Below are 61,234 nucleotides of genomic sequence, written 5' to 3' on the forward strand. Positions count from 1 at the left end.
CTTTGTCATTTAATCAGATGATTTTGAAATAAAGGACTAAGTATTACCGTTTGGACCACCTTAGTATTAACTTGAGAGGCAGGATTTGAGAGTGCAGCTTTCACTTTGGAAGTTATTTTTCTGATTTTTCTAGTAGCCCTCACGATTTCTACCAACGAGTCATTCGCATCAGTGTGCTTCTCTTGCCTGATTGAAAGTTTTTTTTTTTTTAATGGTGGCACATGCTTGGAGATTGGCCAGCCTCTTATTCCGTGGTACCTCCACCTTTGCGTGATCCATTTCTCTCTTTTTCGAGTTTTGCTAAGGTTTAGCTGGTAGGAGGGATGCTTCTGGGTATTTGTTAAGTGGGGAAGCTTGGTTATATAGGTTCAGGTGTTGTATTGGGGGAGGGGGAAGAGGAGGTTGAGCGGTGGGTTCAGGTGCTGGATTTGGGTTTGTGTAGTGGGCTAGATTAGAGAATATTGGTGGGTTCAGGTGCTGGATCTGCATAGTGGGCCTATTATGGGCTTGGTGTTGTTGAGTGGGCTGGATGTTTTGGAAAGGAGAGAAGGCAAACTTGGGCCTTCCAGTTGTTGTGGAAGAGATTTGGTTTTCTGGGATTGATTTTTTGGTGGGCCCTTCTTTTGAGCCGATGATTATGGTTGGGATTTGTTTTTCTAGTGGGCTAGGGGTTACTTTAAATTGGGAGATGATTTTTTGGTACACCGATGGGCCCTTATAATGGAACTGAGAATACTTGGTTCTGTTTCTGAGAAGCTGAAGGGGACATTTCTAGAAGTGTTTTGGTCAACATTTACTATGGAGATCTTCTATTGTGATTCACAGAGAGGACAAGGATTGATTGGGGAAGTGACTAATAATGGGTTTAAGGCTTGTGTGATTTTTGACTGTAAGAAGTATGAACTGTTAGCATTGAATGAAGCCATCAGTTTATTAATGTGCCACTGTTCAGCATCTTCCCTTTGCTCAACTGTGAATTTTCCTGAGCTTTGGTTTTGATTTCCCGTAACTTCATTAGAGCCCGTCCACTGGGTATTTGCAAAAATGTGGATAGCATTGCTTTGATTTTCTACTATGGTGATGCAAGGACCCATCTCCATAAACATTTTTTCTTTTCCTTTGTGCATTCTGCTTCTTACATCGTGTTGGGTTTGTACTGTTGATCTGCTGCATTCTCTCTAATGCGGATTGGAGGCAGCTGGATTCTTGGAAGAGGCTGACTTTTGTTTACATGCTGATGTACAGTGACGCACTGGGTTCCTCTGTGCTAATCATTTCCTCTTAATGTGTTGTTCTCAACTCTCATCCATAGCCCATATTAAGAGATTCTTGGTAGGACAGAGAAAATCGGGCAGGCTTGGGCTAGATGTCCTAGACATCCGCATGCATAGTAGAAGTCCAAGATTCTTTCATACTTAATGAGGATTTTTTCAGCTCCCTATTTGGCCTTGCTAGATCAAAGCCTTCTAGGAGAGGCTTTTCTATATTGATTTCCACTTTTATCCTAAGATATCTTCTCAAAGAGCTACACTGAATATTGAAGCTCTACCCACTTCAATGAGATTGCCTAGAACCTGCCCTATTCTTTCTGCATTACGATTTGTAAGCATTTTCATTGGAAGACTATGTATTTGGACCTAGTAGCCAGAATAGTTTAGTGCCACTTCATTGATACTAAGCCCCCAGTGGCCATTGCCTAAGCACCATATGAAAGCTTTTGAAGTTCCATGGCCTATTAACTAACACCCTTTCTCTATCTTGTTGGTTTGGAAAGGTAAATAGAAAAGTGTTGGTTTCAATATCTTCAATAATGAGGCTGATGATGAAACTCCATATTGCTTTAATTGTTGCATGAAAAGTGTGCTTATTCAAGGGTTTTGAAGATGTTAACTTGCCTACCAGAGTAAGATTAAAGAAGTGGTTTATTGGGCTTGCCTCTGGCTCTAGCTAGAGATCACTCCATGTTAGTGCTTGTGCTTTCCTTATGAACTTGTCTATGTCTGATTGCTGGGATGTCATAGTGGTAGTGAGGAGCAAATTTGTTTTGGAAATGTTGGATGTGTTTTTGGTAGATTAGATGGAGGGCTAGGGTTGTATTATGCGTGATGGGGAATGGATGGAGTTTGTAAAGTTATGTTAGATTGTTTTCTAGTTTATGGAGGGAGGTTATAATCTTGACGAGAGGGACTACTAAGAGGGGAACAACTCACGCACGAGGTAGAGAGCACTCGTCTTGGAGCGAGTTTGGATTTTTTTTGCTATTGCACTTGCATGTGCTTTTGTCCATTTGCGATTAGCCTCATGTGTCTTGTTTTTTGGATTAACCTTACGTCGAACTAAATAATTTAGATTAAATCCCTCCATCATATTTTTTATTCACTTAAATTAACAGACGGCATGTGGCCTGTAATATGTCAAGCTATTTTTTCTTATTTGAAATTTTTAAAACGAAAATATAGAAATAAATTTTTATTAAATAAGTCAAAATTAAAAAGCAAAAAATATAAAATTGGAGGTTTGTAGAAGGGGACATCTCCCCTCCCCATTGGTGGCCACAACATGGCAACAAGTGAAGTCAAGCTACTCAAGTGGTGGCTGCGTTTGGCTAAACACATGGTGGCCATGCTCCAATGTTTGGCTGGCCAAATCCGACCGGTGTGGCCATACCATTACGGTGGCTGAATATAGTCACCCACATGCTGGCCATATTTTGGCCCCCATAAAATAGCCGAACACAGCCACCTTATGGTGGCTACCAGTGGAGAGGGGAGATTTCATTTCCCACAAACTCCTAAATTTGTTTTTGCCAACTTTCTAAATAAAAGTATCAAAATTTATTTTTTTATTTTATATTTTATATTTTGAAAAAAGAAAACAGGCTTGACAAGTGGTAGGCTCACCAAATTACACGTGCCACCATTAATTGAAATGAACAGAAAATGTGACAAAGGGGTTTGATCCACATAATTTAATACCACATGATGAAATCCTTAAAAAAGTGCATTGAGCTAATCACAAATAGGCAAAAGCAAACGATAGCTATGACCAAATTCCCTAAAATAATATCCCAAAACTATGTCATTATTACAATGTTAGTTGTAAACTCTATTGATATAAAGGTATTTAATAATTATTAAATGTTAGTTATAACACATTGACACAATAAAGATGAAACAATTAATTACTTTCTATTGTTTTTCTTTTAAATTGCATCAGTCATCATTACATGTTAAACTCTTATAGGCCAAAGCAACGAGGGACCAAAACTCTATTATTTCATTTTGTTGTAAGTGTCTTTAAAATTATTAGATTATCTTATAATATGGATGATTTGATACTTCCAATCAATCGTAAACATGCTGTAAGACTACAATTGCTTGTATAAGTCTTTTAAACATAGTTTTGAATACTATTTTGTTCCAATATTCTAGCCAGAATTCTCAGTTCCGATGTAGTATCTGACACACTATACTTTCTCATTCCGTTTTGCTCTAAATCTCAACTCCCTCTTGCCTATTTTAGCTATCCTTGTCTATTGCAGCCATTTTAATCGGAACCACATTTCGTTCTAGACTATTTTTATGGCAACTTTGTATTTTCTTAAGTTAGGATGACATTTTTATAAATTTAAAATCTAAAAGGAATTTATATAATTTTTTATTTTTTATAACCTTAAATATGTCCATTCATTCTCTCTTTTCTTAAGTCTTATTATTTTTAATAATTTTTCTAGCTATTTTCTTTTTTCTTTTATTTTTATTTTTATTTTTATTTTTATTTTTTTCGGGTGTCACAACTCAATTTTGTATTTTTTAATATTATCTTTTAACACAAATATCTCTACCATTTTATAAATCATCAATTATCTCATACACACACACACACACACACACACTTACACACACACTTAGATATACATGTATTTACATGGATGGAACTATGAGTTTTTTCTTAGAGGCAAGCCAATATAAAGACAAAAGCATGTAGATTGTAGGAATGGACAGTTGGGGTCAGGCCTCAGCCCATCCATGTATCTCCCCTAATCTGCATGGTATTGGAATAATAGTTTGCCCAATTTACGGAGCAAGTGGACTAGGCAGGAAAAAATATCTCATCAAGTGGGGCGGGTTGCAGGTAGGATATCCACCCGCCCGCCCACCCCACCTTTATATAAACAAGAAAAAACCTTAATTTCAATTTCTAGCTTTTTAACCTAGTTGCCCTCGCCACATCTCAGGCTCACCCCATGGGCCTTGAGCTATTCTTCTTCTTCGACCTTCTTTCTCTTCTCATGTTTATACCCTTTTCTTCGTAGCTTTTTTCTTCTTTTTCTCTTTATCTTCTCATTGTTCTTATTCTTCTTCTTCTTTGCATTATTCATCTTTATCTTGTCCTTTTTCTTCATCTTCTTAGAGTTCTTCATGTTTGTCTTAGGTAAGTCTGATGTTGTGGTTCTCTAGTCATGAACTAGAGATCCACAGCCACATTAAGTTGTTCTCTAGTTGCAAACCAGAGACCCATGGCGGCACGATGACCTCTGGTACTAAATTGATTTTTATTCAATTATGTTGGATTTTCGTTCAATTTTGGTTGATTGTTTTCATTGGGTTTTATTTTTATTGGATGATTTTTCATTGTTAGATTCCTGTGATTTTTGTTGGATTTGGACTTGTAGTTTGGACTTTGAATCGTGGTCTCTATATGCCTTTCTCTCTATCACTCTCTCGATCTTCGTCTCGGGTGGCTGGATAGCTTGTTGGCCAATCCGCCCATTCGTTTGGCCAGGTAGGGTCACTTGCCCGTATAAGAAGAAGCCGAGTAGTAGAGATGAGGAAAGGCCCACCGCCCAAACGAGTGTGGGGGTTGGAATGGCCAACCACCTGCTGGCATAGGGTGGGCAATAGGCCTAGTAGATTCACGCAATCTCCCTTTATATGAATATGCCCACATTACTAAAAAAATATCCAAACGTATTGAGTAAGAAATAATTATTGAACTCATTCAAAATTGACTGATTTAATAGAAAACTCTACAATGTTCCACAAATCCATCACAATGCACAAGTGAAGATAAAAATTAAGAGAATAAAAAAATTAAGTTTTTTGGTTGAGTGTTGAGTAGGTAGGGGTGTAAATTGATCCGATCGGATTCGGAAGGTGATGGACCGAGTTTCATCATTTTTTCCAAACCGGACTGGACCGAACATCCATAGGGATCGAACCGGACCAGTAGCTATCGGTTTGGTTGGTCCTTTTAGTTTGGTCCAAATATTTTTTTATTTTTTTCTTTCCAAATAAATTAATAAAAAAATTATTTAAATAACTAAATTAAAATTAAGCAAATTATTAATGTAAATTATGTAACTAACTCATTAAAAAAATATTTATATGGTCAACGATAATAAATTAGATAAAAATTATATCATTAACTTATATTATTGCTATATAAAAATAAAATATTAAATTATTAAAAATATTTTTAAAATATATATAGGAGTTTGATCCGGTCTAGTCTAAAATTTATAGACGCTAGGACAATACCAAATGGTTTTGGTCCACAATTTATGAGATCGAGACGAACAGATCTAGAGTTCAGTCTAGTCCAGTAGGTTTTTCCGGTCCAGACCAACATGTTTACAGCCCTAGTGTTGAGATTGAATATTATATAATATAGATTAGGAATAGCTAGATTAGCCACTAGAGATTTGTTGCCTTCACTCTAATTATTAACTTAATGGTGATCTAGATGTAACTAACAAAACCAACCAAAATAAACTAGTGGAAGATTTGAAGGGAAAAATATTTAAAAAAAAAAAAAAAAAACTAGAAAATGACATCGTAAACTTAAGTTATTTACCAGATGGTTTTTTTCTTGAATATGTATCTACTTGCATAGACACAAAAGAAAAAGTTGTAAACAGACACAAAGAAATCTTCTTGGCCACCGTGAGATGTGAAAAAAAAAAGGTAACATGAGAGAAATTTAATTAATGACAAAAAATATGTGCAAATATGAAAAAATTGTTAAGAAAACAAAAGAAACTTTAGAAATATGAAAAAATAAATGATACAAAAAACAAATAAAGATTATAGTGAGCTTATTAAAAAACAAAAGTATTTTAAAGTAATGATACACCTTCAACTTTTTTATAGCTATTTTACAATTCATTTTTAAACAATTAATAAAATTATGTCACTCTAATAAAAATATATTTTAATATTACGAAACTATCTGCCATTTCATGTAGAGTTGTAAAATAGTTGTAATGATATCCTTTTCCATATTTTAAAATGAGATTAATGTGCTAAATATTGTGTCTTGGGGGCCAAATAATCTTATTTTGGGGGCACCTTAAAAAAAAATTAGCTACGTTATAAGGCTTTAAATCTTTTTTGAAACAAGGATTTAAAATATTTTTGAAACCATCTTTGTGTTCCACCCCCTATGTATTTATTCTGTTAATTATTATTTATATAGAGAGAGAGAGTTTATTATTAGTTATATATAGAAATGAACAGTAGATTTCATCCTTTTTTGTTTTATTCGGCTTATTTCCGTTTTATTCTCATCTAGTGTCTAGCTTTATGATATCTTCCCATTTTGTTTTCTTCTACTTCTTTCTCAAATGATATATTTTCCTTTTTTACTCTTGCTTTTATGATATATTTTCATTCTTTTTTCCTCCATTTGTTTCTCGAATGTCTTGAACTTCAGCAAAGAACTCATACCCATAAAGATGAAATGAATATATATTGATTTAAAATCGTAAAAAAAAAAAGAAAAAAAAAAGAAAAAGAAAAAGATCTAAAGAAAAGAACAAAATTTTCTCATACCATTAGATAAATTTATAGTCGGATTTGTACCAAAAAAAAAAAAAAAATCTATTCAAATTTGTAAGGATTGAAAGATGATTTCATACCCATATGTTTAGATTGAAAGAAAATCCCTTCAAATTTATATAAGTTTACTAGATAAATCATACCCATTTACACTCAACAAACTTAAGCAAAGAACAAAATTTCCTCAAACCATTAGAACATTTCTCAAATGTCTTGAACTTTAGCAAAGAACTCATACCCACATAGACGAAACGATTCAAAATTGCAAAAAAATAAATCTAAAGAAAAGAATAAAATTTCTTCAACCATTAGACAAATTTATGGTCAGATTTATACAAAAAGAAACAAAATTTGTTCTGATTTGTAAGGATTGAAAGAGGATTTCATACCCATATGTTTAGGTCAACATTTCAACTTCATTTGTCTGTTCCCTCCCTAGTTTCTTAAGAAACCTTTCGGTGGCATTGGCGTTTATGTTATTCCTTTTGAATCTCAACATTGGTTGGGTATGATTTCTCTTTGCTACTCTCGGATGAACAATTTCTTGTTACACTCCCAAATTTGTTTATTAGTAGGGTTACGTATGTTAGGGAATTACTTAAGTTGTTAAGGGTATTATCGGTTATGTATGTTCTTTAATTTAGTTGGGTCTAGACCGAGTCAATAGGCTGTCATAGTTAATGGGCCATGATTTACTAGTAGGTTGTTATTTGTTAATGCACTAGTCCATGTATAGTGGGTTAGTTATTTTCCATTAGTTGCAAGTCTGTAATTCCTATTTAAGGCCAAAGCATTATGAATGAATCCATCAATTTGAGTCACAAAGAGCCGAGTGCATTATTGGAGGGTTTGGCTCCTCGAATTGCCAGAATTTATCTAAGTAAATTTCCTTGACCCTAACATTTCCATTTCGCTCAATAACCTTTCATATTCATGAGATGAAATCATACCCAATTGAGGTTTTTGCAACACAAAACAAGAGTTTCGCTAGTTTGATTACATCACGTTCAATTTGAGATACATTTGTATATGTAAAATATATATATATATATATTAGAGGATTCGACAAAGAGACGCTAGGTATCAGTAACCCTAGTTTCTTTTTCTTGTATAAATTAAACTTGTAGAAATTGAAGATAAAAAAAACTTGGAAATACAATTTATAAACAAAAAATAGATCTCACAAGTTGCGGTTGATAGTCATATCGAAACTTGACGGAACATAGGTTTAGACCTGCGGAGGAACAAAGTGGTGGTTGTGAAGGTGAAATTGAGAGGCATGAGCGGTTTGTTGCCGTCGAGGCATGACGGCACGCTCATAGTGCTGTTGATGGTGGTGGCACTGGCATCTAGGGAGGCTTGCTGTAGAGTCACGAGAGGGGACGACGCAATTGGGTTTGGGGGGTTGGGGGGCGGGGGGGAGGAGAGGGAAAGAAATAAGTGGGGAGGGCAATTCGGGTTTTGGCAATCCCATCCTAGAATTACATGTGTCCTACTTTTAATCTAAGGGTGAAAATAATACATAGAGAAATAAGAAAAGAAGAAATAGAGAAAGAAAGGAAATACATTAAATTTAAAAATCAAACTTTCTATTCTTAATCTAAAAATAATATTTTTCATCATAAAATAAATTGATGAGTTTTAATAAATCTTTCTTATGAGAATATAGTCATCTAAATAAGGAGAATTTTTCACATAAAATAAATTAATGAATATTAAATAATATTCCTAAAAGAGTAAAATCATTTAAATAAAATAATTTTTTAAAACTATATTATTTTTGGAGCTCCAAAATATAAAGATGCTTACTTGAAAATTAAATTTTGTACAATAACACTACAAATACCTCATTTAAAATGATTTTGGGCTTTTAAAATATTTGAAAAATTTTAAAATACTTGACTCAATTTAAAAAATAAATTAAAATACTTGACTCAATTTAAAAATCATCCACTAGATTTAAAATAAAGATATTAGATTTGAAACAATTTTTTCTTTTTAGAAACGCTATTCATCATCCCACATCACATACCAATATGTGATTTGTTATTTTTGTCATTGATGTGTAAATATATGATATACATATGTTTAAATAGAATGATAAAAATGACAAATCACATTTTAATGTATAGTGTAGGAGATAATGAGTTGAATTACAAGGGCATCTACCATATTTACAAGATATTGTAAGTAAAATTTCTTAAAATGGATAGATCATCCATCTAGGTATAAAAATAAATTAACTTGAACAAACATCAGAACAAGCTGAACGTGCTCTCTATTAGTCTTATAACCGAAGCAACAACATAAACGTTCAGAATCTCTTTTTATCAAACTTTCCACTATCGTAATTATATACCTATATAGAATGTTCACTTGTATATAAAGTCCATAATTTTTGTTCACTTTTTATTAAGTTTGTTTAACTCCTATAAATTTATGAAATATTTTAAGTCTGTTTAGATTATTTATTTATTTATTTATATTCTCATTTATTATTTAGTACAATTTTTATTTATTTTTATATATTTTTCAACTAGGCACACACATGCTGTGAATGTTGTGCCCGAACTAGTTTATATATATATATATACACACACACACATCTATTAATTATTAGTTGTATACAGTGCAATTGCATTTTTTTAATTATTTTCTAAACATCTCTAAATATTTGTAAAAAAAATATAAAAATTCACTAACACTCACTTTCTTAACAACTTAAAAAAAAAAATTAAAATAGAAGAATGTTCAAATTGAGAGAGAAAACTCTAACAGCATAGTGTCATTTATACATATATATGTGTGTATATATATATATATATATGATAAATGCTATTTATCATTTTCATGCAATGTATAAATATGTGATTTATTATTTTTATCGTTTTATTTATATACACTTATTTACACATTAATAAATATACTTAAATAAAAGGATAAAAATGATAAATCACTTCTTAATATATAGTGCAGGAAATATTAAGTAGAATTATATATATATTTATAGAGATTAAGTCAAAATGCACTTAGGTTAAGTTTGGATATAAAAATAGTTTTAATTCATTTCACCTCATTAATATAATTTTTTAAATTTTTTCAAAAAATATAATAAATAATTTAATATTTTTATATCTTAAAATAATATTAATATTAAAAAATAATATTATAATAATATTTTATATAATTTTAACTGATCTCTTATCATCTCACTGTCAACCGTCACCTTAATCAAAATATAAAAATATTGTGTTCCCATTCTTACTGGAACGATTACGGATTATTATTCATTTTTTAATTCGTCTCCACGTTCCGGATTGTCTGCTCACCGCCCCCTCTTTGGAAATTGGAAGCGCGAGACTGGGAAGCAAGAGAAACCCTCGTTCAAAGCAAAAGGGATCATCGGTCTAGAGGCAGTGAGCTTGAGTATTTGTAGGGGTTGTGGCAACGGTGGCCCCCAAAGAGAGAGAGACAGAGAGAGATGGGAAACCCGAAACAAAAGTGGACAGCGGAGGAAGAAGAAGCATTACGTGCCGGAGTGGCCAAGCACGGCACCGGCAAATGGAAGGACATCCAGAGAGACCCTGAGTTCAATACCGTCCTCTTCTCTCGCACCAACATTGATCTCAAGGTTAGGTTACTCTCTCTCTCTCTCGATATATATATATATATTTATATATGTATATATATTATCCTGGTCTCATAGTATCAGCTAACCGAGATCGTCGGTAATTAGTTTGAGGACTTGTTATGCTGAATTTGAATTTTTTTTTACTATCAAGTATTTTTTTATTTATATTTATATTTTTTATTTTTATGTCGGGAACCTCTCAAGGCAGGGCCATTCGGACGCACTCCTGCTGAGTAATTTTTTACTTTCAAGTATTAAAATCATTATGTCTTTGGCACTTTGCACGGTAGGTTTTGATGACCACACAAAGCCCAAAATCTAGAGTAAGTGCAACGAAAGAATGTTTCTTTGTGAATTGTGAGGAGCGGGTGTTCTTCTTGATTATATGCCCTTGTATATTTTAACCCAATGGAGATTTCTACAAGCAATAGATATATATATATATATATATATTTTTTTTTTTATAAGTAAGAAGAATTTATTAAACCACATAATTAGGCAAGACCCAAGTACACAGGAAGTATACAGGAGATGAACCTAATTACAAGCTAAGTGCTGTAAAAAAATAGCATAAAAGTCATTACAACTAGTCCCATCCAATACAACAGCCAAAGCCCAAAGTAACAATGTATGAAAGAAAAAGCCCTAAACCCTTCCCAATGAGCTTTCCAAACAGCCACGTTAAACATTGAAGCATCATCTTCCAAACAGCCATGATGTGACAATTGCCCCAAATTCCTTTCCAAGATGAAAACATGACGATTGCCCCAAACCTATTCCTCTGCAAGCAATATATTAGTATGCAAAAATCCTTGAACCAACACAATTGGTTGTTAGTACATTGAATTGTGACGAGGAACTTGAAGATTTTTTACTAGCAACAACAATGAATCATTGGGAACCACTTCAATATTTGTTAGATCACAAGCTATCCGGTAGTTTCTTTCGGTGCATTAAGCTATCTTGTAGTTTCTCTTGGTGCTATTAGCTTCCCATAACTTAGATTAACATCCACTATGATAGCATGCAAGTATACACTTTGTTTAGCAGGTCTCTTATAAGTAATACTCAGTAATAAACTATAGGGGATTTTACATGAAAGAAGTGTTTTGCAGTATGTAGATATTTGGTTCCTCGGGATATGTTTTGTATTTTTTACCTTTTCCTTTGTTGAATTTAACTTCCACGATTCAAGATCTGAATAAATGGTATTGATATGCTTTACTTCCTTTGATTACAGGATATTAATACGGGGAAAGTAGATCATGATACAAAATTACATTACTTTATCTGGTGAATTAGCTCTACAACCTCTGAGTCGGAATGGGGTTGGCTCAAAAAATTATTCTCAGTAAGAACTAAAATATGATGAAGTGCTAGGGCATAAAATGGACTGATTCCATGAAAATCAAATGAGGGACCACCCCCTTTGCGATTTATCCTAGCACTCATACTTAATAAGTCGTTTCTTAGGCCATGCTTTTATTAAGCTCATCCCTACAAGATTGGACACTTGTTTAGAAGTCATTTTGTTGATGGAGAGGTTGCCAAGGGAGAAGAACCATATCCCGAGCTGGTGGTTGCAAGTCAGATTTGATTTTTGTCTAGTTACCTATAGATATAATGTGATATCCTATATTCAGTGAGTGTAGGTGGTGAATGGGATCCCGCGTTGCTTGGATGTGAGAAGTTCTTGCACTTTATAATGATTCTAAGCGGCTCCAAGTGTACAATTGACTAGTCCTTTTGGAGCATGGGTTTAGATGTGGCTTGGACCCCTCATGGGGAATTACACATCAAGTTTAGATGTGCCTTGCAGATATCACTATGTTAGCATAGAAAAAGAATTGAGGCAAGGAGTTAGTGGCTCATGGACAGTTGTTACACCCCTTGGAGCCACTGCCGGCTAGATAGTTGTTGACATGATGATTGCAGAGGCAATGACTTGGTACTCACCTGATGGTATTCCCCTTGCTACAGCATCTTTGAGGGTATTACTAAGTTTATATCCACTACAGCATCTTTTGAGGGCATTAGCAAGAATATATGATGGGAAAGTCTGAACTCCATTATTGGCTGTGTCATTGTGTTTGTATTGTTTGTTGAGGTATTTTGCCTCTATATAGTGTAATTTTTTGTGCATTTCAATTTATTTAACTTCTTTACCTTCCATTGGAAGTAGCTTCTTATCATAAACTACGAAAAAATTGGTGTAGTGGATTTCAACTAATTTAGTATCACAACATATGTTTCTTCTAGTAAATTTGTATGTGCCTAGTAAGTGCTCTCATTGTTTTCTTTATGAATAGGATAAATGGCGGAATATGAGTGTTAGTGCTGGCCAAGGCCCCAGGGAAAAATCTCGGACACCAAAAACAAAACCTAACCCTGATGTTCCCACCACTCCATTGGCTAGTTTACAGACCTCAACTGCTACTCCAGTTGCAAATATTGCTACAACTGATCCAAATATGGATGATTCTTCAAAAAGCTTAATGGATGGGAAAAATGCTTCAAGGTATGGCATGTATTTTTTCTCTTGCTTTTGGTGCCGATAGATTTCCTTGTCTTTTCTTTTCAATAACCAATAGAAAAATTATGCAGGTAACTCCATGATGCCGTATGGTATGCTATGAAGTTTTGAATTGTATATGTTTGCATGTCTGCTGAGTGATTGGAATTTTTCTGAATGACAAAAGGTCTGGACTGATAAGTGGGAATAGAAGTATGTATTTTGAAAGAAGACACTTTTTTCAAATTCTTATAAATTCATGCAAGCCTTACAATAGGATGGTTAAAAAGTAAGAGGAAAAGGAAATGCTGTATATGTATCTTGAAGCCAAAGAATGTTTCAGCTGACAAGTTGAAATGAGATGGCCATCATTTCTTTAAAACTATAGCATAGTCCTTTATTAAGAAGATAAGTGAGTCGTCATCAGACTTTGAACATAGTTTGTTGTCTTTGGTGTTATAAAGTAGGCTTATATGTAAATTCCTTGTGGAAGAGAGTTATCATATCTTGATCCCTCTCTAATAATAAAAAAAAAATCATTTCTTGATTCCTAACCTAGGGACTTGTAGAGTCTCCTGCCCAAATGCATGGAATCGTGGCATGCTTTCTTACATTTCCTAATCGCATGAACCTCTAGTCAAATGAAAAACCATAAATGAGGCACGACTCAAAGCTCTGTAGTTAATTTTGTTGGAATTATAAAGTTGGTTTATGTGGCACATTTACAATTTGATGGACAAATACTGACTGGCACAATCAGGTTATGCTTTGTGTTTCATGGGATCTCATAAATACTCTTCCTAAAATCATATGTCATAATGAGTTTTGAAACCAGCGATATTCTATTGTGGTTGGCCTTTCACCCCTAGCCTTATTTTCAGTGACAAGATTTCTCTGTTACTTCTATGCATTCAAGCTATTCTACCAGGAAAACCTTTTTTAATGTCAGTACAATCATGTGCAAGTAATCCTGAAGAGGTTTCATTTTGGGTAATATGCCCTTGAAAATTAGAAAAGAAATCCTCCGAAAAAACATATATGCCCACAGTTCTTACGAAGTGTCTTGTTCACATTTTCATTAATTCCCAGTAGTCTTATACAACTTGAAATGTTTTAAGGTATTAGTTTCATGTTTTGTTTGAAAGATTTTATCATTTGTTTTCAGGTACAATGCAATGATCTTTGAAGCACTTTCAACCTTGAAAGAACCAGATGGACTGGATACTGGTAAAATTGTTAGCTTTATTGAGGTAATGATTCATTTCTCATATATCATTTTAGTTAGTACAGTGGAGTAACTTAATGATTTGGCCTATAAAAAATATCTCTAAGATACTACTGATGCCAAATATTGATGTCAGCTTTATGACAGCAGGATATTAATAGATGTAGCTGCTATATATTTTTTTTCCGTTGAATTCTTCTGACTAAATTGAATTTCCCTGGTACACTGTATATCCATGTCCTAATCTGCAGCCAAATTTGAGAAAATTTTAATTGCCAGATTGGTGAATAATGCATAAGAACCTTCTCCTCCTACTGGGAGGAAAAACAGCTGGAAACAGTTGCTAATACCCTGTAGGCTGATGGTGGCACTCTCCTTTTTCTATTCTAGTTGGTACGATGACCAGTTAGAAGAAGCAATAGAATCTGATTCTGCTTATGCATTTTGATTTCGTTGTTGTGCTGCTTCTATGCTTTCTAATAATGAGCTTTCCTTAACTATCAAAGAAATAATAATAATGAGCTTTCCTTTTGTCTTACAATAAGAAAGAAAGCAGTTTAGGGGTTGGCTGGTTTGGGAAGTTGTGAATGATGTTACCTATTTGCTGCTACTTTACTTTATGTCATGTGTCCTTAATCTTCTTTAGGCTATATATCAACCATTATGCTTACACTGACTGCATGTTTCAGATAAACAATTATTGTCTTGTTTTCCTAATAATTGTTGTTGCAGAAAAGGCACGAGGTCCCACAAAATTTTAGGAGGCTATTAAGTACAAGGTTGAGAAGGCTGGTTGCACAAGACAAACTTGAAAAGGTAATTGATTTAATACTTTTCAGTGTAGACTATTCACTAATTATTTTGCAGTATTCCTTTTATATCAAAAAAATTTTACTTTTACCTATAAAAAAAAAAAAAAAAAAAATTTGCAGTATTCTGCTTGCTGGTTCATTTAATATACCCATATGAGCCATACCATTTCAAGCAGCTGGTGTATACTTGGTGCATCATGCTCAAATTTGTGATACCCCATATGATAAGAGGATAAGATAGGTGATGTATGGGATCCCATTGTATACTTGGTGCATTATGCTCAAGTAGCCATACCATTTTATGCTTCGGAAAAAGTTCTTGTTCTTGTTCTTTATAATGTTTCAATGGGACTCCAATTGTATCATTGACTACTCTTTTTGGAGTATAGGCCATGTGGTTTGCGCCTTTCATTGAGGTGTTACAAAATGTAATATAATATGGAATTGATACTTGCTCATTGTTACAAGCTTTAATTTACTTTTCATTCCATAAAAACAGATCTCCTACATGATAAAGCTATTTATTTGCTCTAGTACCCAGTTGCCTAGTGTTTATTTGGTTGTTTGCACTTCTTGGTTACCTTACCATAGATGACTGCTATTTCTGAAATTCAAGGAGATTTATGTATTTCTACCACTCTAAACCCTAAAATTAGAATAGAAACTCCAAAAAATCCTAGTCCTAGTTCTCTAAGTGCTGCATTCTAATTGGCCATGGGCCATGGCAAGTTTGCTCTTTGTGCAATGCTCTCTCCTCTTGTTGTAGCTATTTCTGATGTTATGATCACACATTGACTCCTAATTTCTTTCAAGAGAAGTAATGCTAGATGGGAGTTAATTACGTTAGTCATGCATTCACTCTAAGCATTTTGCACAAGTCAGCCATTAGGAAATGGCTAATGCCAAATGGAAGCCATTGTATCTCTGGTGATGGTAATGGATTGAAATCGTGTAATTTTGTGAATTCTTAATGCAATTCCATCATAACTGAAGAGATAGCTTCAACTTATCAAAAACAAAACTGAGCTATCTATGTTGTCACTCTGTTTTCAATTTCATGCTGTCTTTACACATAATAATCTTGTCATGCTGGCGGCATTTTAAAGCAGACTTGTTTTGTCTTTGATGAGCACAGTTGTATTCAAAGTCACCTGCAGCACATTAGCAGCATTCCAAACTGGTAAATAATATTAGTTGGGGTGACATATAAAGCCAATCAGTCCATTGTCAAAATGCAGGTCCAAAACTGCTACAAGATGAAAAATGATGCCTCATCTGAGACACCTACCCAAAAACAGGACGTCCAATGTAAGCAATCACAGAGCATTGATGATGTGCCTACGGAAGAAACAATAAAGGAAGTAGCAGAGGCTGCTGCTTACAAGATTGCTGAAGCAGAAAACAAATTATTTGTAGCAGCTGAAGCAATTAAGGAGGCAGAGAGAATTTCAAAGATGGCTGAAGACACGGATTCACTTTTACAGTTGGCAAAAGAGATTTTTGAGAAATGTATATGAAAGTCCAGATTCTTACTATTTTTACCATAAACTTTTTTAACCTTCTTTAACTATATTTTTATTCTTGGCAGGTTCACAAGGTCAAATGGTGTTTATGGCTTAGGAATATGATTTCAATATGAAATTGGCGGAATGACACCTCTGATTAGCATTTGTAAATTTAAGTTTATTTTCTTTCAATCCACATTTCCTCCAGGTGTAGTCGAACTAGTTTGTTTTATTTGTTGCAAAATAATGATTTTGTATCTTGGATTTTCCTCCTTTACGCATTTAATAAAGTTGATTTACTTATCAAGAAAATGATGATATTAGATCTCTCCAGACTAGACCGGGTGATGAATGATTGTCACAGGTTTGGATGAATTTTGCTGTCCGGATAATCTTTATTTTATATACTGTTTTTCCTCAATTTCTTAGATTTCTATGTGTGGGGGACAGAGCAGTAGAGGACTTTGCTTTTGTTTTAAAAGGTGCAGATTATGCCTGGTCTATTTGTGAAAGAGTATTACCCCAAGTATAATGAACAAGGATATTTGCTATTTGTTATAGATGTGGGTTCAACTTGTAAGAAAAGCTAACGATCTGTTATGGTGATTTCCTGTTAGGGTATTTGGTCTCACAAGTTTGTGAAAACAGAGGGAATGAAAAACTGTTTTGAACATGTGCACAGGACCTTATTTATGGACAATATCAACAGTTACAAGAGACATAATTGTCGGGTACAGCCAAACAGAGGTGTCCCTTCGTACATCCCTAAGCAACACCCACTATGGTAAACCGTCACCATGAGAGAGCATGAATGTGCAGTGGGGGTGCATACTGTTATTGGGTGGTTATCTCATGCATCTACATCTCCCACTTGACATAAAGGAACCTTACGATTTTTAAGTATACAACTCTTTCAATTCATCCATTCATACGTACTTCATACATTATATATATATGGAATCTCATGTGATTCAGTAAACAAAATAGGAAATTCTATCATTGCTTGATCGATCCATATGATTCGATGAAGAATGAGCAAATAATGGGATTCATTTGTATAAAAGAGAAATGAAAATGCTTGGGGGTGTCTCCTATCCATAATACGTGAAAGTATGGACCCTGACCCTGCTCTACTTTAATTGTTAGTTGAATAAGTAAAAGTTATTTCTTGACGAATGTAGTTGAACATGTTTACCTGGGTACCAAAGAAAAGTTATCCACATGCCAACTCTCATATGCAACACCTGTAGATTGATATCAAATTATGACAAGGCTATGTGTGCGCACATTTTTGTCACTATCTTACCTGGCCACACTCTTTACTATGTCCTCTCACTGACAACATATTAGGGGTGGTTTTGTTTCACTAAATATATAGTGATGACATCAATTATGTGTGGTTAGGAAATTAGTCTATACTTGCCACAATTGACGTCTTCAGCCAAATATATAAACTATGTATCAACTTACACTGAATCTTTATCAAGTACTTTCTCTAAAGCCATTCTTGAGGTTTTCCTCGATTACCTTATTAGTGATTCTACTTTGCACGAGCATAAATATTACCCATAAAATGTGGTGCATATTAATATTTTTTATACCCAAAAGAAATTTAATATCCATATCTCATTAGTATCTCCTAACCATGAATGACCAATTTATTCTCACAAGTAGGATTACATAATCTTATTTATCTAGGCATCCTCAAATTCTTCTGAGTTATGTCCTTTAACCATGTAGCTACCTAACGTAGGTGTTTCTTAATCCCATATTAGCGACATCCACTCTAAATCTCTCTAGAGACAATCTCTTACTCATAGAGTTGGATACCATATGAATTGAGGGGAATGAAGTCGAACTTAAGTTCCCCTCTATCTACTATATCTAAAATGTGTTCCTTTATAGCTTTGTGATCCACTTTTTATTAATGAAATAGCACACTTGTTACAACAAAACACATTGACTAATTTGATGGATATATCAATTTTAAACATCCAATAAAACATTTTATCCAAAATGCATTACTAACAGCCATGCAGCATGCAATGCACTCAAGCTTCCATTATAGACTTTGCAACACAACCTTATTTTTTGCTCAACCAAGAAACGGTCGTTCCACCAAATAGAAATACATTGATTTTCTGTCATCTCATCACTTTCACTTCCAAAGTCAGCATCACTATAAGTTTATATTCAACTAATTTTAGATCATCGATCCCAAAACATAATTTTATACATTTAGTTCATTTGCAAGTATTTTAGTGTTCACTTTACTGCTTGCCAATGTTCTTTGCTTGAGTTAGATTGATTTCTACTTATTAGTCCTACTATATGATAAATTTCAAGTCTTGTACTTGTTATTGCATATATGAGGCTATCCACAACCTAAGTATAAGAAACTTTAAGCATTTCACTTATTTATTCTTCATTTTTAGAGCACATACTTTTATTTTATGTCCTCTGCAAATAGTGGTGCTTAAAGCTTTACAATTTTCCATACTAAGTCTTTTAAGCACCTGGTCTAGATATAGTAATTTTGAGTTTTTATCTTTTAAAATTATATTACAAGAACATTACCAGCCCTACCCATGTCATTCATTTCAAATTTAGATCCCCAATACTCTTTTGTTTTGTTCATCATATGTGAACAATTGCTTGCTAGCAATATATCATCTATGTACAGTGCTAGTATTGCTATTTTATTTTTGCACTTCCATGTATATATACAGTGACTTAATAGACTCATTTCATATCCCATTTCTAATTTCGCTTGGTAGAATTTAAAGTACTACTATATTGAAGATTGTTTGAGTTCATACAGAGTCCTTTTTAGTTTATAGACTTTATTTTCATATCCTTCAATTTGCACAACTTAAGATTGAATCATAAAGATATCTTCTTTTAGTTCCTAGTCTAGGAATATTCTTTTAACACCTAAGTGATGTAATTCCAAATCCAATCTAGCAACCTAAAACACAGTTATCCTAACGAATGTAAATCTTGCTACAAGTGAATATGTATCAACAAAGTCTACACCATGTTGTTAAGTAAACTCTTTAGCCACCAACCTTTCTTTATATCTCTCTAAACTTCCATCAGTATAAAACCTTTTTCTGAGAATCCACATGCAACTAATAACTTTTCTATCATTTGGAAATTCTATTAATTCCTAAACATCATGTTTCTTAATTGATTATAATTCATCTTTCATAGCCTCAAGTCATTTAACAAAACTACTGCAATTGATCACACTTCAAAAGAATTTTAAGGATCATTTTCTAAGGCTGCATTTGGTTTCTCAACTCCTCTCAACTCATTTCATCTAATCATTACAACTTTCCCAACTTCCAACACAAAATATAACAAAAAATATAATTTTTTCAAATATCAAAATAATAATAATATTAAAAAATAATATTCTAATAATATTTTATTCAATTTTTAACCTTCATCTCAACTCAACTCATTTCAACGTCTAAACCTGCAGTTTTCAATGTTGGCTTTCTAAACTGTTTAACAAATCAGTATGATCTATCATAGTAACTAAGTCAATGTTCTCGAGGAAGACAGTATCTTTGCTTTCTATCAAATTATATACTATTTAGTTTACATTTGACACTTGGTTCACATATGATTTTACTTCTGGTATTAACCCACTTTTATACATTCTAACCATTTTATTTTTATTTACATGACCCAATTTTAAATGTCATACATATGTACAATTAATCGATACATTCAAATAATTAGAAATAGATACTTTATTATTAATATCAATATTCAAAGAGTACATATAGTGATTTTTCATACATTCTCCTAATACATCACCTTTACTAATAATAATTATTCCAGACTTAAACTCAACTGTGTAACCCTTTTGGTCTAATATGGGCACGTATATATTAACTTTATATGAATGCTAGGTACATACAATATATCACTTGGTAAAATAACTGATCAATTTAAAGAAATTTTACAAGTACCTTACCCCAACACCTCACAATATGTGTTATTGTCCAAATGGAGTGGATTCTTGCTCTTGAAAATATGTTTTGTTGTTGTAAAGTTAATCCACCAATGATGAGCATTACTTTCGGTGCAATCATTACAATCTCTTTGTGTTTCCTTCGATTTTCCTTTGTTAAGAGACTGTGATTTGAAATATCTTTTCTTTCCACGCTTCGAGTACTTTCCAAATAGAGTTTAGAATTCCCCATTCCCTTTTGAATTGCGTGCATTTTCTTTTGACTTTTACCTTCTCCATTATTCTTCCTTAGCCTTAGATGTCCTTTTCATTTATTGTGCTTTTTCTTTAGCATTCTCTTTTTCTTAAATTTTTTTGACTTTGTCTTGTTGAAAGAAGTCATGTGGCTTGTGCTATTTAAAATATTAGAGGATCACTTTTCTCTCTCTCTTCTCTCCACTCTTGCTTCTACTAGCACCAAAATTACTATAGGAGAAGGTATAGTTAATTCCTTTCTACTATGTGTTAAAGAAGTAATAATATACTTCCAAAACAAAAGAAGACTATTAAGTATGGGTATAACTTACATTTTATTAGTGAGAGGATAGCTGGCGTCTAATAATCCTTTTGTGATCAACTCCATTCGTTGTCTATAATCACTGATGCTTTCATTCTCTTCCATGCAGTTTTATTGCACTTCTCCAATAATAATTGTGTATAAGTAGCGGATCTCAAGCCATACTTTCTTTCAAAGGCATCCATGACTTCCTTAGCAACTTCATGATGTTCAAAGAACGGAATGCAAAATCAAAACTTTTGCCCAAGCACTATTTTCCTTTCGTTTTTCTCTATTCCTAATACCACTAGCCAATTTTAATATTTTCAAGTGGTTTTGAGGTCTTTTCATGTGTTATAAACAAAGTTATATACTTTTTCCAACTTGAAAATTCCTTCCATTTAGGGCCAGTTTGGGTGGAGTATTCTCAGCATACTCTACTATTATTAATTATTTTATCATTACTTTTTACAAAAATAGTACTATTCATTACTATTCAATATTTTATCATCATTTTTTTACTATCTTTTTTACTATTCACAGAATATCTTAGATCAACTTATCTTTTTAATTCTCAAAAAATCAATATTTTTCTTCAATGTCATCCAAAAATAATTCTTAATACCAATAACAAATATAGCAATGATAGTAACAAATGCTTACTATTACAATACTACAAAAGTGGTTTTAAACTTAAAAAAAATAAATAAATAAAACTTAATTAATAAAGTTAATAATAATCACTCTTATACTTGATCCAAGGTGCTTGCATGCCGATCAATCTTCTTATTATATTTCAAATAAGAGTATAATAAATAATGACTTGGCCTCAAACTATGCCATGACAACATTTTCGAGCAATATATGAAGCTTTTCATTTTTTGGATTTTTTTTTTTCTAATTAATTCCTATTTGAACTAAAGGAATATTTTAAGAGGTTGTGTAGTTTCACCGTTGATAACACAACTATATTTGGAGGTTATGTAAATTTTAAATTTTTAATAAATTGAATAACATTTTATTGACAGTCAACTTAAATTAACGAGAAATAAATGGCAATCAAAATTGAGGCCAAATGATCTCCATAAAATCTTGTTCTCATATCATATACATGCCTAGCTTAGCTAGATGATTAAGGCTGCATTGGGATACTATGCTGGAGTTGAGCATAACTGAGTTCTTTATAAATAGTAGTGAGTTGACTAAGTGGATTGAGTTATGTGGGACCCATCTAAAATGAGTTTAGATGTGTTTGGATATTAAATTGAGTTTAGATATATTTATGAAAACATGTATATTGGATCCCACCATTATGTTCCTGTTCATATGTCAAACATGGCCCCCACAAAATCGATGCCAGACTTGCATCAAAAAAGAGAAAAATTGTAAAATGTTCGTAATGGATTACTTGCAATCCAAAATCCTAATGCAGTGTCAGCCTTCAGGTGGGACCCAGCCATCGATGTAGGAATTGCATCAGTGCAGTGGAAGAAAGCAGCACATGCGAGGGACCCACACTAAGTTCACATTTGAACTCTACTGAAAATGGCTCGAACCGTGTGTTTGGATATTGAACTCATTCTAAAAGTGAGATGCACTCGAGTGAGTTGGGCATCCAAACGGGTAGATAACATAAGGTCTGGTCTCTAAATAAGAGAATCAGGTTCAAACCCTCTATCCCAGTATAGAAAAAAAAAATAGAAAATCTCCACAAACAAATATTATATATCCTTAACATTTTTAATACCTTGTTTTGGTACTTCACATGATCACGTACAAACTACATGCATGCCTTTTAACCTTATTCATTATCATCTCTCTCACATAGAAATTAATTAAGATACCCATTAATCAGTACAGAATCAATGGTTTATTCAATAATCAATTAATTAAATGAAACCCTTGTTTTTAATTGTTAATGATGCTTGTGGATGTCAATTAATGCTGGGAATTGTCTGTGTTTGGTCGGTAGAGATGATGGTGCCAAAATTCTCTCACACTTTTGCATGTCTAGCATAAAGAATTTTGGACAGAGAAAAGCTTCGGGCCAGTCGACTATGAAACGCATTTTTACAGCACGTGCCATGTAGGCACTTCATGAAAATCACAAATAGATCACCCGCATACACCCAAACCCTTTTGTTGATTTTGAATTGACCGAATGTATCCCTCCATCTCCTCTGTTATTCAGTACATTCCTAGCCACCCCATTTCTCTCCCAACGATCCCACACTACAAAACTAGTTTCATGCCGATAATCAATACAGTTCTTACTCCCACGACCACCACGACAACGACGTCAGTGGCGGCGGCATTCATAGGTATTTCCTCTGCATTTTATTCTCTAGATTTAGGGTTTTATTCTTTCATATTTTTTGATTTTATTCTCTGCATTTTATTCTCTAGGTTTAGAGTTTTATTTTCTGCATTTTCATTTTCTTCATTCACTCATGGCATTCACGCTAGAAGTCGAAGACTGAAATGTTGTGCGGATGAAATTGGGACAATTAGAGAGAGAGAGAGAGAGAGAGAGAGAGAGAGAGAGAGGGTGTCGACAATCATTTATCCACTAAATGTGTTTGTTATTTTATTATGCTATAAATATATGTTTTTGTGTAAAAGTACTATCTAAAACATTTCATACAGTTAGAAAATGAAAAAATCAATGATCTTTTGTTTTCAGTAATTTTTTTTTTTAATTTTTGAAAAAAGAATTGGTTTTTTATTTTGGACCTTTGTGTTAAATCATCCAGAACAAATAGGTTAATCCTCTTTAATTACGTGGTTTTCCTAGTATTAATGTTTACATGTGACTTAAAAATAAAATTTCCTTAAATCCCGCAAAACCTTACATCCTTGTGAGTATGACTGGTACATCAATCTACTAAAGAACTTTATACTTATTTCCAAAAACTCCCAATAGAAATACATCTGAGGTCTAAATGGGTGGTCCCTAGGTGACAAAAATAAAAGTAACTTTATGTGCATGCCAAGGGTCCCCCAGCTGTTACTACCACTACACCAACTCATAATCCACATCAATTAATTAAAACTTACAGGAATATATATATATATACTAGTAAAGTAGCACGTGCGATGCACGTGTGCCCAGTCGATATTTTCCTTAAGTGTAACAATTTAAAAATTTTTTAATTTAGCTATAAATAGACAGAATTTCATCTATATTTTAACAACTTTTTTCCTCTTCATAATAAACATTATATACATTGTTTGCAAAATATTCATTGCTATAATACAACACTCTAATAAACATAACTACAACTATACACGAGTACCCTGTCTTTTTTAGACAATGTGTCATCAAAATTGTTAAAATATCAGTGATTGGACCCCTGTCGATATAAACTTTCTAAATATTTAAATATAATTAAAATATCTTTTAACTTTAAGTTCTTTATCTAATGATATTATTTAATCGTTACAATTTTTAAAACTTTTAAAATAAAACATAAAAAAATGGAATTTATTGCATAATTTATAATTTTTAACATAACAGTATTGAGAGTGATGAATAAAAGAAGCCGGACATGATTAAAGCCACTTTTCAGACAATGTGTCATCAAAATTGTTAAAATATCAGTGATTGGACCCCTGTCGATATAAACTTTCTATCCACCTTAGTATATTAAATTCAATATTTTTGTCTGTAAGACAAGCAATTAAAGGGCTCGACCACCAACACACCATGTGATTTACGCACATTATTGGCCCCATTCACCACCTAAAAGCTAGCCCACCAAGCCCACAAAGATAAGACCCCTCTACTTGGCGATATCTCATTGACTATTGATTTTATTAAATTATTTTTTCTTCATTCGTCGATTTTCACAAAAGACAATGTAATTCACATGCTTGGGCCCGCATTCCTTTATTTTAAAAAAATGTATTTAAAACATGGATTTATATTTGAAAGTGCCATGTATACTATTTGTTCAATTATCCAACTACGTCACCTGTGATTTTTTTCTTAAATATATCTTATTTTATAGTTTTATAAAATGTCCAAGATCGGACACTTTTTTTTAAAAATAAAATTAATTAATTAAAAAGTAATATAAGAAAGAAAAAAAATATATAATTTAATCAATAGAAGATACTATTTACTTAAAATACAAATATATATTTTATGATTGAGGATGAAATGTCAATGTTAGGTTGATGGGGTCAATTCTATGATGCCATACATCCCTGTCACGTTACTAAAGCAAATTCCATGTTTTAAATTTGAAAGTGCCACATATACTGTTTGTTCAATTATCCAACTACGTCACTTGCGATTTTTTTCTTAAGTATATCTTATTTTATAGTTTTATAAAATGTCCAAGATCGGACACTTTTTTTAAAAAAATAAAATTAATTAATTAAAAAGTAATATAAGAAAGAAAAAATATATATAATTTAATCAATAGAAGATACTGTTTACTTAAAATACAAATATATATTTTATGATTGAGGATGAAACGTCAATGTTAGGTTGATGGGGTCAATTCTATGATGCCATACATCCCTGTCACGTTACTAAAGCAAATTCATCGATCCCTGCACCACTGTCAGTTGAAATCAAGGACCTGCATGTCAACTTGCATGCGTGGGCCTACAAAATAAAATAAAAAAATTGAAATAAATTCTTATCACTAAACATGTGCTTATCTCATCGGGCAGGATGTGTTATAGCACCAAGCACCAAAGCCACCTCCGTGGATAAGGACAAAACAGTTAGTGAAGAGTGGGGTCATCTCTATGACTTTCCTCTCACTTTTATTTTATTTTATGTTTTTTTTTTCTTTAGTTCCCAGTCGTCCTCACGAAGCCGCTGGATTTGTTGGTCTTTCACGCTGGAAACAACATGGATGAGATGGAGGGTATCAGCGAGCCGTCGTGACCCACTCGTACGATACATAGAGAGGGGATGCTTTGCCTGGGCTCAGAAGACAGAAATGGAGATTCCCTTCCAGTCAGCAACGATTTGGTGCATCGTGGTTACGTCGTGCGAGTACATGGTCTCATAGAGGGCGAGAACCACCCTTTGATTACTGAAATCGGTTTCCTCCAGTTCGTCGAGTCCCTGCCAAGCATCATAAAAGATTATTCAGGAAATTTAGGAGATAATAAAGAAATTAAAATCACAGAGAGTGGAGGAATCGATTTTGGTGGAGCTGCTTCTCAGTTCTCTCGTTAGAAACCATAGAGAGAAATTAAAATCAGAGTACATGGTCTCATAGAGGGCGAGAACCACCCTTTGATTACTGAAATCGGTTTCCTCCAGTTCGTCGAGTCCCTGCCAAGCATCAGAAAAGATTATGCAGGAAATTTAGGAGATAATAAAGAAATTAAAATCACAGAGAGTGGAGGAATCGATTTTGGTGGAGCTGCTTCTCAGTTCTCTCGTTAGAAACCATCGATTTTGGCACTTCATTGCCTGTTGTTTGCAGAGGGAGTGGATCTTGAGGCTTTGGCAGAGAGCTGGGTTCGTGAGCTTCAGAGAGAGAGAGAGAGAGAGGTTCAGCAAGAAAAAAGTAGAAAGAAAAAAGTAAGCAAAAAGACATGGAGTTGAAATTACCACGATCTTCAAGCCAATCGGAGTGATATTTTCCTTCTTCTGCAAACAAAAATCACAGATCATCAAATTCATAAACAAAATAATAAATAAATTCAAAAACGGAGAGAGAGAGAATAGAGGATGGGTCTGAGTTTAGAGAGAGAACTTGGGAGGAATACGAAGACGAGAATGAAAGATTTGTGTGGTCTGAAATTCTTTTAAATGACACAATCTCACTAAAGACCAAAACAGAAATAAAAGCAAACTGTCCGTAATTTTGAAATAAAGTTAAGGGCAAAATTGGAAATAAAAATGTTAGACGAAAGTTCTGTAGCTCAAGCTATTGGCACTTATTAATATTAAGATATATATATTATTTATATCATCTCTTGCTCGGTTTTATTTCATACTTTGAACACTAGGGTAATTTATCAAGTGTCTTTATAGATTTATTTCAGTTTGATGAACTTGAACATTTCTGTCTTATCTATTAATTTCACTGTTCTCTAAGCAAGAAAATCTACTCATCAGGTCTCAAGATATCAGGTTGAGTGAATTATGAGTACATCAAGAGATCATGTTGAGATTTGGACAGTTCTAATTCTAGCATTGATGAAGTTGAGATAATTGAAGAGGATGGTGAGGTTGATGTTGACGGGAACACGACTCATTCAAAAATGAGTAACACAAAGACTATCCCAAGTGCAGGAGGATATCGCGTAATAATTAGGAATAAATTCGTAGATCGTCTCCTCATAAAAAGTTACTTAAAATCAAACTCGTTTAAAATGGTGAAAATATTCACAAAGAGAAAATAAAAATAATGATATGTGCAATAGATTGAAGAGTGCAACAAAAATGAAAAAGGGCACTAGTCATGGACTAGATTCATATTTTTAGATTTTTGAGTGTCGAATTGAAATTTAAGACTAACAAATTGAAATTAACAATCAAAGAATCAACTAAACTAAACAATCTTAATTAATCTAAAAATTAAACAATAAAACTGAAATTATTTAAGTCCTAATTAAAATTTAATCAATCTAATATGCAATGGAACTAATAGATTAATAAAATTAAGCTAAGAATTAAACTAGATTAAAAAATAATTGATAAAATACGAACTGAAAATTGAAAAACCCCAAAATCAAGATTCTAGAGTTCATCATTGTATTCAAATCACAAATTTTTAAAATTAATCCATAGCAATTGTAATCACTATTAAATGAAACTTAAAGAAGTGAGAAAAATAAATAACATGAAATAAATAAACAGCAAATAAATTATCCAAACTTCTAAGCCAAAAATTTTAAAAATATTTCATAAACTTAAAACTGAAATAAAATAAAAAGTAGGGAGTGAAAAAGATCAAGCCAATCGAATGAAGATGAAGATTGAAATTAGTGGAGGACGCTGGACTGTAGCAACAATTGGACCCCTCAAGGAGCTATTCAACGTGTTGCGACGTGAATGAATACTAGAGAGGAAAGATCAGGCTTGAAATATGCTCCCTTGAAGAAATTAAGTGTGCGGCCTGCTATCTCTCTAGAGTAGAAAAAATAAGTGTGCGGCGTTCTATTTTACTAAACCAAAAAATAAAAAAAATCTATCCCGCGGTGCTCAATGAAAAGAAATATATATGCAGGTCAAAAGTCCATCCAGCATTCAATTCATATTCCGTGCGGCGTGCTTGTACCCCCATTACATAAAGTTGTTGCCGTGCGTGAATCAAATGCCCAAGGAATTAAATTGTATACAGCTTCTCAGGTTAAGGTCAAAATAATATGTTTTGCCTTTTTACCCATGCAACTTGACTTTTCAAAGTGGAAATATGTCTTCAAAGTTTCAAGTCAAAAGTTGTCGTGTAAGAATTGAAGTCCCATAGAAAAAGTTCATCAAAACCACTACTAATTGATATGCGGCACTCAATGAATCTCTTTCCAACTCCATGAAGACCAAGTCAAAGTCTCATTTTCATTTATTAGCCTATATAAAAAAATTAGAAATTAAATAAAAATAAAAAATAGAATATCAAAAATATGTTATGCATGTAAAGAAATATTGTCCAATTTAAATCACAAGTTATAAAATTAAGCATAAATTCATACTATTAATCAATTTAAATCACAACTTGGATTTATGCATCTTAATCATTTTTTCATCTAAAACCAATAATAATGAAATGAAAGAATTAAAATATATTGGTTCTAAATGTATAAAAAATATGAAATATTTCAGCTCAATCAGAACATACCCGAGGAAGGCCATACAATGTTATCTTCATATGTGGAGCTGTATGTGGAGCTAGAGTTTGATGACGTAGAAGATGCACTTAGTTGCTATAAAGCCTTCTCCAAACGAACTGGTTTTAGCATTCGAATAAATCATACTCGGTTGTCAAGCATAGACAAATCATTAATTGGTGTAGATTATGTTTGTTCGAGAGAAGGGTTCCGTCGGTATAATCTTAAACTTAAAGAGAGAGCAAGACCCGAAGCTTTGGAAACAAAGTGTGGGTGTAAGACGGTGATGGCAATAAAGAAGAATAGAAGCAAATGGGTTATGTCCAAGTTTGTAATCTAACATAATCATGAGTTGTTGACACCTCGGAATACAAGTTTGATTCGTGGGCATAGACGGGTGACTCCGGCTCAAAAAAATTTAATAGACACCCTAAATGAGTTGAGGATACCAACACAGAAAATAATGTCTGTTTTGAGTAAGAAACACGGTGGTGATTATAATATTGGTTGCATTCTTAAGGACATTCAGAATTATTTGGATAATGGAAGGAAGCAACTTCTTGAAGAGGGAGGCGCACAAAAGTTATATAAGTACTTTTTGAAAAATGAACGTAATAATTTAAACTCTGTATACTCGATCCAAGTTGATGGATATGGGTCGATGGGAAATTGCTTCTAGCCAGATGGTAGATCATGAGCTGCATATCAGTATTTTGGACATGTTGGTACATTTGACGCTGCGTACCTAAAAAATTAGCGCAAGATGCCCTTTCTCTCCTTCATTGGAGTTAACCATCATCATCAATATGTAATGTTTGGATGTGCATTATTGATAAATGAGACAGCCGAGTCTTATACATGGTTTTTGAAAACTTGGTTAGAAGCAATGCTTGGTTGTACTCCCTCTACAATAATAACTAATGATGACAAGTCAATGACTAAGGCCATCATAGAGTTATTGCCCAATACAACTCACAAATTGTACTTATGGCATCTCCTACAAAAAGTACCTAAACATCTAGCTCATATTTATAAAAAATATCCACAATTTAAATATGATTTTAACCATTATATTCATGATACAATAAATATTAAGGAGTTTGAGTTAGAGTGGATTGAAATGTTATTGAAGTACAAGTTGGAAGAAAACAGTTGGTTACAAATTATTTATGTGAAGAGAAAAAAGTGGATGCCTGCTTACTTGAGATTTATATTTTGTGCTGGAATATCCACAACTCAACGAAATGAGAGTATGAACAAGTTTTGTAAAGACTATGTTCATTCAAGTATGATAATAAGTGAATTCATCCATCAATATGAAAAAGCTTTGAATGCCCGTTATCTAAGTGAGAAACTGAAAGATGTGAAGACAAAAACATCGGGACCAATTATGAAAATTTGTCTAAGTATTGAAGAGGCCGTGACTAACCTCTATACAAGAAAATCTTTTTTTATCTTTCAAGAAGAGTTATTTAGTAGCCAACGGTTCAAGTCACACAAAATACGTGAGGAAGATGGAAGGAAAATTTATTTGGTGGCCATTCTTGGAAGAGAGAAGCCGGCATATGAAGTAACACTGGAGAATGATAGAAATGTTGTGTTTTGCACATATCTTAAGTTTGAATTTATTGAATTTCTATGCTGGCACATCCTACACGTTTTGACAGAAAAAATTATTTGGATTGTGTATTGCAATCATATGTGTTAGAGAGGTGGATTGTCAATACAAAGAGGCACATGATACAAGGGATATGTGTCGATGAGGGTCCATTGAAGATAATCCCAACTGCCTTTGATAAGAAATATCATTTGATTAGACAATTTTATATAGTTGCTGAGACGAGGTCATTATCTATTAAGAAATATGAACATGTTTCATGGGAAGTAGAGACTATTCATCAAGAGCTTCTCTTGATGAGTGATGATGATAGTGGTGGTGGTAACATGGAGGGATATGAGGTCCAGCGACAAATAGTCTCAAACTTTTTATTACAAGATCTCCCAATCATTGTTTTTAAAGAATCCAAATGAAAATGTGCCAACAAATAAGTGATGATGCAGCATTTGTAAACAAGAAGGGTATGTTAGAATGAAATGTCCATCATAGAGGTAATTGCAATGATTTCATTATGTTTTTAATTATATCGTATGTTCCTTGTGTGAAACTTTTAACTTGATAATTTTTTATTTATTTATTTATAGTGGTATAGTCGAATCAAGTTCAACTACATTACCTCCACACCCGACCACTACATTATGGAGGGAAACATTCGGTCGATTGGGAGTCAACAGAGAGGTTTAGGTATATGCAAGTCTATTTGTGATTTTCATGAAGTGTCTACATGGCACGTGATTATTGGCCTACTGTAAAAATGTGTTTCATAGCCGACCAGCCCGAAGCTTTTCTCTTTTGGATAATGTTTAGATGTTGGTCATATTAAGAACGATGTTCATGGTTTGAGGTAAAGAATGATGCTACTAACTTTATTAAGAATGATCTCTATAGCCAATCAGTTGATGACATATCAGGAAATGATGATATACTAATTGGTAGTTAAAAAAAATCGTGCTTAACAATATTTCTTCTGAAGACTACTAATTGGTAGGAGAAAATCGTTTGTTTTCTCAAGAGTTTCTACGGGGAGTGTGTTTCACATATAAACCAAACTTACAAAAAAATAGTTTTATAATATAACATATTACATCAAATTATATCACTTTATAAAATATTATTTTAGATCAGCAATGTAGTCTTAAAGATATATTATGCAAAAAAATTTAAGAATTGACATGTTTTGATATGATGCATTAGATTTATATTATAATAAAAGTAACTTTACAACTTGACTGCTACATCAAAGCATGTCAGATTTTTAATTTATTTTGTGAGATTTGTTTACTAAAACATTTCTCAATTTCTTATAGTTCTTTTGTAGATATTATTATGATATCTTGTAGGTTAAAAATATTGTTTAAATGAATCTATGATCACAGATGTAAATGATGAATGATAATATAAATGGACAAATGAGTAAAATATAAGTTAACAATATTCAAGAATAATCGCATGCATTTTATAAAAAAGTGGATCCCACGATGAAAAGTATGAAAAACTCACCTTTTTTGTGGGGTTGACTTTTGTTTTTATAAAAGATAGCTTACGCGAGACTTTTATATTTGATACTTGTCCCTAATATTATATATTGATTAATAATTAGAACTTATTCCTATAGAGGGATTGTTTAATAAACAAACCAAATTTTTGTTAAACAAAAATCTAAGCTCGTTTATTAATCTTGTCAAACTCATATAAACTTAGATTAATTCGTAAACTTGTAGACTTGTCTATTATATTATTTTTCACTTTTGAAAAAGATATGAGAAGATCATGTTCTTCATGCAATGAGAGGAGTTTAAATCCTTATCAATGCAACTCTTGACATAAGTATGCATGAAATTACATACGAACTATATAAAGATATTTATACGGTTAAAACAAATCTACTTATGACTAAAGTCATAATCTAACGTATGATTTATTAGAAGTATGATATTTTTAATATATCTTCTATATATAAAAAGTGTGTATGAAACGGAAAATCTTGTTTTTCCGTTAAAGTTAACACCGTTTGTTTTAACGGTTTGGCACATAAAATGAAGACATAAATATTGAGAGAAATAACATTCAATGTTGTTATATGATTTATTAATCTCAATAATTATAATACTTAATAGTTTATATAATAATAAGTAATTAAAGATTAGTTATTATATTTTTCTCTTTCTCCTTAACATATACACGTGTATTAGGTGCATAAGACGTGAATTCCTAAGTATAATATATATATATATATTATACGTTTCATTAACTCAGATTATTGAGTATTCCAAATTTAAAAATCTCATATAATATATAATACAAGTGTGTTTAATCAAGTGTTTTATTTTTCTCCATGGTAGTAGGACGTAGCTTCCGCTAAGTCATATTCCATACGTAGGCTTGCTATGATAGGCACGTGACAAAGACCGTGATCCTTGAGCTAATCAAGAAAGAGTAAATTCGGCCAACAATTTCAAAATATATTTTATGATTTATATATATGTTATATATAGAAAATATTATACCACAAATTTTATAAAAAGATTATGTTTTAACTTTGTGTTGTCCCTGATCGACTCAACCAACAGCAAAATAAGAATTTTAATATTGTCTCTATTGATTGTCTACAGGATGACATAAATTGTTGAATTATAATACAAACATCAAACGACACATATTTTGAACTACCGTTTGTGTTAGACTTTTATTAAATTTTTTACATACATCTTTGCTAAAATTATAGATGTTATAAACATGTATTGGATTATATGATATTTTGAACTAATTTTTTTATTTTCTCCAATATGTCTTAAATTATTAAGTGACATCAATAATTTTTATAAAATATATATTATTTTTTACAAATAATCATTTCATAAAATTAGACAAACGTGCTTTGCACGTTACTCCCACCTAGTATATATATATATATGAAAAAAAAACCTATTTATCATCATTTAATTATTATCATTCTCTCAACATCTTTAGCTTATTACAAAAAATGATAAGGAAAAAAAAAACAAAATAAAATGACATTATAACATTCATAATTAAATACGTAATTAAAAAAAAAAAGAGCAAATGTACTATAATGTATACACTAATAAAACTAATTTGAATTAAATATGAATAAATTAATCAAATAGTTTGTGAATCATTTTGAACTTCTTAAAAAAATAATCTAATAAAAAATTGATGACGAACACAAATTTAACTGGTTTTATATAAAAAGAATAAAAGAATAAAACTTGAACTTTGAAATAGCTTCGACATAATTTTTACTCCATTATTTTCACAACTCATCTACGTGAACCCTTTATATAATAGTAGATTAAGAAAAATATATTTTTTTTTATAAAAAATTAAATATACTACATTTTTGTAACACTTTTAATAAAAAAATAATATTACTCATTATTCTAATTCTCGTCATTTTCTCATCATCCTATGATGTGTCATTAGATGATTTATGACTATTTACTATTTATTATGTATTTATTATGTCGAGGTGATATTTATCCATCTGCGTGCTTTTAAATTTCTTTCTAGAAAATTAGAAAGGATACAAAATGATGAAAAATGCTACATTCATAAATAATTATTTATTACATGTATTATAGTATAATACGCGCGGATAGTGTTATTCTCATCCTATTATAGAATATCATATCATTTGAGCAATGTTAGAGACAAACTCTAAAATGAACAAGTTTTATGCAAATCTTTAGTAAAAAAGGATAAACTTCACTAAAAACAAAATATTCATTTTTTCATGATAGAATTCATTTTTGTACGAAATTTTTACAATTTGGACTTACACATATCATTATTACAGTTTGAACAATGGAATCCTCAAATAGCTGTGGAGCAGATCACCCCCAAGAACCAAAATTAATTCAATTTTCGAACACCCAATGGCCCAAAACACAAAACCCACAAGCATTCTAGATTCTCTGGACGAAGAGATTATCAGAATCATAGCACCAGTCTCAATCTGCATGTTTATGGTGTCATTTTGATTATCTTTGTCCTCGATTCAACTTCTTCATCTACCACTTCAACATCGGTCAACTCCATAGTTGACCGATGTTGAAGTAGTAGGTTCCCTTTTGAACTCCCTTCATGTGTTTGTGGTTGTTGTCACATTTATTTTGATGCTCCTTTTCTACCTCAGATGCACTAATTCTTGAAACTCTTCATGGGTTTTTCTACTTTTGTTGTTTCGGAATTCATGCATGGGTGGTGAAATTTATCATGAATGACAAAACTCCCATGATTATTGCTGCCCATCCTTGACCAAAGCCTGAAATGGACGATGCATGTTAATCCAAAACTATTGCAAACTAAACAAAGAACAAAAAACAAAAAACTCTTGACAAAATCTCAACTAGTCTCTTCTTCCCCGCAAACGAGCATTTCAGTCAAAAGAAAAATAGACAAAAAGAAAAAAAGACAAAATCTATATGAGGTGGGAGTGTGAGAGAGTGGACAGTTACTGATATGTAGCAAAAAGCTTAACTCCAAACCATTATTTTCATTGTTAATGATGCTTGTGGATGTCAATCGATGTTGGGAATTGTCTGTGTTTGGTCGTCAGAGATACGGTGCCAAAATTCTCTCACACTTACATCCTTAGCAGAAAGAATTTTGGATAATGTTTAGATTTTGGTCGTATTGTGACGCCCCCAAATCCCCACGCCCGAACACGGGGAAATTGAGGCGTCCGGATGGTGACAACCCGGGTCACCATCCCATCGACGGGTGCCGAGTGTGTGCAAGGCAACAGATGTGTACAGAAAAACACGCAGCGGATAACGAAAGTCATAACTAAGTACCAGAATTTTCTTAACGTAATACAAGCTGTTTAAAACGTACATAGATAAAATATTACAAAACACAAATACAGTTTTAAACAAATATAAAAGATAGCATCAGCAACCCGGCGGAGCCGCATCCTCGGGCTTAGCCTCCTCCTCTTCGTCCTCTAACTCTGCACCAAAAGCTACGGAACCACGAATGGTACCGCAGGTAAGTAAAACCCAAACACTACTAGATAAAAACACATAAAACTCAAACAAGATGCATGAACCATGCCCAATGCACAAAGCCCATAAAACCCAAGTTTCCACACACGCCAAAAACTCATTTGGCCCAAAAGCATATCCTTTCTGAAAAACACGCCAAAAGTCACATTTGGCCGCCAAAAGTCCATTTGGCCCAATATCTCGCCAGAAGTCCATCCGGCCCAATATCTCGCCAGAAGTCCATCTGGCCCACGCCAAAAGTCCCATTCGGCCTCATAAACCATTATCCAATTTTAACCGTATGCACCATGACCTCCCCTAGGGGTCATCCGCACACCCTAGCTCCAGTGTCACACCGTAGAGTACCACCACGCATGTGACACCTAACGAGCGATGCCCAGTTCCGCGCCTCCCGCGCGTGCGTAGCCAAGCATCCTCTAGCCCTCGCCAGCGAAGGGCCACGGAATCGGTGAGTAGGGCGATGCCCGGTTCCACGCCCGGCACGTTCCTAGCCAAGCATCCCCTAGCCCCGCTCCCGTCATCTCTCTCGACAACTCAGGGGACATCACTCAGTTTATTCCGCTCCCGAGTGACCAGAGGAGCTCCACCGAGATAATAACCCATCCCGGCTTGGGCTCGTGATACACACGCACCCGCAACACACTTACGCCAAAACACCGGCTTTTCACATAAATCCCCAAACACCCGTGCATGCACCATGTAATGCCATAACAATGCATAATAAAATAATCAAACAACATAAAACAAATAAACAGGCAACTCCGTCCTCCATCCATCCGACCCCCAAAACTCCTCGGACTCAGTCCGGAATCAACAACCAACAACAATAAATAATTGAATGAGCAATATATATTAAAATCTGAAAATAGGGTTTGGAAAATACTTACAGCGCTATACGGCAATTTTAGAAAACAAGCGGCGTTGCAAACGGCGGAGGAAAAGCAACGTAACAGTGTAATTTACACTGTTGCCGTGGGTAATAAATTACCCACTTTTGAACGGAGACAAACTAGGACACGAGATTGATAGGGTATGGTCTAGGGATGGTTGTGAAGCTATTGGAAGTGACGAACGGCCGTGGGTGGCGGCGGAATGGCTGGAAATGGCCGGATTACCCAAAACGGAAACTAAGCTCGTAGGAGCTGTTCCGGTGGTCGTTGGAGGCCGGAAATGGGTGGGTTAGGACGGCAAGGAGTCGGTGATGAAGTGGTGAAGAAATGGTGGCCGGAGGTGGAGCGACGGCGGCAGATCGGAGGAAAAACCGTGGAGGCTTTGGAGGGCTTTTCCGGCCAAACGGCCGGCCGGTTGGGGGTGAGTTTGGGTGGGGTGGTGCACCGGAGGGAGAGGAAGAGAATGGGACCGGTGGGAGGCCGAACGGTGGCCGGACGGCGGCGGTAGGGTAGAGAGAAGGTGACGCCGGCGTGGGGGAGAGGGAGGAGAGAGAGAGAGCACGGGGGGGGGTTCGGTCGAGCGGGAGAAGAAAGAAAGAAAGAAAGAAAAAAAAAAGAAGAAAAAGAAAAGAAAGGGAAAAAGAAAAAGGAAAAAGAGAAAAAAGGAAAAAGGATGTGAAAAGAGATGAGGTCCAGTCCTCACTCCGGGAAAACGAAACAAACCGCCAAAAAGATTAAAACCACAAAACAACTAAAAGAAATAAAACACAACCTCAAATAAATTAAATTAAATTAAAACCCAATTTTTAAAACGCAAATAAATTAAAATAAAATAACTGATATATTAATTAAAATAAAAACAATCCTTCAGTGATAATACACGTAAAAGCGGGTCATCACATCCTTCCCCCCTTAAAAACAAATTTCGTCCTCGAAATTTGCAAGATCAACCATCAGCGCCAAACAGATACAACATACAACTCCGAACATATTTGAGAGATACATATCATCGACAACTCCCAACAAATCCAATGGTTATTAACTTCACACCATAAATTGCTAATATCGTCGACGCCTCTGCTTTACCTTCCGAATTTTCATCCTATTCCAACCTTGGTAACCTAATAGCCACCTCCAAAATTAACCATCAATAAACCAAATTGTACGACCAAAAGATTAATCTCCCATTAAAACTTCGAATCACTACTAAATCCTCAACATCAACACAAAATTTGAACTCCTAAGAATCTCCAAAAATCACGCTTTCGCGCACACTCTGATAACTCACCAAAATACATAAAGGCTATATCCTCAAAATTAATATCATGAAGTATAAGCTCAAGCCACACCTAATCATAATAAAACCTTTATCACTTTTCCATAGAAAATCATATACCTCCAAAAACCTCAAATCTCCACTCATTCCTCAGTTGGCCATTGCTGCCCCAATCGAAAACCAACATTCCGCAAAATACATCCATTGATTGATGACAGAACCAGTACTAATCAACCTCCAGGCCCCAATTTGAAAACATATAACATCATCCTCAAAATACACCTGTCTCTTCTAAAGATAAGGAACATCTCCAAAAGGCCCAAGTCCTTCCCCGCCAACCAACAAGGGCGCCCATAACCTCTGTCCGATATCCCACACTTCAAGCTCATAACCTATATTTTGAATAATATCTAATCTTGCAATAACTAGCTCACTATAAACTCCCATTGACTTCACCTAAACATAATCAAAACGCTCTTGGTAACTCACCCACCTACTTATACCCTCAAAAACTTTAGTTTTAGCACAACTAATTCCTTCAATAGCACTTCACAAATAAATCTCAAGACAGGCCATACTGTTTAAATCTTCAATCCATCAAAACTATTAAACAACACTCATGAATCCTAATGTTTTATTACTTCATACATATGATCATGCTACCCACCTTTGATGCATAGGTTTCAACTTCCACGATTCATTACTTCATACTCCACACATGGTGACCTAACGACCTCCTTTCAAGCTATATAACCATATCCCCAATCCTCCCAACTAGATACTTGATCTCCAAAGAAAAGTATAGCCTCACCAATTTAAATTCCTGTGTGACCTCAAGTCACAATTAATTCTTGAAGATAGACTCAACCATTAATGCCAACCATCACTCCAATTGGTAACCCACTTCAATTGTATATTCCATTCAACTTACCAAACAACTCAAAGCCAAAAAGAGACTAGGATTTGTACTCTCCGAAATCCATACACCCTCACCACCACTATAAATGGATCTCATGTACCCCTTAGCTAAGATCAATAATCATTCTAACGTATAAGTGATCCATCACTTCCATTTCCAACCTCCGTACCTTATCCTCAAAATAAACAAAATTCATTTTCTAAAACCTGCATCATCTATTATCCTCACTCGATATGAATTAATCCTAAAACCTATCACTATAACCTCGAGCTATAACAATTATTGCCAACCAACATACCATTGAGTAACACGTTTCGACTGAACACCCCAATCTATTCACCACTATCACGTGTCGATCTCATACGTCCTTAGCCGAAACTAATAGTCATTCCAACACACAAATAGTCTATTACCACTATTTCCATCATCTCGACTTATATCCGCAAATCAACATGAATCATTCCTATATTTGCTTAACTTATACCCTTAACATTAGCAAATAGCTACCGCTTAAAACTTTATACTGAAAATGACCTTAAACCTACTAATAATCCGTTCCTAAAAGTCTCCAGAACATGAGGTCTCAACTTCAGTCAAATTCAATACCAACAATTAAACTATTGCTTCCAAAACCTCGATGGATCTATTTCTTCTGAACCGATAAAAATCATTTCCTAAAATCTACTATTACAACCTCGAGTTAACAATAATCATTTTCTAAACTAGCTCGATATCTTCAATCCTCAAAGAAAAACACTAATTGGATCATTACTTCCAATCCTCAAAGGAATCCACTCTAGAAAAACTTTCATATCAACAACTCAACTCGAATCAACCTCATTTTTAATGATTACAAACTAATCACTCACTAGAGTAGATCAAGCTACAGCACTAAGTCTGTAAAACTAAGAACTCAATTCTCATCATAAATCAGTCCTTCGACTCTGCAATTCTGAAACCTTTAATCAAATAAGAATCATCTTCCGGGACTTCTAAGATCAAGGAACTTACATCCCATAATAGAACAATTGACTCCCAAATCCTTCAAATTCTAAAACATTAATAGATAATATATCATTTTCTGAAATTCTCAAGATTGGTGGTTTTAATCCAAATCATTCACCTTAAAAGCTTGTAAAATCTAAAGCCCCAATTGCCACCAAATTACTCATCCGAATCACGAAATTTACCACTCGAAGTTTAATTATTCCCCCCAAAGCTTGTCGAAATTAATACCTTAATTACCATAAACTTATATTCCTAAAATCTATAAGGCCCCAAACTTTAAAACTTTGCTGAAATTTCATAAAATCTAACATCGAAATTTGTTGAACTTACAACCTACTACGTTATAGACCACTTCATAAACCCCACGGAACCAAAGAACTCAATTATTCTACTTCCCTAAAAGATCACCCAGATCATGCCATTCTCTCCAAGCCTCGATAATAAAACAAACCACACAAGGCGTTCATCACTAAAGATTAGATTAGACCCCTACCTGCCATGACTCCAACATTCTGAGTCTCCGTAACCTCACCTCCAACGGTACCAGGAGTCACTACGTACATTCGAGCCCGAACTAAAAACCTCTAGTTAGTTCTATCACTGCGACGAGCTCCACGGCTTCCTTGAACTCTAATGGGGCGCTCACCCACATGGGCTCTATTACAAACTCCGCAAATTGGCACTCGTCCTTCCATACGGACACTTGAGGACGCTTGAGGTCGAGTTCCGGTCCGCTGAACAAACTTCTAAGGCAAACCCGAGCTACTTCCTTCACCAGAAAAACTTCGCCTCTTATGTCCTGGAGGGGAGCCCATACTCAAGTTATGCTCTCGCTCCACAAGAGTGGTCACATCCACTAAATCCTAAAAGGTGGATATCCGGTGGCTGACCACAATTTTGCATATATCTGGTTGCAAGCCTTAAAAAAAAACTCCCTTAAACATATCCTTAAAGTTCGTTGAACCTACACTCTCCTACCCTATAGCCTCGCTACATAAATTCTACAAAGCCTTGACCTCAATCATCTTAAGCAACTTAAAGCTAATTCCTCTCCTCATTGCTACGTGAGTTCCCACCTTACAAAGATTGCCTAAACTATGACATTCCCTTCAGACCTCAACATCATACAAGCAAACCACATCGCAAAAAAAATTCAAACCTACAACACTAAAAGTTCCTGCCTAATAATAGTATCCTTGATTATACCGCCTTCCAGCCACAACACCACCTTTGACCCCCTTTAAGAAAACAAAAACAGATAAAACCAACAACATAAAACCAAAAACCAAAACCAACACCATATAGCCAGAAACAAAAGAAACCAGCATGCAATAACATAACTAAATAAATAAAAACAAGCAAACAAGCTCAAATCAATAAACCAAATAAAACATGTTAAATAGCAACTTTACTTAAAATAAATTTTAAAACACAACTTTAAAAACATTCTGGTACTCCCTGCGGGACATGTGGTTTTACCCAGAGCCAAACCGCTCTGATACCACCTGTGACGCCCCCAAATCCCCACGCCCGAACACGGGGAAATTGAGGCGTCCGGATGGTGACAACCCGGGTCACCATCCCATCGACGGGTGCCGAGTGTGTGCAAGGCAACAGATGTGTACAGAGAAACACGCAGCGAATAACGAAAGTCATAACTAAGTACCAGAATTTTCTTAACGTAATACAAGCTGTTTAAAACGTACATAGATAAAATATTACAAAACACAAATACAGTTTTAAACAAATATAAAAGATAGCATCAACAACCCGGCGGAGCCGCATCCTCGGGCTCAGCCTCCTCCCCTTCGTCCTCTAACTCTGCACCAAAAGCTACGGAACCACGAATGGTACCGCAGGTAAGTAAAACCCAAACACTACCAGATAAAAACACATAAAACTCAAACAAGATGCATGAACCATGCCCAATGCACAAAGCCCATAAAACCCAAGTTTCCACACACGCCAAAAACTCATTTGGCCCAAAAGCATATCCTTTCTGAAAAACACGCCAAAAGTCCATTTGGCCCAATATCTCGCCAGAAGTCCATCCGGCCCAATATCTCGCCAGAAGTCCATCTGGCCCACGCCAAAAGTCCCATTCGGCCTCATAAACCATTATCCAATTTTAACCGTATGCACCATGACCTCCCCTAGGGTTCATCCGCACACCCTAGCTCCAGTGTCACACCGTAGAGTACCACCACGCATGTGACACCTAACGAGCGATGCCCAGTTCCGCGCCTCCCGCGCGTGCGTAGCCAAGCATTCTCTAGCCCTCGCCAGCGAAGGGCCACGGAGTCGGTGAGTAGGGCGATGCCCGGTTCCACGCCCGGCGCGTTCGTAGCCAAGCATCCCCTAGCCCCGCTCCCGTCATCTCTCTCGATAACTCAGGGGACATCACTCAGTTTATTCCGCTCCCAAGTGACCAGAGGAGCTCCACCGAGATAATAACCCATCCCGGCTTGGGCTCGTGATACACACGCACCCGCAACACACTTACGCCAAAACACCGGCTTTTCACATAAATCCCCAAACACCCGTGCATGCACCATGTAATGCCATAACAATGCATAATAAAATAATCAAACAACATAAAACAAATAAACAGGTAACTCCGTCCTCCATCCATCCAACCCCCGAAACTCCTCGGACTCAGTCCGGAATCAACAACCAACAACAATAAATAATTGAATGAGCAATATATATTAAAATCTGAAAATAGGGTTTGGAAAATACTTACAGCGCTATACGGCAATTTTAGAAAACAAGCGGCGTTGCAAACGGCGGAGGAAAAGCAACGTAACAGTGTAATTTACACTGTTGTCGTGGGTAATAAATTACCCACTTTTGAACGGAGACAAACTAGGACACAAGATTGATAGGGTATGGTCTAGGGATGGTTGTGAAGCTATTGGAAGTGACGAACGACCGTGGGTGGCGGCGGAATGGCCGAATTACCCAAAACGGAAACTAAGCTCGTAGGAGCTGTTCCGGTGGTCGTTGGAGGCCGGAAATGGGTGGGTTAGGACGGCAAGGAGTCGGTGATGAAGTGGTGAAGAAATGGTGGCCGGAGGTGGAGCGACGGCGGCGGATCGGAGGAAAAACCGTGGAGGCTTTGGAGGGCTTTTCCGGCCAAACGGCCGGCCGGTTGGGGGTGAGTTTGGGTGGGGTGGTGCACCGGAGGGAGAGGAAGAGAATGGGACCGGTGGGAGGCCGAACGGTGGCCGGACGGCGGCGGTAGGGTAGAGAGAAGGTGACGCCGGCGTGGGGGAGAGGGAGGAGAGAGAGAGAGAGCACGGGGGGGGTTCGGTCGAGCGGGAGAAGAAAGAAAGAAAGAAAAAAAAAAAAGAAAAAGAAGAAAAAGAAAAGAAAGGGAAAAAGAAAAAGGAAAAAGAGAAAAAAGGAAAAATGATGTGAAAAGAGATGAGGTCCAGTCCTCACTCCGGGAAAACGAAACAAACCGCCAAAAAGATTAAAACCACAAAACAACTAAAAGAAATAAAACACAACCTCAAATAAATTAAATTAAATTAAAACCCAATTTTTAAAACGCAAATAAATTAAAATAAAATAACTGATATATTAATTAAAATAAAAACAATCCTTCAGTGATAATACACGTAAAAGCGGGTCATCACACGTATTAAGAACGATGTTCATGGTTTGAGGTAAAGAATGATGCTACTAGCTTTATTAAAAATCTTATAGCCAATCATTTGATGACACATAAGAGATAATAAAATAATAGTTAAAAAGGATTTTCATATAGAGACTACTAATTGGTAAGAGAAGATCATTCATTTTCTCAAGAACGGGGAGTGTGTTTCACATATTAACCATAATCACACGTACAATAAAATAGATTTATAATATATTGTATCACGACAAATTACATCACTTCATAAAATATCTTTTTAAATAAGTGCTAAAGTCTCAAAGATATATTATACAAATAAACTTAAGAATTGACAAATTTTGATACAATGCGTTAGATTTATGTTATAATAAAAGTAATTTTATAATTTGACATGTCACATCAACGCACGTCAGTTTTTTAATTTATTTTTGTAAGATTTTTTTTTTTTTTGCTAAAAAATTTCTCAAATTTTTATAGTTCTTTTGTAGGTATTATTATGATATCATGTAGGTTAAAAATATTGTTTAAATGAATCTATGATCACGGATGTAAATGATGAATGATAATATGTATGGATAAATGAGTAAAATATAAGTTAATGATATTCAAGAATAATTGCAACAATTTTATAAAAAAGTGGATCTCACTATGAAAAGTATGAAAAACTCACCTTTTTTTTAGGGTCTACTTTTTTATAAAAGACAAATTGTGCAAGACTTGTGTATTTGAAACTTATCCCTAACATTACTCATTGATTAATAACTAGAACTTATTCCTATAGAGAGTTTGTTTAACCAAATTTGTGTTAAACAAAAATATAAGCTCGTTTATTAATTTTGTCAAACTTATAGAAACTTATATATTTTTTTCTCAACAAAAGGGGAGGTGGGAGCGACTAGCGTAACTATCTTCCGTGGGCGTGATCATAAGAGTCACTTCTCACTGTGGAATGTTCGGTTTGATTCATAATTACTACCCAAAAGGCGAGCCCATCACCACAGCACCACCAAGCTGTCAACTTGTCCAAAGCCCATCCTATAGATTCTTGGTTAGGCACTACTCCGACATGTGGTTTCGACTTACGCCCAACTCGAACTCCTGACCTCAAAGTTATGGAATACCAACTCGTACCAACTGAGCTACCACCTTAGTGGTCATAGAAACTTATATTTACTCGTAAACTTGTATACTTGCCTATTATATTATTTGTACTTTCAAAAAAGATTTGAGAAGATCATGTTCTTAATGCAATGAGGGGTGTTTAAATCCTTATCAATGCAAGTCTTAACGTAAGTATGTATGAAATTACATATAAACTATATAAAGAGATTTATATCAAAGTTAAAAAAATCTACTTATGACAAAAGTCATAATCTAATGTATGACTTAATAATGGAAATACAATACATATATATATGAAAAAAAATCTATTTATCGTCATTTTTATTATCATCCTCTCAACATTTTTTGTTTATGATGAAAAATGATCAGACAAAAAAAATAAATAAATAAAAATAAGATGACATATTCATAATTAAATAACTAATTGTTAATGCAAACCTACTATAATGTATACAAAGTGATGGAAAATGCTACATTCATGAATAATTATTACATGTTATTATAGCATGATACAGATACGTGCTATTCTCATTTTATTATAGAATATCATATAATTTGAGTAATGTTAGAGACAAACTCTAAATATATAAATTTTGCATAATTTTTTTGTAAAAAAATATCTCTCTCTAAGAAAAAATATTCATTTTTTTTTATAATAGAATTAAATTTTTTTATTTATTAAAGGCTTATACAAATTTTTACAGTTTGGAGTTACGTAAATCATTATTACAAGTAATAAGGTATGACTTAATCCGGGTCATTTTTCCTTAGCGGAGGAAGAACACCAATGCATACACTGAAATAAAAGACAATTGGTGGTGTAATGTAGACCCATTTGATGCAGCCATACGGATACAGGAGATCGCTTTCTTCTGCGTATATGGCACTGACACGGACACCCGCAGGCTGCCTGCTGGGAGCAAATCACCATTGGCATTTACTCAGAGACGCCACACACCCTTCGCCACCCACTTTGCTCCAAATTTCCTGCATTTTTGCTTAAACATACTCTTCTCTCTCTCACTCTCAGACTGTCTCTCTTTCTCTGGCTTTTATTTACATCTCCTCTGTTTACTGTACTTATATATATATATATATATATATATATATATATATATTCCTCTCTATCTTTATTGCTCTATCTCCTACAATTCCCTGTTGTAATGGAGGTTTCGGATATTCCCGATGGAACAGCCACCACCTCGCTCCCACACACTGCCTCTGATCTTCGAAAACGCCCTCGCACTATTCCACACGTTTCCGGCTCAACTTCCGAAACTAAAGATCCAGACCCGGGTTATTTGGTGAGTGAACCCGGGAAGAGCTACGAGGACGAGGGGAATCGGAATGAAGCTGTTATTCAGTCGGCGAATCGCGTGGCCAATGGGAACGACGGAGGTGATAAGACTGAAAACCGTCTGGATCGGGGAACGGATTTCGCGGCGGTGAAACTCGCGTATCGGCCATCGGCTCCTGCTCATCGGAGAATAAAGGAGAGCCCTCTTAGCTCTGACGCAATCTTCAGAGAGGTGGGCCCAGCTTCTTCAACCGCTTTTTACTTAAAAAGTATATATTGCTTCGGATATGGATTAAAAAAATGCTTCTTAATTTGTTCAAAACTTTGACTTGAAGACGAGTATGGCATACGATAAACAGAGTCGTGTTTGGAAGAAACAGCTTTTAAAAAGAAAATCCAAACTCGGTCCATATTTTTTGTGTAATTGAATGACGAGCATGAAAATGAAATCGCTCTTTTAATACGTAATTGTTGTTTAACAGCTCCGTGGGGGACAGCATCTTGCTCAGATTGCATCCTTTAGCCAATTCATAAATCAACCTAAATATTGCTAAGCACAATTCCACCACTTGAAAAATCACACCACTGCCAAAAAAGGCACATTAGGTAATGTGCTATGCAATCCTGATTCTATACTTTAAATTTTCATGCAGAGTCATGCAGGTCTCCTTAATCTCTGTATAGTAGTGCTAGTTGCTGTAAACAGCAGACTCATCATTGAGAATCTTATGAAGGTTTGTGTCACTCCTTCCTTATATTACTTCAATAAGATATTGGTTACATCAGTTAACTTGTACAGCAACATGCCCCCGTGGCCTATATGCAAATAATAATCATGCCAAGTTTTTAATTTTTGGTCAAATGTTTCTTTAGGGCCCACAATTTTGATTGCTGATTTTAACTATCATTGCAGTATGGTTTGTTAATTAGGACCGGTTTTTGGTTTAGTTCAAGATCATTGAGAGATTGGCCCCTTCTTATGTGTTGGTAATGGTTACTAAACTTCTGTTTCCTCCTCTTACTGCTTAGGATGACCTCTTTTTGCACATTTCATTTGGTTTTTTTTTTTCAGTCTAACGAACATCTGACTCCGAGTGTATTGTTCATGCTTCTATTGCAGCCTTACACTCCCGATATTCCCACTTGCTGCCTTTATAGTGGAAAAATTAGTACAACAGAAGTATATCCATGAACCCGTAAGTAATTTGAGTTTCAGTATTGAAAATCAACAGCCTTTCCTACTTCACTATGAAATGGAATTGTACCCATGGAAATATACTTTCCATTTGGATACATGGGGGGCTGCATCTTATATACTGCAGTTATGTTTCTCTCCTAGAGAATAACAAGCAATGTTGAACTCCTGGTAACCTCAAAAGTTAATTTCTACTTTAATATTGCAGGTTGTTGTTTTACTTCAAGTAATCATTACAGCAGCTGTGGTTTTGTTCCCAGTTTTTGTTATTTTGAGGTATTTTTTTTTTCATTTATGTTAGGCTATGTCAACAATACTGGTGTTCTGATAAATAGATGCTCAATGGTTTTGGTACCCAAATTTAATGATTGGAGAAAATACATGTTGTACCCCAACTGTTGCCCCATTTTGCAACGTTGTGTACAAACCATCACATTTGACTCATTGCACCTTCAAACTACCAAAAAACTTACAATTTGCAACTTCTTTAAAATTTGATGTATTTACATAATCTAATATTCATCCAATTTAATGAGAATTAGACAGAGGATGTGATCTACTGAAAAGTGGTAATTTGAGAATGCATTGAGTCAAAAGTGACAGTTTGGATCCCCTTTTTCCCTTTAATGTTTTACCAGAGAGTTATATACGTAGGAATTTTCCTCGGTTCATTGACACGACATATGTTGAAGTTTCTCAATTCTGTTATGGCTTTAAAATGTGCAGGTGTGACTCTGCTGTTTTATCTGGTGTCACATTGATGCTCTTCGCTTGCATTGTATGGTTAAAATTGGTATCTTATGTGCACACGAACTATGATTTGAGAGCACTTACCAAATCAATTGAAAAGGTAAATGAAATTCCCAGGAAAAGATGAGTCAGAAAGTTTGATTGAAAAGAGCACTTGCCAGTACATATAAAAGTCTCCTGGAAAGAAAATATTTGATTGAATAAAGGAGACAGGATATTTGTTAATCTTCGTGCCTAGATGAAATTTATTAGGTTTCTTGCTAAAACAACATAGAGGAACATGCTATATATGTTTGTTGAAAGTTCGAAATTGAGAAAAATGGGCCAGACCTTGAGTAAGTTTTATCAAAGTAATCCTTAGTTTTCTTTACTTTATTGACAGGTTAATTATATTTTCCTCTCATGGACTACCACCCTATTTTCAATTAATTGGCCTCATCTGTTAAAAAGAAAAATAAACTAAAACTATCGTTAAATTGGATTGAAATGTGTATATAAATTCAAAAATTCCCATTACATTATGTTTCAAATGCACATTATGAGTGCTCTTCATTAGATAAAAAAGCAGTTGGCGCTGCTCTCGCCTTTTCTCTGCAATGCATGTTTACTCTCAGTCTCTGCAGAAATTCTTGTGATGGGTGATGTACAAATGTTTCTTTTCTATCTATTCACCAAGGCCCTGTTTGATGTTAGGGCGATGTCCAGCCTAATTCTCTGAATACGGATTATCCTTGCAATGTTAGCTTCAAGAGTTTGGCTTACTTCATGGTTGCCCCAACCTTGTGTTATCAGGTAATCACAATTCATGACTTCTGTTGCAGTTATTATCGTAAACTTATGCTCATCATGATCCATTTTAGCACACCTTGTTCATGATATTTATGTCCCTTTTAACTTTTTGGACTGTGTTATCAGAAACGAGACTTTTGTTTGTTGCATGTACTAAAAGTGTCTGTTGAGAATCTATGACTGGGTTGTGGTTGTTGTCAGTCGTTTATGATTCTTTCCTGTCTGTTACATTCATAATCCTTTTATGCTAGTATGTGCTTGTCTGAAGTCTATCCTCACATAGGCTTGCAACTGTTTTCAGTATTTGACCTTCTATGATTGGGAATAATGAAGTGATTTCTCTATAAAAACTTGATTCTGTACTTGCAGTTATACAAAATTATCTAGTTTAAACAGCAAAAAGCCTTTGTTTTCTGATTAATAAAGCCTAATTTGTATTGGTGTTCTTTGACCATCATATTGATGTATTGTTATTATAGATAACCTATCCTCGTACGCCATACATTCGAAAGGGCTGGGTGGTTCGTCAATTTTTCAAGTTCATAATATTTACTGGTGTTATGGGATTCATAATAGAACAAGTAAGTAGCTGTTCGTGATTAAAAAACTACAATTCCTAGTTCTTTTTGTTCTTCAGAAAAATTGACTATATTCTGACATGATTTTGGTGGTATATTGCTGCAGTATATTAATCCTATTGTCAAGAACTCACAGCATCCCTTAAAAGGGAACCTTTTATATGCCATAGAAAGGGTCTTGAAGCTTTCGGTCCCAAATTTATACGTGTGGCTTTGCATGTTCTACTGCTTCTTTCACCTCTGGTGTGTCTTCTCTCCTTTATTTTGTAAAGGCATATATATATATATTTCTTAAAATTTTTCTTAGAAAGCTTTTCCATTGATCATCAGTATTTTCTCTTGATAATCTGACTTACGAATGTCATAAATATCTTCATAGGATTTTTTTTCTTAATAGTGTAAGACCAAGTTCATGAGCAAATTCTGGTTTACTAATTTTTGTGGACCACATGCTCTGTTTTCTTTTCTTTTCTTTTCTTTTTTCTTCTTTTCTTTTTTTTTTTTTTTTTTAACTTCCATGGAAAACTTGCTGATGAACTTAGTCTTACACTTATTGTTACAGCATTGTTTGTTTTGAAATTATGTAATTGATGGGACTGAGTGGTAAGTTTCCTTCCCTTCCTTTTTGGCTGGAAAGGAAAAAAGAGATGTAGATAGTGAGGTGATGTTAATTTACCGTCTTACTTAGTTCGAAACTTCAGAACTTTGGCTGTTTTACATTAAAATAAAATAAAATACTTTTTTTTTCAAAAATTTGCTTCTTTATAGGCAAAACGGTCTTCTTTTGCTCTCTCTCAGATGTGCCTTATTTTAAAATCAAGACAAGATTTCTAAATTTATTTAAGATTTTCATTTTTGAGAGTCATGTTATTTCAAGAGAATCTTATGCTTAGATGAAGCCTGCAATCTTAGGTTAAATATACTGGCTGAACTTCTTCGCTTTGGTGATCGGGAGTTTTACAAAGATTGGTGGAATGCTAAAACGGTTGAAGAGGTAGGTCTTATACCTTGCAATATGTAGCCATTTGGTCATGTTTTTGAACAAGTGTGTGCTGAAAACAGTGCTTTTTGCATAATTCTCGCGGTTCTGTGGTGGCATCAGTACTGGAGAATGTGGAATATGGTAAGTTTTTCTCAAGATTCAAAGTTTGTGTGACTGGTCACTTGTGTAGGTTCTCCGGCTTATTCTTTATTTGGATCTTCTTTGTTCTGTTCTGGATGGTCCAGCACAAAAGATTGCAAATTGAGTTATATTTAGTTATGATGTTCTTATTTTGACTTTATAAGCAGTAGGGTATTGACTCAAAGATACGAGTTTGAAACGGTACTTGCGTCTACATTATTTATTCTTCATTGAATCTCTAATATATTTTGGCATTTGGATTGTGAAAAAATGTTGAACCATACCATTTAGTAGGTTCATTGAAGGAAGCTATCAGCAAGTGGTTTTTTTTTTGGTTTTTGATGATGTGGAATCTCACCGAATGGAACACAACTCCACCTGCCAAAACCATGTATCAATTACTCTATAGGAACTCCTAGTATAGAATCAAACCCAAGATGTTCGAGTCAACAGCTTATCCTAAGCCCGCCCTTGACGGTTATTTGCAAGTGTTTATGTTTATGATGTTTCATTATTCTTTTCCTGAGGTCATGATGCTGGTTTCCAAGTATACTAAAGAAAGAACTGTATAACTGATCAGATTTGTTTTCATTACAGCCTGTGCATAAATGGATGATTCGCCATATCTATTTTCCATGCCTGCGGAATGGGATACCGAAGGTAATACCAATCTCGCCTAAGATTGTAAAAGGTGCTTAATAAACACATTTTTATGTTGTTAGGTTTTAAATTTTAATGTATGCAATCCCTGTAAATTTTTTGTCCGCATTTTCTATAGGGATAGTTGTCTGAGGACAAACTGTCTTAGGTGATGCACAGCTTCAGTTCTAGTTACCACAATGGCACTCTATCAGATGTGGCTGATCTTGTTATCAGTTCACCTTCACAGTTTTCTATCTGTTTTTTCAACCAATTTGATAGATACATCCTTTGTATTCACATGATTAAACGGTATCATGATATCATATAATTGTACCAATTTTTCCCAGTTTGTTAAAGCTCAGAATGTATATACTCTGACCTCTGTTCTCAACTTAGTGACCTTGTACCGATGAAAGAATAATTGTAATTGTGTCAATATTTGGCTTTAGTGGTAATACTTGTAATAGGGTAAACTTCAATAACATTCCCACAGATTAATTTAATGCTCTTGCTTCCTCCTATTAAGGATTAATAGTTGTAAATTATTTGTGTTTTCCAAATATTTGTTTCTAATTCAGGGTGCGGCCAGTCTAATTGCCTTCCTTGTGTCTGCTGTATTCCATGAGGTATGTTGCCTTTTTGTTTTGCCCTTGTCCCTAGTTTGTGCATTTCAAATAACAAGTCTACTTTCAGCCTTTTGTAGCACTGGAAGCTGATTGGAATATGTTATTAATTCTATGTGCATCACCATAGTTGGTAGCTATTATATGCTATAGACAACGATGGTTTTGCTCCTATCTTTGTTACTTTCGTTTTTTGGGCATGGTAACAACAGATTTTTCTTTTGCTTGCTGAAAAACAAAAAAGCAATAAATTTTTCCTTTCATAAATTTTATGCACACTCAAAGGTTACTTCTTTCGTGTCTGAATGTTTTTTGTAGTTTTTCCATTCATGGGAAAAAGGGTAGGGGAAAGTTCAAGCTGCACACAAATATTGTGACTTGTTGACTCGGCATGGCTTTGGGGCAGGTCATACTGTCATAAATCATAATATGATCTTAGAAGCCAAACCAAGAGATAGCTACCTTTGTCCAGTAACATCTATTGTCAGAAATTTTGCTTTATGTTCAAATGCGAAGGCATGTAGGATTACATATCCCAACAAGAACCACAATCTTGAAGGGCATAGTCATCCTATTTTTATTGCTTAATTTGTCAGGTTTCTGGTGGTTTAGTGGACATGTTTTTGGAAAGAAAGAGAGATAAATGTTAAAAATGGTGGCATTGAATTAGTGAGAAGGAAAGAATGATGTTGCGTTGCCACAATACGACCATTTAGAAATTGCAATAGCCAAAATGTTTTAGCTAGAGTGCCCCTCAGGGTGATCTGCCACAGGAGCCAGCACTTCAAAGTCATTTTATGTTTCATTATTTGTTCATGCTCCCTCTCTTGATGATCGAAGAAGCTTGTGTACAGAAACTGATTGCAATGTATGGTTTTTGTGGCGGAATAATGTTATTGTATCTGCCTCAATCTAAATCTTTAAATGATTGCCGTTTAATAATTGTAGTGCTTGAGTCACTTCATAGCTATGTTTGAGTTTAATTTTGTTTAATACCTCTGCAGCTATGCATTGCTGTTCCATGCCACATGTTCAAGTTGTGGGCTTTTATTGGCATAATGTTTCAGGTGAAATTATTATGACTTTTGATGGTATATTTTTCTCTGCCCAATGCTACAATCATTTACCTCTTTCTTAGAACTTGAAGTATACTACATCCCAAAAGAACTTGTCAGTTTTCCTAGAGTTAGGCGCATGCCATTACAGCAAGATTCTATCGAGACATGAATGAGTTACATGATAATAATAGCTCTTTTCTTGAATAGGTTCCCTTGGTTCTGATCACTAATTACCTGCAAAATAAGTTCAGAAACTCGATGGTACGTATTAGCTTTCAGGAATAATAATATTTAAACTTATTCAACTCTGAATTTCTTGTGCCATTCAACTTGATTTAAAATAGCCCTTTCTCCTTGGTTTGTGCTCTCCTTTATGCCAGGTGGGAAATATGATATTCTGGTTCATTTTCTGTATTCTCGGTCAACCTATGTGTGTGCTTCTATACTACCACGACCTAATGAACCGGAAAGGGAGGACTGAATAAAAACTATTGACTCCCTCATTTACTCTGGAAAGTAAAGTTTCTGTAGCTATGGTGCGTCTATTTTTTTATGGAGTAACATCATTTTTCGGTATGGCATCCCTGCTGGAGCTGGGTGGGTTGGGCTTCATTTCATTATATTCAGAATGCAATGCTGCTTTTATGCTGTGACCTTATACTTTTTTCTTTTTGATAGGCTTCTTGGTCTACGGCTTTTGGGTTGGTTTGGAAAAATGGTCTGATACCAATTTTGATGTTCAATGCCCTAGCAAAGAACTAGTGCCACAGTTGTAGTACTGGTTTATCGTGCTGCTAATGTAAATGATTCAGATTTAAAAAAATGTTGATAGTCAAGGCTTCTGTCTTTCTCCTCTAGATATAATAAGAGATGGGTGAACAACAGTAACTTTACACATACATATACATATACTGTAGACTTTACATGAGATACATTTGTTTTAGCTCTTCCAATGCCAGACAATTTTAACTCTTTATTAGGCAAATTTTGCATTGCAAGGGCAGATGCCCAAGCGCTGCCAACTGCCAAGGGCTTTTAACTGCGATGGTAGACGAGATTATCATTGATTGTCACAACACTAGTAGTTTCAGTTCACATTTTAGTGCCTCTGGATCTTCCTTTCAAAAGACGAAACTGCTTAAAAGAAAATTAATATGCAAATAATTTTATTATAATATTTCAAGATATAAAAGTGGGCTGGGGGCTTCTACAATTGCCCTAGAATATTCATATTCCAGTTCTGAACATTCAGAGGAATGCAAAAAGAAAAAACAGGGATGAAAGGGAAGTACCAAGTAGTTTTGATCCTATGTTCTTTTGACTAGCTATATATGTTGTTCCTGAACCAAGGGATGGACCAGCATTGGCTAAATTTTAAAAGAATGGTGCAGCCTGATGAATTTGGACAAGTAGAAATAGTAGTGATTTGTGGTCTTTAATAACATTTATATTATCTTTGCAGATAGAGTAGTTTGTCAACTCCTAACTTTAGGACAAGCCATAAAACGGCCGAGATCGGACCCATCACAATCTTATCAACAATCATGAAACATTGTATCGCCACATGGATCTCACATGCACATTCGAGGAGGGCATGCGTGCTTTGATGTTAAATATTTGGGGCTGAAAAATATGATTATACAATGCATGTAGAAATATGTTGGTGGCCTGAAAATCTCTTAGTATTGTGGTACTTTGAGATGGCCAAAAGGCAGTATTCTATAGTAGGAAAAATAAAACACAAAAGAAGATTCTTAAAAAATGGAGGGATCAAATCCTCCCTCGCCTACGGGCCTACCTACACGCACAAAGGATTGGAGGCCCAACGAAACGAGCCCATGACAGTCAGCTTCCAGTAGCCAACCTGGACCATGCAGTGTAAGCCCTAAACCTTTCAACACTACCAGCAAATAGAGGGAATTCAAATCCTCCCCCAGATAACAACCTGGGGCTGAATAAAGGGAAGATTTAAACAATAACAAACCCTGACCCAATTTGAATAAAATGATTAGTTTGTGCGAGCCTAACGAGCTCTCTCCCCCTTTCGATATATATATATTAGAGGGGATCTACAATCAAGGTAAATGACTTTTAGTCTGGGATTCCTAAAGGTGTTACACGAATTATCTGACTTGGGCATCGAAAGTGTTCCATACCCTTCGAGCCTCTCTAAGTTAATTGGTGTATGGACATTAAAGGTGTTCACAGGGGTGCAAAACACGTCCGTAACAGTTGGCGCTGTATGTGAGATTTGTAAATTGCATCCCAACATGCATTTCGCATGCCTGCAACAACACGCTCTCAAGCAACCTGACACCAAGAAGCTACTTCTATGAATATGGAGGGAAGATTGGCTGAGGTGGAGAAGAAACTGAGATGAGTAACAGTAGAAATCTCTTCAACACAAAAATGAGGCCTTGAATCACAGGAACGTCACCTCAAGAGAGGACGCCATGTCAAGCCATATTGATCGAGCAGAGGTAGGGTCTCAGAGTACAAGAAAAATCCTCAACAATGCGGATGAGAAAAGAAAAAGGCACCATGATCTGCGAATCCTCTTGGAATAGTATGAAGAGATGGCCTGGAAGATAGGTGCATCACCGTCTATAGGCTAGCTGCTAACTAGCCCTGACTTACTACGCAAAGATCATAGCAATACCGCTCCTGCCAAAGTTCAAGGTCCTACTAGTTGAAATGTACAATGAGTCCAAGGATCCCGTCGAATATCTAGAAACATTCAAAGGCCACATGACACTCCATGATTTTTCTAGGGAGATCGAGTGCTGAGTATTTCCTTTAACCTTGAAAGGAGTCACTAGGGGATGGTTTAGAGCATTGCAGCCAGGCTCCATAGACGTCTTTGAGGAGTTAGGTGAGCAGTTCCTAACTTAGTTTATGGCGAGTAGAAGGAGACCTGCCACATATCTACTCATCGTGAAACAAAAGGACGAAAGCCTGAAGGCTTACCTCGCCCGTTTCAACAAGGAGTGCATGATGGCGGACAACCAAGATGAAAAGATCACATAGCATCCTTGCTATGAAGAATCTAGCCCAGAATCCCATTTATGGTTGAATTGGTAAGGAAAACCCCAACCACTCTACGTAAATTTATAGATAGAGCAAACGATTTTGTCAATGCCGAAAATACTTTTAAGGGCCCTAACCACACCAAGAAAGTCGAAGATGGAGCGATTGGAGGATCGAACAAAGATGAGCATCTAGGGAAGAGACTGAGAAAAGGATCCAAGAACCAAAAAACCCGCATGAAATAAGGTAGGGAAATAGGCATTCCGGCACGAAAGATAAACTCTAAGGTACAATATTTCGGCATGAATGTCCAAGACGGATTGGGGAGCCGATTCAAGACAACAACCATATTCAAAGAACCTAGCGATTTTGCACCTATCATAATGTAGGGGGCATGGTACAGGAGAACGCCACACCTTGAAATGAAAAATCGAGGAGATGCAAAAGATCGACAAACAATCTAGTTGCCTGGAACTCTTTGCCCCCTAGGCGACTAGGTGAGAAGAAGCAAGATCGAGAGAAAAGGTCAGAACTGGAATGATCCTTCCCTTGGGAAGATCCACACCATGGCTGAAGGATTCACTGGAGGCAGCCCCACCTCCTCCATGCAAAAAGCTTATGCATGTAAAGCCGAGTACGTAGAAGTTTTGAGCATCGAAAGACCAACAAAGCAACCAAAGACACGGCCAATGGCCTTTAGCACTGACAGTTTCAAGAGAGAAGTATACCCACATGATGATGCATTAGTAGTGATTATGTTGGTGGCCAACTACACCACATGAAGGATACTTGTTGACAATGGCAGTTGGATTGACATTCTATTTTGGGATGCTTTTATGAAGATGGGAATTAGTCAAAGTAGACTATGCCCAGCACCCACCCTATTTAAAGGGTTCTCAATAGAAGTAGTGCAACCCGTCAGCTTGATCGCCCTGCTAGTTTCAACACGATCTTGCCCCCCATAATGGCAAACTTCTTGGTAGTGAAGACCTGATCATCTTACAATGCCATTATTGACCGACCAACCTTGAATGCTCTAAGCCGTTACTTCCACATACCACCTAAAGATGAACTTTTTCATGAAAGCAAGCATTGGGAAAGTTTTTGGCGAGCGAGTACTTGCTTGAGAATGTTGTATACAAAAGCTCAAAGACGGAGAAAAAGATGTTAGATTGGTCAAATCCTCAACGGTAGGAGAACAATTTCCACCCCCTCCTCCTGAGATCATGATACACAAAGCGAAAATCTGAGATGAAGAGACCTTGAAGTAGGGCAAGCCCAACAAGCCTCTCAAGCTATCCACCCATGACCTAGCTCACCTCAAGGCTATAGTGAGGATCGGGACCAACATAGAAGGCGAAGAAAGGCAAAAATTGAAGCAAGGGATGTCTTCGCTTGGAACCACAAGGACATGCCAAGTATTAATGAGAAGTTTATAGAACACCGATTGAGTGTTAACCAAATGTGCTGCAGATAAACAAAGGAAAAGGAGTTTTAGTATCGAGAAATATGCAGCCGTCACAGAGGATGTTGACTGTGATGACCCGCTTTTGAGTGTATTTTCGCTGAAATAGTTGTTTTTATTTTAATTAATATTTTAGTTATTTATTTTAGTTTATTTACGTTTTAAAATTGTTTTTAATTTAGTTGATGTTGTGTTTTATTTCTTTTAGTTGTTTTGTGGGTTTTAATCTCTTTTTGGCGGTTTAGTTTTGTTTCCTGGAATGAGGATTGGACCTCATCTTTTCCCTACATCTCTTTTCCTTTTTCTCTTCTTTTTCCTTTTTCTTTTTTTCTTTTTCCTTCTTTCTTTTTCCTTTCTTTTTCTTTTTTCTTTCTTTTCTTTTTTTCTTTTCTTTCTTCCCGCTCGAGCACCCCCCGGTTTCTCTCTCTTCTCTCTCCCTCACGTCGGAACTTCTTACCCCCGGTGTACCGCCGTCCGGCCACCGTGTGGCTCACCGCCGGCACCATTCTCTTCGTCTCCCTCCGGCGCACCACCCCACCGATTTCCACCCCCATCCGGCCGGCCGTTTGGCCGGAAAAGCTCTCCAAAGGCTGCACGGACTTTGCTCCGATCCGCCGCCGTCGCTCCACCTCCGGCCACCATTTCTTCACCACTTCATCACCGGTCCCTTGCCGTCCTAACCCACCCATTTCCGGCCTCCAATGACCACCGGAACAGCTCCCACGAGCTAGCTTTCCTTTTTGAAAAATCCGGCCTCTTTTCAGCGATTCCGCCGCCACCCACGGCCAACCACCACTTCCAATAGCTTCACAACCATCCTTAGACCATTCCCTATCAATCCCAAGCCCTAGTTTGTCCCCGTTCAAAAGTGGGTTTTTCACAACCCACGGCCACAGTGAATTTTCACTGTGACGTTGCTTTTTCGGCGCCGTTTGCAACGCCGCGTGTTTTCTAAAATTGCCATATAGCGCTGTAAGTATTTTCCAAACCCTATTTTCAGATTTAAATATATATTGCTCTTTCAATTAATTAATCTGCTGGTTGGTTGATTCCGGACTGAGTCCGAGGAGTTCGGGGGTCGGGTGGATGGAGGACGGAGTTGCTTGATTTATTGTTTTATGGTTGGTTGTTTGTTTTGTGCATTGATAATTGCATTTGCATGGTGCATGCACGTGTATTTTATTTTATTTGAGAAACCCTGTTTTGCTGGCGTGATTGGATTTTCGGGTGCGTGTGTCTCACGAGCCCAAGCCGGGATGAGTTATTATCTCGGTGGAGCTCATCTGGTCACTCGGGAGTGGATAATACTGAGTGACTTCCCCTGAGTTGTCGCTGGGCGACGACGGGAGCGGGGCTAGAGGATGGCCCGGCCAGGTACGCGCGGGGCGCGAGTCTGGGCATCGCTCTACTCACCGACTCCGTGGCCCTTCGCTGGCGAGAGCTAGAGGATGGCCTGGCCAGGTATGCGCAGGGCGCGAGTCTGGGCATCGCTCGTTTAGGTGTCACATGCGTAGTCGTTACCTGCGGTGTGGCACGGAGCCAGGGTGTGCGGATGATCCCTAGGGGAGATCATGGTGCATGCATAACCGGTTTGTTTTTATGGTTTTTGGATGCGGGCCATTTTTTGGGAAAATGACGAGTTTTGGTTTTGAGGCTTTTGATCCATTTTCTGGGAAAATGGTGGTTTGGGCCATTATCTAGGATAATGGCGAGGCGTGGTTTTTAAGAATATGTTTTTATTGGGCCAAATGGGTTTTTGGCGTGCGTGGGAAAAAAATGTGGTTTTGCGGGGCATGTGCATTGGTTTTTCTTGCATCCATGTTGTTTGAGTTCTATGTGTTTTTATCTGGTGGTGTTTGGGTTTTACTTACCTGCGGTACCATTTTTTATTCCGTAGCTTTTGGTGCAGAGTTCGAGGAGGAGGAGGAGGAGGCTGAGCCCGAGCCCGAGGATGCGGCTCCGCCGGGTTGCTGATGCTTTGCTTTAAATTTGGTTTAAAACTGTATTTGTGTTTTTGTAATATTTTATCTATGTACGTTTTAAACAGCTTGTATTGCGTTAAGAACAATTCTGGTACGTAGTTATGACTTTCGTTATCCGCTGCGTGTTTCTTCGTGCACATATGTTACTTTTGCACACACTTGGCACCCGTCGATAGGATGGTGACCCGGGTTGTCACCATCCGGACGTCTCGATTTCCCCGTGTCCGTGCGTGGGGATTTGGGGGCGTCACATTGACCACCTTATGGCAGCTAGAATTATCAAAGAAACTCACTACCCAAAATGGCTTTCAAACATAATTCTCGTGAGGAAGTCCGATGAAAAATGGTGAATGCACGTGGATTTCACTAATCTTAATAAAGCCTACCCAAAGGATAACTTTCCATTACCCTGAATCAACCTAATTGTAGACTCCACCGCAGGACATCGAATTTTAAGTTTTATGGACACCTGGGTATAACCAAATCTGGATGAGCCAAGCCAATTAGGAAAAAGCAGCATTCATAACCGACCAAGGGTTATATTGCTACCCAGTGATGCCTTTCGGCTTAAAGAATGCCGACACAATGTACCAAAGATTGGTGGACAGAATGTTTAAAGAACATATTAGGCAAAATATGGAAGTATATGTTGATAATTTGTTAGTCAACAACAAAGAGTAGGAAAAGCATGTAGAAGACCTAAGGGAAGCATTTAGTGTGTTACGACAATATAAAATGAAACTTATCCCTACAAAATGTGCATTTGAGTTGCATGGGTAAGTTCTTGAGCTTTATATTGTCTCAAAGAGGGGTTGAAGCTAATCCAAAAAAGGTCCAGGTGATTTTTGAAATGGGACTGCCAAGGAACCTCAATGAAGTACAAAGGCGGGAGAATAGCGACACTCAATAGGTTCATATCAAGGTCAATACACAGGTGGCTACCATTCTTTCGAGTCTTGCGGAAGGTACAAAATTGAAACACTCAGGTATGGAAGGACATTCGGACAACTCAAAAAATACTTTTGGCACCCCCCACTCTTAAGCCAAAGCAAGCAGGAGAGAGCAAGTAAAGCCTAAAGGTTCAGGCTAAAAGCCTAAAAAGGTTCTAGACTTCTGGTTTTTGTTGGTTGTCATAGTTTTGACATACTTCACTGGTGAATGTAGACGCTATTTTGTAGTGTGTCAACTAATTAAGTACTTTCTTGTTCTGCTCATTTTGTTTAGTGCTAGGTGACTATGTATTGCCGACTTCACTTCGAGTCCATATTCCCAGCTTGAAAAAATAATAATAATAATAAAAACAGAGTCCATGTTCCCATGCATGATATTATCGTTACATTATTTGAGTAATGTTTCCCATCAAAAAAAGTTATTTGAATAATGTTAATATGCCTTCTAATTTATATTACTCTTATTTTATTCTCTTCATGTGATATTACAATATAATTTCACGTGACTTATTAAAAAAATTTAAAACACATAAAAATCATCATCTTTTTGTATTTTCAGGCACAATTTTCTTTTGAATATATATTTTTAATTTCTTATTAAGTTACAATGTGGTGTCACATCAAAGAGACAATAAGAGCGGAGTAGAATAAACCACGTGACACCATATTATGGTGACACTATCAAGGAAAGGAAACAATGTGTAATGAATTTGAGAGCATGGTAACATTACTTTTGTTATTTTTGGCTAAAGTTTCCATCATCTATACTCAGTTACGTGTATATATCTCCAGTCAGTCCTTTCACACAAATCTGTTCAAACTCCAGACTAGTGAAGGAGAAATGAAAATGTCACATGCAACTTTAATCTCACTCCCATCACATTATTTTGGCGTAGACATTATCCATTATTAAGCCTTGAAATTTTTTAAGATTTAAAGACGAATACACCGGCATATCACCACAGGTATGACACTACGATAAGAGTATTCGATATACAGCATAACTCCAAGCAAAATATAACCACCATCAACCATTTATTATTGCCTATATTTATGTGGGGAAAAAAAAAAAAAAAAAACCGTAGAACAAAGTATAGAAAATTTGCATGCTAAAAGCCAGCGCTAAATGCATGAGAAACTTGGATTGCAGAACAAGAGAAAACAACCCAAGTTTTCTTTCCCCTTTTTTTCCTCTTTTTTTTTCTTTTTTTTTTTAATGTCGGATAACCTCCAAGACAGGGCTGACGGATCCCTTTAAAATAAACCCCAATTCCGTACACCACACCTTCCAAAATTTCCTTACATTAAATCTTTTCACCTATTTTTTCCTTGGGATATAAAAGAAACATTGCAAATAAAAATAAGAGGAACATCAAATCAAAAGCACCTAATATTCCCAACACAAGCA

The 61,234-nt window shown here is 35.5% G+C and overlaps 2 protein-coding genes and 1 long non-coding RNA gene across 8 annotated transcripts; 2 read left to right on the plus strand and 1 right to left on the minus strand.

Moving 5' to 3' along the window:
• Positions 1-10,095: 10,095 nt before the first annotated feature.
• On the plus strand, positions 10,096-16,836 carry LOC122307909 (telomere repeat-binding factor 4-like). 2 transcript variants are annotated; one of them, XM_043121034.1, is made up of 6 exons: positions 10,096-10,470; positions 12,780-12,988; positions 14,148-14,232; positions 14,940-15,023; positions 16,240-16,528; positions 16,608-16,836. In XM_043121034.1, exons 1-6 carry the CDS (start codon positions 10,321-10,323, stop codon positions 16,637-16,639), a joined length of 849 nt encoding a protein of 282 aa, XP_042976968.1. In that variant the 5' UTR covers positions 10,096-10,320; the 3' UTR covers positions 16,640-16,836. The 2 variants fall into 2 exon arrangements, with proteins under 2 accessions (XP_042976968.1, XP_042976969.1); XM_043121035.1 differs by having other exon boundaries at positions 10,098-10,470; positions 16,258-16,528.
• A 9,417-nt stretch (positions 16,837-26,253) lies between these two features.
• LOC122307860 lies at positions 26,254-26,912 on the minus strand. Its single transcript, XR_006241844.1, has 2 exons — positions 26,626-26,912; positions 26,254-26,541 (listed from the first exon to the last, which is right to left on the minus strand). It is a non-coding gene; the product is annotated as an uncharacterized LOC122307860 (long non-coding RNA).
• An 18,208-nt stretch (positions 26,913-45,120) lies between these two features.
• On the plus strand, positions 45,121-53,387 carry LOC122308188 (diacylglycerol O-acyltransferase 1-like). Of its 5 annotated transcripts, none has more exons than XM_043121381.1 (17): positions 45,124-45,876; positions 46,298-46,378; positions 46,558-46,631; positions 46,765-46,840; positions 47,048-47,115; positions 47,566-47,689; positions 48,283-48,381; positions 48,858-48,959; positions 49,063-49,199; positions 49,869-49,950; positions 50,059-50,079; positions 50,677-50,739; positions 51,300-51,347; positions 52,349-52,411; positions 52,610-52,663; positions 52,783-52,938; positions 53,081-53,387. In XM_043121381.1, the coding sequence occupies exons 1-16, from the start codon at positions 45,511-45,513 to the stop codon at positions 52,885-52,887; spliced, it is 1,563 nt and encodes a 520-aa protein (XP_042977315.1). In that variant the 5' UTR covers positions 45,124-45,510; the 3' UTR covers positions 52,888-52,938; positions 53,081-53,387. The 5 variants fall into 5 exon arrangements, with proteins under 5 accessions (XP_042977317.1, XP_042977316.1, XP_042977315.1 ...); XM_043121379.1 differs by having other exon boundaries at positions 45,125-45,876; positions 52,783-52,999; XM_043121380.1 differs by having other exon boundaries at positions 45,125-45,876; positions 52,783-52,975.
• The last annotated feature ends 7,847 nt before the right edge of the window (positions 53,388-61,234 follow it).

This window comes from Carya illinoinensis, chromosome 4 (assembly GCF_018687715.1).
Source record: "Carya illinoinensis cultivar Pawnee chromosome 4, C.illinoinensisPawnee_v1, whole genome shotgun sequence".
Taxonomy (NCBI): Eukaryota; Viridiplantae; Streptophyta; class Magnoliopsida; order Fagales; family Juglandaceae; genus Carya; species Carya illinoinensis.

Bases quoted from the DNA above. Each gene is read 5' to 3' on its own strand.
- LOC122307909 (XM_043121034.1), top strand. From the start codon at position 10,321: ATGGGAAACCCGAAACAAAAGTGGACAGCGGAGGAAGAAGAAGCATTA. The intron at 10,471-12,779 runs GTTAGGTTACTC...CTTTATGAATAG, and splicing joins GCACCAACATTGATCTCAAG to GATAAATGGCGGAATATGAG. The intron at 12,989-14,147 runs GTATGGCATGTA...ATTTGTTTTCAG, and splicing joins GATGGGAAAAATGCTTCAAG to GTACAATGCAATGATCTTTG.
- LOC122308188 (XM_043121381.1), top strand. From the start codon at position 45,511: ATGGAGGTTTCGGATATTCCCGATGGAACAGCCACCACCTCGCTCCCA. The intron at 46,632-46,764 runs GTAATGGTTACT...CTTCTATTGCAG, and splicing joins TGGCCCCTTCTTATGTGTTG to CCTTACACTCCCGATATTCC. The intron at 49,951-50,058 runs GTAGGTCTTATA...TGGTGGCATCAG, and splicing joins ATGCTAAAACGGTTGAAGAG to TACTGGAGAATGTGGAATAT.